This window comes from Nothobranchius furzeri, chromosome 12 (assembly GCF_043380555.1).
Source record: "Nothobranchius furzeri strain GRZ-AD chromosome 12, NfurGRZ-RIMD1, whole genome shotgun sequence".
Classification (NCBI taxonomy): Eukaryota; Metazoa; Chordata; class Actinopteri; order Cyprinodontiformes; family Nothobranchiidae; genus Nothobranchius; species Nothobranchius furzeri.
Window position 1 is genome coordinate 20,981,579 of NC_091752.1, and position 72,089 is coordinate 21,053,667.

Genomic DNA, 72,089 nt, shown 5'->3' on the forward strand with positions numbered 1-72,089 from the left:
GAAAATGGAATTACAACTTTGCAGCAGCCTGCTGTAGCTAGTGCTAACAACAAGCTAACACGTGCCAACTGATACTAAACTAAACCACGAAGTAAAAAGATTCACACTGTTGGACAAAAATATAATTTTTTACAAGTCTAGTGTGATTTTGTAGCCTCCTTTAGCTCCTTCAGACTAGTGTGGGCCGCGCCGATGTTCACTCCGGTTTTAGCATTTTGATTCACCTCCAAAGACATCACGCTATGACTTTTAGTTCCAGGCTCTGCTATGATGCCAACAGAAAAAAAACTTCTTTTTCTTGTGCTTTTTTATTGACAATTGGCAAACTGAAAATGCTAACTACTGCTAGCGTAACAGCCATTGAGCAGGTAAAGACCCCCCCCCCCCCCCCCCCCCCCCCAAGAAATCTAGCCACTCCACAAAACTATCAAGTGGTTTTTTGGCCAGCAGAGGGCTGCAGCGTGGTGTCAGATATGAAACTGGGCAAGTTTCTAACTCAACAATCACTGAGATCAATGTGAAAGCTCTATCTTAAAGTTAAAAAAAAAACTATCTATTGTTACTAGTGATGCGCCGTTATAAGATTTTTGAGCAGATACCGATATTATGGCCGATAAACATTAATGCTTCTAAAATCAGCAGATTTTGTATAGGATGACAAGTAGTAAAGCTGAATTTACAATATGTACACACACCACACACATTTACACTTCTGAGATGATTACATTTACTGTCGCATGACTAAACAAATACACATCACCCCCCTCACCCTCTGAAACCAATAAACAAATGAAGACAAGATGGAAAAAATATCGGTTGTTAATATCTGCCCCGTTTTATTTATCGGACCGATTTGTTAAAAAATGACCAACATCGGCCGATATCGATGCCGATATATTGTACATCCCTATACTTTTAGGCTGGCGATGAATGCAGATAAACTAGATGGTTTTACAAAATAGATTAGCTATTGAGCGATTAGTGGCATCAGAGATGTCGAAATCAAATGAACATATGAGCTTCATTGTGCACCAAAACCATTCTGCCCGTGTTATTTATTGGGACATCAATGTAACAATACAACTATGGTGAATGGCCTGTTTTTGTACATCACATTTTTATGTTTCTGCAACCCCCCAAGGTGCCTCACAACACAACCAGTCATTCACCCATTCACACACACATGCTGGTGGGGATGAACTATGATGTTGCCACAGCTGCCCTGGGGCGAGGCCTGCCAAACACTGGCGCCACCGGCCCCCCCGACAACCACCAACTAAGATTTGTTGTTTTAAAATGTTCGGTCTAAAGCTCACGTTGACATGCACAATGTTCATGGGTAAAAACAAAAAGAATGTTAGCGGTATTCTTTATAAAACTTTCAAATATATTTTATTTATTAATTTTCATGTATTTCTGCAACAGAACTACTTACAGGTTAATGGATTAAACAATACTGTTGAATTTAAATGTTCGTATTTCATGGCTACAGCAACAGTGTATCCTTGTGCTATGTCTGTTTGCAAAATTTCTGCTTTCATGCCATAAAAGTTTAACTGTAGCAAATTTAAGAATTTAGGTACAAAAAAATCCACCAAAAAAACACCAAAACTAGCGACGTACCAGAGGCTTCATAATCCAACTGTGTTGGTTGTGTCCAGAGTCTCTGTCTCATTCTGATTCTTTCATTCGTTTCTCGTTTTCCGGAAGATTCTTCTCTGCTTTAACTTCCTTCTTGTTCTGACAACCAAACACATTTTCTCTTTTAAGGCCACAAAAAGGTCGCTGCATCAGTCTCTTAATTCCTTCGGCTTTCTTCCTCAGCAGGGATTCAAAACAGGAAAACAAAATTCTAACCGTCTACATTTCATCTGCATTTTCTACTTTTTACATTATGAAACAGAATGTTAGGTGAATCATTCGTTTTCTGCTGTTACCTTTCTCTTTTTGACACATTGCTTCCTGATAGTTTCACTTTCATTACAATCATCTTATTTTTAGCTTGAATTGTACAACATTTTTTTGTAAGATACAGTTTAACTGGTTCTGCTATATAAAAACAAAGGAATGATTTAGTTTTTAGTTTAACGAGGTGTATCAATATGCAGTTTTAGAAAATGTACTGATTTAATTTGTGACTATGTGAGGGAGGAGGTGCTGGTGACCGTCTGATTTCCACTAAAACCGATGAAAACTTGTCATTTTGAAACAAGGTGGATTGTGGGAAAGATTCCTGTAAATGCTGCAGCGAGCTGTGTCACTGGAAGACAGAGTGGTAGGTGGGACACTGATGAGACTTCATGTACTTGATGGCAAACTTGAGCTCCTTGCTCTTCTTGTCCCACTTGTGAATAGACATGAGCAGCAGCTGCTGGTCCACCTTGCGACCCATGATGAGGAAGTTGGAGCCCAGGTTCTCCAGCTGGGAGCACGGACAGTTAGCCCCGTTCTTTATGTACAGGGTCAGTTTCTTTAGGTCTTTCTTCCTGAGCACACCCTGCTTCAAAACCTTCTTCTTCTTTTGTGCCGCAATCAGTTTCCTGTCACCTTTTTCCTTTTTCACCTCCTTGATTTTCATCTTCAGGGCTGAAGGAGAAATAAAAGATGTTAAAAACTGAGATTTATATTAATTATATTAAACTTATCTTAACACCAAGATGCTTTAAATTTGTCACTCATTGTTTTGAATCCTTATTACTTGTGACGTTTTGCTCCTTATTGTTTTTGAAGAGCGTTTTTAAAATTTCAGAAGCACTTGGCAAACATTCCTCTTTTGTAATAAGCTTCTTCTGGGCCTTTACCATCGTGATAAAACCCAGTAATGTTGTGAGGATTACCAGCTTTTTGCCTGGAGCGTTGTACAACAAGTCAAACATGGAAGAGACCCAACTTTTGCAGGACTGCTTTATTTTGAGTGTGTGCATGTGTGAATGAAAAGTATGTAAAACTGGTTTCCAGTCTATTTAATCCTCAGGCACCACTTTCATTTACTACCATCTTAAGTCATAAGACAATGAGGGTCAAAGCTGGGGTATGTAATTAAAATGTCTTAAGTAACTTCAATGCCGACATTTCCAATCAGATCTACGAGTAATTTTTCATAATCTCACCTACTTCCATGTCCCATCCATGGCCTCTACAGCTAAATGAATAATTTATGGAAGTCCAGAGAGTTGATCAATATTATTGCGTGTCCACAAGAGGAAGTCCCCAGTATGCACTGCAAAGTGACACACTGACACAGTCAACTTAGCACGCAAACCTAGCTTGAATGCTAACTCGACCAGTACTTAATTAATGTAAAGCCTGGTTTATGCTTCTCCGTCAGCTCCGCAAGGGACAGACGCGCACGGATTGACGGAAGCGTTTTGCTCTTTTACTTCTCCGTCTCCTGGAGAGTGTTGCAAAGCAATTGCCCAGCAGGACCACAGAGGGTGTAGCGCTGTTCTGTGGTATCCTGTCATGTATCTGTCCAAGATAGTGTGTTTATATTGTTTTTTGTGTATATAAGAGACTTTTAACACGGACATATTTGTCTCTCATTCTCCCACCTCTTCATGCGCTTCCCACCTCTAAACCCACGTTTCCTGTCATTTCCGTCCACAAATAAAATGCTTGCTGCGCGTCTTTTCACTCCTCCAGTCACGGGAGGATGAAACGTTCATATTTTTAGAGTTTTATCGCGAGGTATTCTTCAAGCTTCTCCGTGTCTGCCGCTAGTTATCCTCGGCTCTCTTTGCAATGGCGGCGCTGTAAACAACAGCGGCGTCCTGACCAATCACAAGCTTGCGTAATCCGTTTCGTTCGACGGATGTTTAAAAAAGTGGGCTCGACTCCGTACGTACTTGCGTGCCTGCCAGAGCCCTACGCAAGGACGGATAATGGAGTTGCGTGTGCTCCGCACTGACGCAGACGGAGAAGCATAAATCAGGCTTTAGTCTGAAAACTGCAAGCTAACTGTGGAAGAGGAGGAGGAAGAACAGAAATTGACTTATTTTCTGTGTATTAGTGATTACCGAAGCGTTCAACCTTATGCTACATGGGGCTATTTTTAGCCTGCTGTAGCATTGGCAAGGCTGTGCTAGCATTGTGAGTGGATTTCTGCCTGTTTTAGATGTTTCCTTGCTTGAACACTGCAGATTTGACTAACACAAGAAATTAGCAGCTCCTGCAGAACCCGATAAAGGCTGATGAGATAATTCAGCAGTTAGAATCAGGTCTGTTGGAGCAGGATGATATCGAAAATGTTATTTGTCCTTTATTGTTATCAGGCTATTTGTGTGCAGCAGGGGAGCATGCTTGCTGTTTACTAAGGCCTCTTAAAGAGCAAGTCACCCCCAAATCAACTTTTTTTTCACTGATAAACTATATAAATGAGTGTCTGATTGTGCTGTTGACACATGTAGTCAATAATTTGACACTTTAGTGCATCTTAATCAAAATTTAAACATTCTATCTAAAACTGTCAGTTTTGTGCCCTCTTCAGGTAAAAACTCTGCACTGCATTTGAATTTAAATCTGCCATTGCTAATGGCTAAGAAGAGTCATATGATGTCAGCTGGTACCATATGATGTCACAATGTCATTGTGAGCCTGTGTTTGTGTGTATTTGTTAGCAGCTCCGCCCTCTCGATCTGCTAGGCAACAGCATTTGTTGCATTTTTCAAACAGGAAGTGGGAGTGGAGTAATACTCTGGTAGGGGGTGACTTGCTCTTTAAGTTTAAGGCAAGGAATATACTTGTTGTTTAACAACGCACGTTTAAAGTGGCTGTCTCATGTAACTTGCATTGATTTGAAGCGTTTTTTTACGTGTCTTTTGCACACGTGTCATGTTTTGTTATTATCTTTTCTTTAAGTCATGTTTGATCCAAATCGTGACTCAAGATGAAGTCACGAGACTCAATCACATCTGTAGAGAAAGATTTAATATAAAAGGTTAATTGATGATTTTCTGGATGACAGGAAATAAATCCCCAGTCACCATACGGACGACCTCCATGACTTCACTCCTGTTTGTTTACAGTTGCATAAAAGACCTTCTTCCACATTCAGATATGTTTTTTTGCTTTCCTGCTCCTTCACTAGAAGGTTTGTGTTCTACCTGCGTGTCTCTGGGCCTGAACTCGCGTGTGATTTTTTTAATGAATGACCACATTCATGTAAAAACATGTGTTTAGTAATAATAAAAGAGCCACCTTTCCTTTTTCATGTCACTCTGCATGCCCACCCATGTTCAGTCACATTTAGTTAGAAGTAACACAGAGATGCCTGCAGGGCAGCCTGGCCAGCATCTCTGAGACAAGCCAAGCCCACGGTCGTCACGCTAAACTCACTCCCTCTTTGTTAGCACAGAAAAGTGTGCTGTCATTTTGAGGAGAACCAGGTTTTCTTTAGGCTAAAGCAGGACACCTCTCTCACCATCCAGTTTTACTTGCTTGTGTCGACTAAAATCCCAACCCTCATTTCTGTATGTGTACTGCTGCTGGATGGGAAAACAAGGGTTGTTAAGTGCATCTGCAGCAGACTGTAACCGAAGGACAAGAAAGCTTTGAGGGTAAACAGGTTTCCAAAAATGGACAGGGCAGCATTCATAAGGAGCCCATGCCTAAATATGTTAATAGTTATTCGTTTTGCCATGGTCCGTGGTCTTTAGTTATAAAAAGGTAGAATATCTTCTCCAGGTCAGGGATGAGGTCCTGCCCCAAGTGGAGGAGTTTAAGTATCTCGAGGTCTTGTTCACGAGTGACGGAAAGACGGAGCACGAGATCGGTAGGATTGGTGCTGATTCTGCAGTGCTGTGGGCATTGTACCAGTCTGTTGTGGTGATGAGAGCGCTGAGCTGGGAGGCGAAGCTCTCCTACCCTCACCTATGGTCACAAGCTTTTGGGTAGTGACCGATAGAACGAGATTGTGGATACAAGTGGCCAAAATGAGTTTTCTCTGCAGGGTGTCTGTGCCCTCCCTTAGTCATCCGGGAGGGGCTGGGAGTAGACCCGCTGGTCTTCCACTGGTCGAGAGGAGCCAATATAGGTTGTTCTGGCATCTAGTTAGGAAACCTCCTTGCTGAGGTTTTCCGGGCACGGCCAACCGAAAGAAGATCTAAAGGAAGACCCAGGACATGCTGAAGGGACTATGTTTCTCAGGACCAGGGAATGCCTTGGGAATCCCCCGGAGGAGCTGGCCCAAGAGGATGGGGAGAGGAAAGTCTGGGCCTCTCTGCTTAGGCTGCTGCCCCCGCAACCCTTCTCCAAATAAGTGGAGGAGAATGGATGGATGGATGGATGGATGGATCAAGAGTAATGTAAGAGTTTCTAAAACTGAAACAGCCTCTGAGATGTGTGCAGTCAACTACATAAAAATGTGATTAATGTTATGATTAATTATGGAGGATGAGCTTTAATCTCGGCTGCAGCTCAGAGTGTGAGAATGTCTTGTTTTTGCTGGATGTGCTGGGAGGCGTTATCCATAACGGGTCATGCTCAGTGTACCGAGACCAGTTTTGGGTGTGGTTAATCCTGATGTATTACCTAACCGAATGCCTATTTGTTGGTTGTTGTTTTTTTTTTTTTTTTTTACTTTGTTGCCAAAACACTCATGACAAAAGAAAATGGAAAGTATAAAAGCAGCTGGAGTGAATTATTATGTGTCAAAAGGCTTTATGAGCAGAAAAAATTGAATGATTTTATTCTGACTTCAGGACATTGTTGAGACAATAGAGCAGGGACATGATTCCAGTTAGTTACATCATCAGTTCATGAGATTTAAAAAGGTGAAGGAGGAGGCATGCTAATTAAATATGGGCTAATGTCTACAAATACTGCCAGTAGAATAAAAGATCACTTTCAGCGTTTTTTTTTATTTTCAGATATAATAAAAGTCCAAGTTTCGGCTGAAAATGGATGGATGGATTGATGGATGAATGGATGGATTGATGGATGGATTGATGGATGGATGGATGGATGGATGGATGGATGATCAAATTTCAAAAATACAAATGAACGGTTTCTCATTGAGCTTGGCCAAAAGAGATTTTTATTAGGACTTTTTTTTCTCGAGTTAAAATGGTTCGATACAAAACACGTTCATGAAATTCTTTGCATGAAGTTACTTTTGTGACATCACAAATGGGAACATTCTGAAACTACTTGTTTTTAGCCTGATTTGTATATCTCTGTGAGCTCGAGTGCGGAGTTAAGCACTCACATCGACAGAGACATTTTGTCTTCAAACTTCGCAAAGTGATTCCCCACCAGCACAACAGAGGACATTGCACTTTTCTGGGGGTAGCCTGCCACCATTGGAGTCATGTCTCTGGTCAACAATATTGTATTTACTTGGTTTATATAAACACAAGACTTTTCAACATGGAAACATTTGTCCCTCATTCATCTTCCCCTCTTCATGCAGTCGCCACCTCTAAATCAACATTTCCTGCATTTTCCATTTCACAAATTAAAAGTTTGATGCATGTCTTCCTTCAGTCATGGGTGTATAAATGTTTATATGGTCTGATTTTCTCCCCCCACATTTGGAGTGTTTCTAGAGGCAGTAGGGACTCACATGACAACACAAAAAGATGCAAAAGGTGAGCTTTGCATAATATGACCCCTTTAAAAAGATAATGTGTGGTTTTTACTGTTCATCTCTGGAAATATCCATCCAATTGTTGCTGAAAATGAATAAAATTATGTCCAATGGTTGAAAAAAGTTTGGGGTCTTCGTTACATATAACCGTAACATTTGGGTCTTAAGTACATGGTGTGTGGGTCAAGTGTCCTTGGGGGATGCCATGTTTCCTACTGGCCAGCTCGGGGTCCTACGCCTGTCGGTGACATCACACTAGATGATTGGCTGGACATATGACTTACGGAAGTTACATTACCACATTCAAATACATCTAGGCAGTACAAAACACAAATTTAATAACAAAACTGCTACACTCTTTCCAAAACATATGTGAAAGAACAGAATCAGAGAAGAGATGCAATATATTTTGGCCAAGTGGTGTTGCTGTAGTATGATGATGTCAGTGGCAGGTGCAGGACCCTGAACAGATCCCAAAGCTACAGCGCCAGAAAACTGGAATTGACATGGAAGGACCATCAAAGTCTGAGGAGTCACGCCAAGGTTGCATGCTTTCTGCTCCACAGGTAACAACGTTTATAGTAATGTTTTTTCAGCTAGCCACAGACACGGCGATTTGGTGTAAAACTACCCTGAAATGTATGTATGTACTGCCCCCGAGAACCAGGAAACTACACACTGCCACTATTAAAACTCCTGTTCACTTATTTACACTTTGCTCTTTAATCTTTCATTAAAGAGCAAGTCAGCCCTACCAGAGTCTAACTCCACTCCTATTTTCTGTTTGAAAAATGCATCACAAGGTTGCCTGACAGACCAAGAGGGCGGAGCCCCTAACAAATACACACACAGGCTTACAGCGGCGTTGTGACATCATAATGTACCAGCCAATGTCATAGGGTACCTCTTAGCCAATAGTGATGGCAGATTAAAATTCAAATGTAATGCAGAGATTATAACTGAAGAGGGTGCAACACTGACAGCTTAGGCAGAACGTTTAAATTTAAACTAAGATGAAATAATGCGCCAAATTATTGGCTGCATGTGTCTACAACACGATTAGACAATCATTTGTATAGTTTCAGCAAAGCAAAAGTTGATCTGGGGGTGACTTGCTCTTTAACTTGTTTTTTGAAGTTCTGCTGCTTGATCTCACGGCTCTGGAGGACTGCAGCCTCACGTCATGTTCTACATTTATTGAAAGTCTGTTTTAGGAGTGAAATGACACATCTGATGGCTACAGAGGGTGAAAGAAAAAAATCAAGACAGGGTTTCATTTCTCAATATGTGAAATTCTGCTACTGCTGCTTACCAAAGTCACTGGCGCAGTAGTGCTCCATTATGTTGTCTGCTTTCATCTCGTTGTCGCATGGGGGACAAACATTCGACACTGAAAGGACAAAGAAAAAGTTTCATTTAATTTCAAACAGCTGAGTCAAGTAGTTATCGTTCAAATACGTTTAGCAGCACTAAAGCGGTTGGTGTGAAACTGATAACCCTTTTGCCCCTTCTAGACCAGCTTGTCAGAAACTATTTTATACGGAGCAAATCCTAAGCCCAGCCGACTGACTGATGTTTGCCCTGCAATTACACCGGGGGAAATGTTTTTATTCTGTCTGTTGTATATTTTGGTGGTGCAGGCGTGGTCTTGGCTCTGCAGAAAGGTAAACGCTGCGGCGGGAGCTGCTGAACAGCGTGAAAAGCGACTTCAGTACACAGACACAGGCGGCACTTAAGCTGCACGGTAACCGCACATTGTGAAACAGTGAGGGGGAAACCGAAGCAACAAGTCCTGTTTATTTGTGCCTCAGAATTTATGGTCATGCAAGTTTTCCTCAAGAGTGTGTTTAGCCCTGCTTGCTTTGACATGCAAGCTTTGGGGATTGTTCACCAGAACAGAGCAGGAGAGACTTGTATTGTGTGTTTTGTGTTGCAATTAATAGTTTTATGTCATTTTCAGAGGTTCTATATTATCAAACCTTACCCATTAAGGTTTTAAGCTTTAAAAGTGCTTGTAAAATTGGGGTGAATTGATCATAAGAGGAAATTACTGGCTCTGAATCTCAACCTGAACCTTTTTGTGTTGAATTTGCACGTTCTCCCCAGCCCAATGCCGATTTTCTCCAGGTGTCCTGATTTTATTTTGTCCTTTGGTGTGCATGCATGGTTGTCTGTTGCACATGTCTCTGCAATTACCCTGTGATGGACTGGGGACCGCAGAAGATGGAGATGAGCTCCATGCAGCTTTAAACAAGTAAGAGAGTCCAAAACTGCATAGATGAAAGAATTGATGGATGGATGTAAGGGATCGGCTGCTGTACACATCACATAATCTAAAACACACTCACCAAATATGAGCCAAGTGAGGGAACTATTTGTAATTTTAGAAAGAGAGAGATGGATATGTTGAAGGAATCTTCCCCACACAGTTTGCTGCGACTGGGAAGACAAATCCTATTTGAGTCAACTAGTCTGAAGGAAAAACAGAGCTGACCTTTTGCTGAGTGGGAGCCTTTCTTGGCATGGTTGCTTATATGAGAGCTACATTTTTTTGTCGTTCACTCACCACAATATCTAAAATATGTTTCCCCTTAAGTGCTCCCTGTCCCCCACCCCTCACCAGTCTCCGGCTTACAAACGCACTGATTCAGACACTCACGGGAAAGTCCTCGCACAGCTCTAGCTCTGGGCTAAAAGTCAGGGTTCGGAGGTTATCACCCTCAGTCCAGACCTCAGTGTCTGGACAGATAATGAGAGGGGTCAAAGGTCAGCATACTTTGCTGCATGGGTCATTGGGAGGTGAGTCCCCAACCACCACTTAGTGAACGTGTGTGTGCGATAGCAGGATTTGAACCATGTTTGTGTAGAGTTTCAGCCAGCTTCCCCTCCTCACAGGATTTCACAGACAGAAAACCTGTGAATAGGGGTTTATTCCACGGACCCCCGGCTTGACTCGTCCTGACTCTTTAGTCAGCTGAATCACTTCTGGGTCACTGTAACTTTGGCATTATTCATATGATTGCTGCTGGACCTAGGATAACGGTAAACAAGATAATCCAGGCCATGTCCAAATCCTGTTTAACACCGATTGCAGTACGGAGGCGGTGCCATTTCCGACTGCCATTCACACTGACTGCGGTTCGTGTGTTGGACGTCTTCGGATCTGCTCAAACAAGAATGCCAAATGATTAGAAATTTGAAATTTTACATTTAAAAATATACCTGTAAAAATAACAAAAACAATCATTCATTACCATATTTTCCAGACTATAAGTGGCACTTTTTTTTATAGTCTGGCCGGTCCTGCGACCAATACTCCGGAGCGACTTATATACCAAATTACACTGAACAAAAATATAAACGCAACACTTTTGTTTTGTCTCCCATTTTTCAAGAGATGGACTTAAAGATCTAAAATTCATTCCAGATACACAATATCACGATTTCTCTCAAACATTGTTCACAAATCAGTCTAAATGTGTGATAGTGAGCACCTGTGCTTTGCTGAGATAATCCATCCCACCTCACAGATGTGCCACATCAAGATGCTGATCTGACATCATGAGTTGAACACAGGTGTACCTTAGACTGCCCACAATAAAAGGCCACCCTGGAATGTGCAGTTTTGTCTCACAGCAAAATGCCACAGATGCCACAACCATTGAGGGAGTGTGCAATTGGCATGCTGACAGCAGGAATGTCAACCAGATCTGTTACTTGTGCATTGAATGCTCATTTCTCCACCATAAGCCGTCTCCAAAGGCATTTCAGAGAATATGGCAGTACATCCAACCGGCCTCACAACCGCAAACAACGTGTAACCACACCAGCCCAGGACCTCCACATCCAGCAGGTTCACCTCTAAGATTGTCTGAGACCAGCCACTCAGACAGCTGCTGAAACAATTGGTTTGCATAACCACACAATTTCTGCACAAACTGTCAGAAACCATCTCAGGGAAGCTCAACTGCATGCTCGTCGACCTCATCGGGATCTTGACCTGACTCCAGCTCGTCGCCGTAACAGACTTGAGTGGGCAAATGCTCACATTCGATGGCGTCTGGCATGCTGGAGAGGTGTTCTCTTCACGGATGAATCTCGGTTTACATTGTTCAGGGCAGATGGCAGACAGCGTCTGTGGCGTCGTGTGGGTGAGTGTTTTGCTGATGTCAATGTTGTGGATCGAGTGGCCCATGGTGGTGGTGCGGTTATGGTATGGGCAGGCATCTGTTATGGATGAAGAACACAGGTGCATTTTATTGATGGCAATTTGAATGCACAGAGATATTGTGTTGAGATCCTGAGGTCCATTGTTGTGCCATACATCCATGAACATCACCTCATGTTTCAGCAAGATAATGCACGGCCCCATGTTGCAAGGATCTGTACACAATTCTTGGAAGCTGAAAATGTCCCAGTTCTTGCATGGCCAGCATACTCACCGGACATGTCACCCATTGAGCAGATTTGGGATGTGCTTGACTGGCGTATATGACAGTGTGTACCAGTTCCCACTAATATCCAACAAATTCGCACAGCCATTGAAGTGGAGTGGACCAACATTCCACAGGCCACAATTGACAATCTGATAAACTCTATGCGAAGAAGATGTGTTGCACTGCATGAGGCAAATGGTGGTCACACCAGATACTGACCATTTCTGAGTCCCCAGACCCCCAATAAAGCAAAAAACTGCACATTCCAGGGTGGCCTTTTATTGTGGGCAGTCTAAGGTACACCTATGCACTACTCATGATGTCAGATCAGCATCTTGATGTGGCACACATGTGAGGTGGGATGGATTATCTCAGCAAAGCACAGGTGCTCACTATCACACATTTAGACTGATTTGTGTGACTTTTTAGCTGAATATCTCCCCTGGTACGACCAAGGTATTATCCTTGGTGATTTTAATATTCACGTTTGTTGTCTGTCGAATCCTCTGGTGAGAGATTTCTCAGATGTTCTGGTTTCATTTGGCCTCCAGCAACTGGTCAATGTTCCTACGCATGATCACTCTCACACACTGGATTTAGTTTTATCATTTGGACTGAAGGTGCAGGACTTGGCTGTTCACCCTGTCAGTTTCTCAGATCATTGTTCAGTCGTTTTTAACATCTCTGCCATGTTGCCTGTGGTGAGAAGGCAGGCTTCTCGCTACTCAAGGCACATCTCTCCCTCCACGACTGCCTCACTACTGCCCATCCTGGAGGTTGAATTATCCAATCCTTCCTCATCTGGGATCACCACGGATGTGGATGGGCTTTTAAATACTTTTAATTTGACTTGTTCTGTTGCCCTGGACTCAGTTGCTCCCCTTAAACTTAAACGGAAGAAAACCACCTCTGATCCTTGGCTGAACAATGAAACATGCAGCCTCAGGCGGCGTTGTACGGTGCTGGAAAGAAGGTGGAAAAAGGACAAGCTACTAATCTCACAGCAGCTTCTGATGGATGCCCTTGACCTGTATCAGAGAAGTGTTAGATCAGCCACGAACAAATACTTTGCAAGCATAATCTCTCAACAGCAGAGTGATCAGCATAAACTTTATAGCACTGTCAACTCCATCTTGTCAATAACTGAACCTGGCAATGTTGATCCCTCTGTGTCATTGTGTGCTGAGCTACAGACCTTCTTTCTTCACAAAGTCCGGGATATTAGGGATAGTCTTGTGCAACCAGGATCTGGCTGTCCTGATGTACCACCAGAACCTCCCTCATTCTGTAACTTTACTCCCATATCTCTTAATGAATTGTCAGATCTGATTGGAAATATGAAACCAGCAGGTTCTCCTGAGGACCCTCTCCCCCCGAGGATGGTGGGTGAGATCATCCCTATTTTGGGCCCCGCCATCTTAAACATTTTTAACTCTAGCTTGGCTACTGGAGTGTTTCCTACTTCTTTTAAAAAGGCGGTTGTGCAACCAATTTGAAAAAAAAAAAACCTGGTTTAGACAACTCAAACCTTGCAAACTTTTGGCCAATCTCCAAATTACCGTTTTTGTCTAAGGTCCTTGAAAAGATTGTCTATTCGCAGATTACAGCACACATGAATAGATTTTCTCTGGTTGATGTGTTCCAGTCCGGGTTTAGGCCACTTCACAGTACCGAATCAGCCCTTCTTCGCGTGACCAGTGACATCCTGGTGGCTCCTGACTCTGGGTCACCTGTTTTGCTCTTACTATTAGATCTTTCTGCAGCATTTGATACCGTTGACCACAATATTTTGCTGGATATACTTGAGCCATGGGTAGGGCTTAGGGGTACCTCACTTCAGTGGTTCTGCTCATACCTGTCAAACAGAGTTTTCAAGGTTCAGTTGGGTAATTGTTCCTCTACATTCCTTCCACTTCCATGGGGAGTCCCACAGGGATCTGTGCTTGGGCCTCTCCTGTTTTCAATTTACATCCTCCCCCTGGGTTTCATCCTGAGGAAATATGGCCTGGGCTATCATATTTATGCAGACGATTGCCAACCTGGGGGTGGCGCAGTGGTTAGCACTGTTGCCTTGCAGCACAAAGGTTGCAGGTTCAAAACTCGGCTGCGGCCTTTCTGCGTGGAGTTGTGTGTTCTCCCCATGCATGCGTGGGTTTCCTCCGGGTACTCCGGTTTCCCCCACAGATCACAGCATGCCCTAAAGGTTATAAATTGTAAGTTGCTTTGGATAAAAGCGTCTGCTAAACAAATAAACACAAATAAAAACAAAAGTGTTGCTTTTATATTTTTGTTCAGTGTATGTAGGCTATACCGCGCTGCTGCGGGCCGGCTCCAACCCAGGAATGAGCTCCCCTGTCCCGCTGGGAGGGTTTCAAACACCGCCATCCTCTGCTGGAGACTGAGGCGTGCTGCTGCACCCGTGTTGTTTATTCTGTTATTGTAACCAGTACTTGTCTTGCAATGTGAAACGCTTGGTCTCAGATTTTGTAAGAAAAATAATAAAATTCCCCCCCAAAATGTGACTTACAGTAAGTCCAGTGTGACTTATATGTTTTTTTCTTCTTCATTATACATTTTTTGGCTGGTGCGACTTATACTCCGGAGCGACTTATACTCCGAAAAATATGGTAATAACAAAAGCCATCAAAAATAACGCAACACTGCTTTTACTTTAAAATATAGCAGATTCACAAGAATCTGCATTTGGTGTTGGGGAAAATATAGACTCACGCAGAAACTTTCCGGAGCTCTGCATCTGGATCTGCACCACACCGCAGCTAGTGTGAATGCTCTAATGGGACTCAATTTTTGATCTATGCGGAATTAGTATGGAAACTGGACTGCTTATGACTTGACTGGAGGTGTAAGCGGTGCACAACGTAGTAGACAGGCGGGATAGTTTCAGACGTAAAACTGGTGCAAAAGCAATCCATGCTGCTGGTCCCGCGAGGTCACAAAATCACAGGAGAATTGCAACACCACGTGTGATTTTGGCAGTTCACACATTGAGCTAGGATAAAGACGGCAGCTTGTATAACAAGGTCTGTGTCTTTTTTTTTCTGTTTTGTTTATCTCGGTTACGGAGGCTTCAAAGGAAATGAAGTACGTTCACCTGCAAGTAGCTTATTTTGTACATTTTCAAATGTTCTATAATCCTTTCATGTTTGACTTCTTGTCTGACCCAGTCAGAATATTAGATTTTGACAAATTCTGGATGTGTAGAAAAAAGTGTAAAAAAATTGACTTGAATTTACCAACATTGAATGTACCAATGCTGCCTTCTGCGGGATTGATTGATTGAATCTTTATTTTGAACATATTAAAAAAAAAGTACATAAAAATAACGGAAGAAAATAGACAGAGAAAAAAAATACAAATAAAAAACTAACAAAGAAACACACTACATGTAATGTTCAAAAAGGAGCAGGAAGAAGTTTAAGCTTATTTAATCCCACCCCCTTTCCACTCTAACAGTCAATAGCCTACAAATATTCCTCCTTATAGTTTCAGTATATATGACATGTATATTTTTAAGAACATGGAGATACCCACCGCAACATACCCATGCACAATTATGTCAACGAAAATATTGTACAAGATCATCAATTCTCAACCTCCTTGTACTCTGCAAAAACCAAATCCTTAAACTGCTTTTTAAATTGCCTCATGCTTGGACATTGCTTCATATCTGCACTAAAACTGTTCCACAGCTTTACTCCACAAGATGCAATAATTACCTCTTTCTCATTTGTTCTCATTTCTTTTCCTTCCTTTTTCCAAATCTATTTTTTACTTTTCTTGTTTTTATGATTTTTTTAAATAATTTTAGTTTCTTCTTCGATGGAAAGACACCCGTCCACTTTATCGGCAGCTAACTGCTGAAAAGTATGCTTCGCAGCCATTTTGCATACGTGTCCGTTGGAAATGAGGGGTTAGTCGTCAAAATCAAAGACGGATGTTTTAAATTGTATGGGTCCATTTATATTCATTACGATTGTATGTTAAGCCTCTGCTTTGGATTTCAAGGTGATGATACATGCTAGGTCTTTGCTAGCCAAAGCTAGCTCTAGCAAAGCTAACAACATTGGCAGAGTGAGAGGTTAGCATTGGAGTTTTTTTTGTTTCTGAAATAACTCTCTTCTAATGTTGTTAGTCTTGCTTTCTCACTGTGATAAGCTTGCATGCATTGTTTTGTAACTCAAACAAGCTTGTTTACATACATTTCTGAATTTAGGTGGTTTGGAGTTTGATCTTTGCATCTTAGACAAGGCCTGGATTATGCCGTGTACACCACACTGGTAATCCTTATCAGCAGCACCATAGACAACACTAACGTTGCTGCGACCCAGAAATGATTCAGTTAGCTAAAAAGTGACAAAGTGTCAAATCGGGGGCGTGGGGGGCATGGCAAAACCCCTATTTTATGGTGCAGTAGCATAAAAACAGACCCTCACACACCTCTGTGAGTGTTTTGAATGACTCTCATGAGGTTGTTGTGTCTTATTTAGCCTCTGTGGTGATTCATTTTGGTTTCACTGGGGTGGTATGTTGGCAGGAGGCCCGGAAGTATCAATGCCAGGAGATGTCAGGACAAAACAGTGCCTCCATGAAATTTAGTTGAGCTCAGGCTGAAAACCGCCATCTAGATGCTGCTGAAAAATCACTTAAGCTACGACTGTCCTCATCACCAGTCAAAGGATGAAGGGAGCCGTATGAGCAGGGAGGTGCTCTGTTGGAAAGCCCTGCTGTTAATCTTCAAACAGTGAGCCAAAGTGGAAATGGTGAGCGGCAAGAGTCCAGGTTTTTATTTTTTACGGCAAAGCCTCACTTAGCCATTGCTGGAGGGATAATATCACTTTCTCTATTTGTGTCTCTCGTTTCAGCTGTTTTTCATGTCTGTCGTATCTCTCAAAAAATCTTAAACAAAAACATATTAACGTCATTTTTTTTTCACTTTTGATGTTGAGCACAAAAATGCGAAAGGTCTCTTTGCAAATTCACTTTAGAATAAAAACATGTGCACCAGTGCGAGAGCATGTTTGTTGACTACGACCACAGAGAAATACACATGGTCACTTTGATGTCAGAAACTGATGCAGCAAAATTACTTACATTTATTTTTCCAAAATCTACATTTTGTAAAAACAAAAACATAAATTATGAGCAAAACAAAGTGGCTACAAGTGCAGAAATGCCTTTCCCATTCATAAGAAACTCCTGTTTGTCATTACACGACTTTGACAAATCTCTTCCATTCACTGCAGACAAACAGTTGACAGGATGTCGTAAATCACTTTTAGTGTTTCCAAAAACTTGACGAGTTTACGTGAAAACAGTTTTGAAGCTTTTAATTACATTATGTGCAAAAGTTACACGCTTTGTGTTCTAATTTCTGCCATTTTAGGCACCGAAACACCACCACCCTCAGGTCTAACAATAAGTTTATTCCCGAAATGTATTACGCCTCTTGTATTGCAGTCTGAGCGCCACAGAGACATTTGTGGGAAGAACGTTTCTTTTAAAGTATGCATGGGTCACCGTCCGATGCCTCATTTGGGCCCTTTAAGTTACGAGCAGGAAAGCTTACAACATAAAACGGTTCTGCGCAGCGGATGAAATACGGTGTGTGATTTACATCCGAGGGCCTCACATCTGTTTAAATGTGGCATGCAGACAGACAGGAGAGAGATTAAACATGGCCTAGAGGCAGCCCCCCGGGGGACCCTAAAACAAAGCACACTCCTTGCATCTGAAGGGATCCTCAACAGAAAATCGAGTGCATTCTGAAAGGGTCTCGGCACTCTTCCGTGCACAGAGCATTGGATCACATTTTCCTTTTAATATAGCAGCCAGGGCCACATGAGTAGGGTCCATTGTGCTGCTGGATGCCTGTCAGTGCTGCCTGTCTCTTTTAACATGGTTGTAACTTAAAGTGGCCACATCAAAGAGAGAACAGCGCTGAGAGGCGATATCTTACATTACATGACTTTTACTGGTGTATTCAGCTGGAATGCTAACAACCACGTAACAGTTTATGCAGGAATACATCTAGTGGTTATCTTACTGATTTACAGATGCAGAAAGTAGAAGGAGCATCATCTGCTCCTGCATGGGATCTCTTTTGTCTGATATAACAGACAGACTTGTGTTTCACATAATCACACCCTGCGGGCTCCTGACACACGCCCAAAAATAAACACCATTGCATGAAAACGTCCAGAAATACCTCAGGTGGTCTTTGAGTATTTTTTTTGCAGTTTCACAAAAGTGGGAAGTGAATCTAACTCCATCCTGTTAGTTTCCACAGGAACCCTCGAGATGTTCTCTATCGTGCAATTGCAGAATAGCTCGGAAAACGTTTGGGCCTCCAGTTTCGAGAGAGTAGAAGGTAGAGCCTAATATCTGAGATTGACCCGGCTCCTTGAGATTTTGGTGGATTACCTTAAGATTCATTTTTATTATCCTCCCATGTCCCCCAATGACACGCACAATTCTCGGAAAGCTCACTTCTACGAGTTCTTAGCTGAAATTCCTTTTTTATTATCGCTGGCGTTCTCTCTCATTGTGTGTGTGTGTGTGTGTGTGTGTGTGTGTGCGCGTGCGTGTGTGTGTGTGTGTGTGTGTGTGTGTGTGTGTGTGTGTGTGTGTGTGTGTGTGTGTGTGTGTGTGTGTGTGTGTGTGTGTTAGAGCCAAGAAATTGTCCTCGGGATGGCCTCATCGGTACATCTGAGACTGGTTCCTTACAAAACGTCAATGACTTTTCCTTCAGGCTAGAAGTGATACAAGTTCACTATCAGTTGCATGCAGATACACACACAGGCACACAAGAGTAAAAAAAAAAAAAGACATTCATTAAATATAATCAGAGTTTGTTTTTACAACTCTGATTATTTTAGTCATTTCTGAAAATAAAAAAAATCTGAATTCCTTGGAAACCTTAAACTAAATAAAAAAAATCCTACATATCCTGGAGGATTTCCCACCACTTAATCGCCCAGCTTCTGATGAGGATTTGATTAGACGGGATGAACAAATGGATGCCGGTTTTAGGAGATGGCTTATGAGGCTCAAGCTGCCTTCTTGGAGAACATGTAAAAGATTGAATGATGACTGTGCTGAGCCAAAATGTCACATAGTTGATATCAGTCCTACAAAAACAGAACATCCAGTTTTCTCTAACGGAAAAAAAAAAGTTAGAAATGCATTAAATCATCTGAGAATCCTCCAACAGTATTATCAGACTTTAATGAATTAAAAGTTGGCGATTATAAGACGTCACATGATAACAAACAAGTGCAGTGCAGAATAAAAAAGCTTTTTTAAAACTCTTAAAAAACTCCAGGAGAATTTCTTCTCTGCTTCCCTCTTCTTTCACCCCACCAGTCTCTCACAGGAACAACCATACTTCAGCGATCACCGTTCTCTGCCCACTTCTCTTGTTCCATCGTGTCGACTAATTATCGGAGCTCAGTAATTGGCCGTCTAGTTAATTGGCCCCAACCGTCTGCCAGACCCAACAAAAGCAGAGCGGAGTGGGACACAGCGGGGACTGTCCTCTAAAGGCTCTCATCGATTCTCTTTCAGCTCACGCTGCTTTTGTGAAGAGGCTGATTAGGTGGTTTTAGCTCCATACACACACACACACACACACACACACACACACACACACACACACACACACACACACATACACATACACACATACACACACACACACACACACACACACACACACACACACACACACACACACACACACTGTCCTTTTGCCTAAATGTAAAAATCAAGTTTTCAGGTATTAACCTGCAGTTTGGAAGTGGCTCAGATTTCCATTCATTCGCTCATTCGGCTGATTGATTAAGCGTAGATGGATGTCTGTTGATTAAGACGAGCATGCATGCAAGCGTGTCATCACAGCACATTTATCTTGACACAGTCAGCGAGCTAACCCCTGGAGTCTCAGCGTCTCCCATTTCCATCTCTCCCCAGGGCATCCCAAACCGTCCATTACTCACGAACTTTCCCTTCCAGCCTCTTTCCTGTTCTTTTCTCCCTCTCCCTGAGCTCACACAAGCAGCCTGAGAGTTTCTCAGTGAAACTTTCAGAGTGTGAGACAGGTTTTTTTCATTAGTTTGACTCATGCAGGGTCCCAGTCTGATGGTTTGGTAATGCGGCTGATGAGATGTGTCACATTCCTGAAGGTTCAGTGAGGAAATAAACCACAAATCGACTTGTTTTTTTGTGGGTTTGTGTGTCGTGATGGGTTTAAGAACTGCAACTGATGTGGCTTCAGGGTTCATTAGGTGATCACCAAATTCCCTTCAGTTTAAGCAGAAAATTTCACAATAACTAATCATTCACGATAAAATGTTGCGCCCTTTTGTGTGTGGGCATGCACATTGGTGCCCTACCTGGTGGCTGGGTTACGTGGTTTGCAGCGAACTGCATGGGGATGCAGAGGTCGTTGTCGATGGGGAACTTGTCACAGTTCAGCATCTCAGGCCAGGGGAAGCCGTAGGTTTCCATTACTGGAGCGCAGCTGTCCCTGACGGCCTCGCACAAGGAGCGGCACGGGTAGATGGGCCTGTCCAGACATACAGGTGCAAAGAGAGAACACAGGAAGACCTGCGTGTCAGCGTGGCACCTTTTGGCTAGAAGGGGCACCCAGCTGCTCGCCTGCTGCTTGACCTCTGGCATGGTCTCGTGGTCCAGGAGGTTGGGCAGCCTCATCTTCTTGTAACCTACGTTGTGACACAGACGCAGGTCAGCTGGTATGTCCACACACTGGGGTTGCTTTGTGTAAAAACGGCCATTGTGGAAGTTGTCTGCCTGCCAGTTGTAGTAGTCATACTCGTCCGCATCCACGATGGTAAAGAGGAGGAGGGAGAAGAGCAACAGGCCAAGTGCCAAGCTGAAGAATCCCTGGGTCAAAGCCAGCCGGGGGCTCTTTTGTCCGAGCGCCATGCCTTTCTGGGTTTACACCAACAAATCAAGAAGTATCCAGAATTCCCCAAAGTAACCCAGAGAAGACAAAAAAAGCTCAGAGAAGATGTGAACAAGTGGGGCAGGAGTGCACGCCGTAATCCCTTCTGCTTTCTCCTGAGGATAGTCAAGGTAAAATCAAAACAAAACAGTTTAATTCCCTTCCTCCCCGGAGAGTCGGCCCTCTAAGCTTCCTGAAACACCTCTCTGTGTTTGTGTGTGTTCCTCAGGTAGTGGAATGAGGACACAGCAGATGAGCACACAAACAGGACCTCTTTTTTTGCTACCACTCTCCTGACTTCACCCTCTCTTCAGGCTGTCTCCAGTTCACCCTTTCCCTCTGTCACTCTGGAGCTGTAAAGAGGAGTACCTAGACTTTAAGAGCCAGTGGTAGCTGCTTTCCTCAGCTGCCTGCTCCCCCCCTTCCCTAAAATGCTCCTAGACCATTCATCTTCCTACTGGCCTCCCCTGGACTCACTCACTACAACCTCAACCAATCACAGCTACAGAGGGAGGCTGCCACTGGCCTGCAGGACACTCCCTCTGCTCCTTATTCCAATCAAAACCTCTTTTTAAATCAAGTTAGTAAAAGAATTTAGAAAAAAAGTCCACAAAAGGTATTTTTTAATCCATTCAGAGAAATGCAAAGCATTTTTGAGCAGATGCTCCAACCAACTTCCATTTATTTCCATGTGAAAGTAACAAAGGGTGCCGGCTTGGCATTTGGATCTGCTCTCTTCATTTACTGAATAAAAGCTGGCAGCAAGCTTCTGCTGGCACAGAAACACACTCGTTTGCAAGCACAACTGTACGTGCAGAAAAAAAAAATCAGGACGGATGAGCGAGGCGGGAGTGAGGTGGTTACAGAGAGCTGGTTGTGCAGCTACAGGTGGTTCTGGAGATATCCAAACTTGTCTGTTGGCTGCGAGTCGGACACAGGCTGACCTGTCAACTCAAACCTTCAGTTTTTGAAGCACATTTACTAATTTAGCATTTTATCACATTGTTGTGTTGTTTTTCTCTATAATTTAGGGCTGTTTTGTGTGTTTTCCTATCTTTTATCCATTTTATAGGTGGTTTGATTGTTGATTTTAGTATTTTTAGCTCACTGTGCTACTTTTACCCATGTTTAAGGCTTTCATGTGTCTTCCCCTCTGTTATACAGTGTGTTTTTATGTGCTTTATAAATAAAGCTGGATAGGATGTAGCTCTACAAAGCTGTGATATTTTCAACCAGATGTGAGATCCATGGCCCAGGATGCTCTTGAATCTGGCATTAAATCTGCTTCATGCATTAATGTGTTTCCTCGTCTGAAGGGACGGCTCACGCAGGCTCCAACAAGCATTCCCAAAGTGGATGTTTGTTGTTGCAAGCTGACATTTTCCCATAATATAACCATTAAGCCTTCAAGACGGCTCGCCTTACAGCTGGAAACAGCTGACATGAGGCAACCGATCACGTGGTTTTGGATTATTATCGTTGTCTGTAAGTGGCAGAAAAAACAAGAAGATTCATAAAAAAATGGAGGTATGAATGTTGTACATGTGTTAGATCAGAATCAGGGCTTGTATTCTTTCTTTTCCGGTTTGGGAGATAAAATTACTGCTCATGCAGATAATCTATGAAGTTAAAGTCAATGAGAGGAAATCTCATATGCAGATAAAATCCTGGCTTAATGTGAGGAAAGCCAATCACATCGACAAAAATCCACACTATCCAAACATTTGCAAAGGTTTGTGAAAACTTGACCACATTCACTTCTGTCCAAAAGGATTGAGATCAGTGGAGTGGTCTGATTGTCCTTTGCTAAGCATGCTTCGACTTTCATCTCTAACTGTTGACTTATTGCCGTTTTGTGTCGCAGATCGAGTTCTCTGGAAATCAAAAAACTGCCAGTTTAAACAATAACCCTTGGAGACACTTTGTAATCCGTGGTGTAGAAAGATGAGCCAGCGGTCTCCTCGAGCCACCCCGAGAAGCGCTGACATCATGGTTGAACTGTTTTGATTTTGATAAAAATACATTTATTGACTAATTCTTCGGCCTGCGCCGTCTCCATCACTCCGGCCCTGCTTTCGTTCTCCAGAAAGTTGAGTCACTTATGGTTATACGATGCTCTTTTGACCTTTGCTCTACAGCTAATCAATAATACTCTCAGCTAATAATCAGTGGACCTTACTCCTTCTTGAAGGGAGCTTTATCTGTGCACACATCCCTATCTCAAAGTATCTTGCAGACACATTAGGGCAGCTCTGACCTATTTTAGGACTGCAGCGTTTCCTCTTGATACAAGCACAGTGTCCTGCCTTCAAGTCAGCAACAAAAGTGTCTTTCATGGTAATCAATCAACAATGGTTGTCTCCTCTTGTTCTCCTTCCCCATTACTGGCCCCTCTGGCCACTAGCCAATCAATTCCTCTCTTAAGTTTCCAGCCATCTGATTGGATGGGGGTTATAAGATTAGGTCCAGCTTGTATTGTTGTGCCTAAAGGTTTAGCATGGTTTCAAAAGAATGTCTCAGCAATTGTGTGAGTGAGTGTGGGTGCGTTTGGAGATATCGGCTCAGTGTGTCAGGGCGATTGTAAGGGCTGGAGAGCGGGTGAGGTGGCCAGCCGCCCAGAGATGCCCTCCAAGAAGAGTGTGATTACAAAAACCACACAAGGAGAAGGAGGGGATGATCTGAAAAACAAGAGACACACCAGCGTGCTGCATGGCTAAATGAGAAAAAATTATGTCCAAGAACTCCTCATGAGGTCACTACAAAGTTTTAGTCATGACAGATTTAAAGAGGTAGAAGTTTTTATCCCTGCAGGCACAAGTATATTTTTGCAAGTATTTCATCAAAATGACCAGAAGTTCACTTTTAACTTACAGGCCAAACGTCGTCATACAGATCAACCTGACACCTTGGTGCTGATACGAAGTCTATGAACTTGCCCTGATATTTTTAAGTTACCCTGTGGTATATCAGAAGTCATCAAGGCTGCAAAAGACGCAGGACTTCTTATCTATCCTCTTTGAATAAAGTTTATCTTCTGTGGTGGTGAGGATTAGCTACATTTATTGAATGATCAATAAGATGTGATATTCCATATGAATATGAATTATCAATCTGATTGGTCTTTGAATATTTGATAAATATTACCTTTAGGTTATTTGATTATTCAGGGAACACACACTTCATATTAATTCAGACAGAGTCAAGTAGTTTATAAAAATGAATTTAATTCTATTTTCCTAAACTAACGATTATACGGAACAAAGTATGAATGAGATGATGATTGTAGAGGATGACAGATAATGGATGTGGTGGAATGTAAGCTAGATGTTTGTAGCAAAACCTGGTAAGTGTCTGAGAAATCTTGTGATGTCTGGGTTGTAAATTCAGTTTGGCTGTATGGTTTGATAAGCTAGAGATGATTCATAAAACCATCCAACGCCATTTGTGCCGAGTCTACGCATCGTTTTGTGTTGAAGGTCCCCGTACGATCCAGGAGGTCAAGAGGTCGGGATGGACACTGCTGGTAGTGAACCTCTGGGCAACGTAACCCATAGTCAAGCTATTACGTCCCCGGCTCTCTAGGAGAGATGAGGAGGGGAGTAATAAAAGTAGTGTGTGGATTAAATAATAAACAGAGTGCTGTGTCGCTAAAATACAAAGAATTTTATTACAAAAACAAAATGGAATATTCACAAAGAGTCCTAGCAATACTATATACAAAACGAAAGTATATACAAAAAGAGAACGAAAAACGCCACCCCAGAAGGGGGTGGGAATTTAATAACTGAGAATATATATATATATGAGGGGAGATCCTAAATCGAGGTCAAAACCGGTCCGAAGTCTATAAGCCAAATGGTCAAAATCCTAAAACCAAATCCGTAATCCAAAACCCGAGAGCACCGAAGAATAACTATTCTGAGTTTTACCAAAAGAGCGAGTGAGGAGAAGAGAATAGAATAAACTGTTGCCAGTCTACTCTACCCTTGTACCTTCTCATTGACTTAGAGCAAGAAAGCAGCTTTTAACAGCTGCCAAGTGATTTCAGTAATTGGTAACAGCTGGTTACCAGGAGACAGACGAGGCAAAGGCCTCTGGTGCCAGTAACACTAGCTCAGAGCATGACCTGTCTAGTCTGAGATACCCTCGAGGTGACAGCCGGAAGCTGGTGTATCTATTTTGCCTCTGAGGCTGTTGTGTCTGATATCACTCGTAAGCGTTGCAGAGCGACTGTGACCTTGGTCAAAAAAAAGAATGGTTCCAAATGCTTTCTCACCTGATTGGCCTAATCAGGAGGCGGCTGGAGAACTGAGTAGATCAGGAAGTGATCCTTGTGTTTATTAAACGTTGTTGACAAATTTAGACAAATCAGAATTTGGCAAGTTTAAAGGGCGTTACCAAAGACCTCAGAGAATAATTCCCTCACTCAGATACTTAGAGGTTAACTCTTAGTGTGAAGCGATAATGTTAAAACAGTTATGTGAAGCAAAAATGTATTAATCTTATGATGTATGAATAAATCGATAGAGTACCATGAAATCAACAAATACTGATCTGGTGTAGTTTAAAATCTGAAACTAATCATTACAGGAAAAATATTAATTTTAACCAATCATTGATTAATGCACACGTTATTAAACACTTTGGATTTAAACATATTGCGCATTCACCAGAATATATGGAGTTTAAAGTTTTAGAGTTATTTATGACAAGATAGACTTTATTCAGAGAGTAAAGTCTCGTCTTCTGCATGAGACCTTGGGTTTCCAGCTAAGATGGAGAGTCAAGAGAAGGATTTATTATGGCTCCCTTATTCGATAACAAGGTCGTCGAGCAGTGCTTTTCTGGTTTGAAGACCAGACAGATAGGATCTGACAGACCAGTTAATCTCGTCCTATCGCCACCACGGTGTCAGACTGACCTGTGTGGAGAAATAGTTTGGGCCTGAGAGTTAAAGGTGAACTTCTAGTCATTTTTGATGAAATACTTGGCCTTTTGTTACGCTACACTTCCTTGGTTCAGAAATTATTATACATTTTTTTTAGTTTTATATAATCATTTTGTTTAATGGACAATATGTTTAAATCCAGAGTGTTTTGATAAATGTGTTCAATACTCTACATTAATGAAAGATGGGTTAACATGAATATTATTCTGATAATGATTTGTTTTAGAGCTTAAATTACACCAGATTAGTAATTGTTGAGTTTAATGTTAATCTATCAGTATATTTACACATCATACTATTATTATTAATGTTTAACATTTTCTTCATAGTATTGTTTAATAAGATTTTACTTCACATTAAGAAATAACCTCTAAGTGTCTGAATGAAGGAGGGATGTCTGAGTCTTTGTGGTAACGCCTTTAAACTTGTCAAATTCTGATTTGTCTAAATTTGTTAATAAAGGCTAGTTTACTCCCTGGACTAGCCGGTTCTCAACCAGCTTCTCGGTTCGGCCGACCAGGTGAGCAAAGCACTTGGAACCATCCTCTCTTTTGTCTTAAGGTCAAAGCCTCTTTGCAATGCTTCGCAGTGGCATCAGACGCAACGACTCATCAGATGTGGTACGTCTTACTTGCAGATGCTGGTAGCATCTTATGGCTGGTGATAATCAAATTCAAAGGGAACTACGACTCTTTGAGATTCCAGGAGCCAATACATCCGATGACACCACCAATCTTGCTGCCTTTCCTCTGGACATCTGAACACTGGCGTGGGAGCGGCCTGTAAGTTAAAAGTTGACTTCTGGTCATTTTGCTGAAGTACTTGGCCATTTGGTACACTACATCATGCATCATGAACCAAATCAGGAAACCCCCCGTGTTCTCGAAGGTTTTTCCAAAAAGTGCAATGTTTCTTAAATGTGCGTTTCATTTTTAAACAAACCACCAAATAGTTCCCGAGCGTGGCCACAGCTGCAGCTTCCAGCTCCCCACGGGGATGGGTCAAATGCAGAGATGAATTTCACCAGAGTGTGATGACTAATGGGACTTTAACTTTAATTTCTTCTAAAGATATAGTTTATCACATTTTTACTTAAAGGTTGGATATGGAGCGGTGCGGAAAGTTTGGACCGTGCGGAGGCTCGGTGGAGGGGCGTGGTTGTTAAAATGACGCAATTTTGCCGCACGGAGATGTGCGAACCTCGCGGACGCGTCAAGCATAAACCAAGCTTTAGGGAGTCGAAACTGTATCAGCTTTGTTCTGTAGGAACCATTTGCTGTGTCAGCTTCAGTGTGTAGCAGCCACCCAGAACTCAGTTCTTCTAGATACAAGGTTCTGATAAACACACACCATTAAATCACCATCCATCACATCCCGTCCTCTTAGATTCATCCATCACAGTGGTCTTGGTAAACTTGTCATGTTTTTATTTGTTTAGAAAATAAAGGTCTTATCTTTCATAAACCTGACTCTGTCTGAATTGAGACGAAATGTGTTTGATCCCTGAAAAAGCAAACAATCCTAGAATCCTCTGATTAAACATACAAAGACCAAGCAGGTTGATATTCTATATTCATATAGAATATCACATCTTATTGGTCATAAGTAAAGGTAATATATTAAGCTTAAAAGCAACAACATTTACCCTCTACACCTCCATGCCATGCCGCATTGAAGCACTCATTTCTACAAAAGTATTACCGACCAAGTATTGAGTGCATAACTGAACATAACTATTTGAAGGTTGACTTTTTTGTATTAAAAACACTTTTCTTTTATTGGACGGATGAAATATGGTAATTTTTTGAGAGAGGAATTTTGGGTTTTCATGAGCTGTATGCCAAAATCATCAATATCAGAAACAATAAAAGGCTTGAACTACTTCAGTTGTGTGTAATGAATCTAATATATATGAAAGTCTAATGATTATCAGTACATTACAAACAATAATGAACTTTATCACAATATGCTAAGTTTTTGAGAAGGACCTGTATTTTAAATAGCTTTTAAAGTGTCGAGAGAAGCCAGTTGAGGTGACTCGGGCATCTGGTCAGGATGCCTCCTGGACGCCTCCCTGGTGAGGTTTTCCCGGGCCCGTCCAACTGGAAGGAGACCCAAGGGAAGACCCAGGACACGTTGGCTGGCCAGGGAACACCTTGGGATTCCCCCAGAAGAGCTGGCCCAAGTAGCTGGGGAGAGGGAAGTCTGGGTATCTCGGCTTAGGCTGCTGCCCCCACAACCCGACTCCAGATAAGTGGCTGAAAACGGATGGATGGATATATTTGAATCAAAAGATCACAAATTATTTATTTTGACAGGCATGACACTGGGTTTATGTTTAAATCTACCAGCCATTAAAGGGCACCATTGTGGGTTACCAAAGGTTGTCCGCTCGGCACAGCGAGGCTGGCCCTGTGGAGAATGGCAGTCTCTGCAAGTCAAGCAACATCTTCTGAGCCCAGAAAATTTCAATATCCTTCTCAGAAGAGGAGCGAGTTTTAGGTGAAGGCCACAACAAAAGGACCCAAATAAAAATTGTATGTATCTGCAGCGAATCTGGTATCCTGACGGCTTCGGCCTAGGTAAATTGTGTTTATGAAGTTCTTTGCTCTAAATCTTTCTCATACAAAGCAATGTCAGCAGTTTGATTCTTGGAAGTTTCAGTACCTTCCAGAATGAGCCATTTCAGGGCTCTGCCAATATCCACGCCCATCCATCCCTCACTTAGGCTTCTATAAGCTAAGAAGCTCTAATATCCCAGAGAGTTCCAGATTAGAGCTGTTAATCCTCCAGCAGTACCTCTCTTGCATGTGAGAAATTGTTCTATGCTAATTTCCCCGTTTGTGATGTCACAAACGGGAAGTTTTGGAAACAGCTTGTTTTAGGCACATGATTCCTTAAAGCAAACAATGGAAGAAAATGGATGAAGGTCTTTTCCCACATCTGTTTGTGTTTTTGCATCTACCATTATTTCAACCAAAAAAAATCTATTTTTTTTACCTAAGCCATTTTATACTTCCACACTTCTAATTTCTACATGTATAACCTTTTTCTGTAGAAAGATCATTATTCACATTATTAGCCATGTAATGCACTCAGTCTACAGAATACAATAGTTTAATACCCAGAAGGATAGATGAATGTATCAGCAAGTAGCTCTAACCCTCCATTAATGTGGAGCTTGTGTGCCACCTGGAAATTCCAGGCTTACGTAGAATGACTTTCTGCCTCATGTCAGCCTGTTAGCTCAGCCTGAACCAGAAATGACTTGGATGGAGAGGGAGCTGTTGCACATAGTTGCTGAAATGTGATGAAATATGCTGAAAGGATATTAGCACCCCTCTGTGACAGTGCTAAACTTGTAGACGTCAGTCACTCTGTGCAGTGATGGAAAGACATGCCATGGTCGTCCTCTCGTGCAAGACTCGCTCACGGGTTTTTGTCGTATTTGTTTCTCTTTTAATCCTGAAGGTTAGGAGAGATGTATAATCACACAATCTAACAGATAATCAGAGCGTTTCTCCTCCTTTGCTCTCCCCACAGGCAGACACGCACCTCTTAACTGTCAGCTTAAACCCTAAAGAGCTTCGGTTTTCCAGTGTCGAGCTCTTCGGAAAGGAGCTTTGACCCGCTCACCGTCATGGAATCCAATGTGAAGAGACAGAAAAAAGAAAAGGGTTGTCCAAACTGGAGCGGAGGGGTTCCGCTTCCAGTGAAAACCCTCTGAGTGACAGGAAATGTCCTCTAAATGTCCAGACACAGGCTGGGAATGCAGCTGAGACAGAGATGATGGCTGATGTCAGTGATTTGGATAAAACTTGCTATTGATGTGCTAAAATTCACACAGCTGGAACATGTGCAAATGTGTGAGGACACTTGCCTGTCATGGCATTCCACATAGTTCCTATAGCATCTTGATTTCATTCACATTCGTGCAACATTCAGTTGTGCAAAAAACAAGAAACAAGAAATAAGGCTTGGGATCACACGCGAGCATTCTAGGAGCAGACGTGTTGATGGCCTAACGAGTGTAAACAAACCATGAAAACAAACGTTACATTGCAGAGAAGAAGTGGATTTCAGTAAAAGTGTTAAACAACATGTTAAAATCCCCTAAAGGATGTGGAATATACAGGCATTATAAACGGTTTGGATCCATATGAAAGACACGTGACTGGAGCATTGATGACAACTTGCAGCCGCCACAGTTCTGCATAACGGACATTTTCAGCCATCTTGTTTGTGGTGTGAGCGGGTGTAAACATGTGGATAAAAGGTAAACATTTTATTTGCTGGTTTTTCCAGTAAGATAATCAAAATTGCTATCCCGCAGAAGAAGTTGTGATGTGTGTGAGCACTCCCCCTCATTAGCCTACCAGTATGTGTGTGTTGTGTGTGCATGTTGCAGTTGAAGATAAGAAATGATGTGCAACAAAACGTACACCATCTGTAACTTACCAGAATGAAAACACTCAGAGGGCGATGTTTGCTCACATCATAGCTGCGATCCAAGCGAGCCGACGAGACTTTGTTATGTTAGGTACTTGGTTATGCTTCCAAGCAGGAAAACGGGGTGACAAATTAGCCCGTTTTCCACCTTTTTCCCTGGTCCCTTGCACCCCACAGCAACAACTTACCATGATTGTGTAATATAACCGATCAAACAAATAATAAATCAAATTAAGCCACAAGAATGAGACTGAGCTTGCTGTTTACAGTAGTAACAAGTAAGGACTCGTAGGCCGTCAACATGGCAGCCGCATCTCTGATGACAATCACGAGCCCTGTTGTCTTTTAAAAACCTCCTTTTAAACCGTTCCAACAGCCAAATTTATTTTTATTTCTCATTTATTTATCTTGGGATTTTTCTTTAGACAGATTCATATTATTATTTATATACTGTAATATCATATTTTAAAACATTTGCAGTGGTCTGCAGTGGGAATGAGCACCTTGTAAGTTTTACTCTGGAGCAATAAAGCTCAAATGCTCCTGTTTGAGGATGTAGAAGTCATCCGGTGGAGAAAGTAGCTCCAGGCGAGGATTTGAGTCTTATTTTCTGAATGTTGGACCTCTTGCCTCTGATTGGCTAACAGCAACGCCACTCTGCCACTGATTGTTTGCTCGGCAACGTTAATATTTTATCACCACGACTAACTTAATCCTGGAGGAGTTCTGCATCTAGTTGCTACTGCTAGCTGAGACATTTTTTGTTTCAGTTTCTCGGATGCTAAACCAACAACAACCTTCCTCATCGCGAGCCAAAATTGTTAAGTACAAGAACGTTAAAAAGCAAGTCACCCTCAAATCAACTTTTTGTTCTGATAAACTATATAAATGTGTGTCTAATCGTGCTGCAGACATGTGTAGTCAATAGTTTAGCACTTTAGTGCATGTTAGTTAAAATTTAAATTTCCTGCCTAAAACTGTCAGTGTTGTTCTGTTGTCAGGTAAAAACTCTGCAATGCATTTTAATTTAAATCTGCCATCGCTATTGGCTAAGAGGTACCCTTGAACATTAGCTGGTACCATATGATGTCACAATGTCATTGTGAGCCTGTGTGTGTGTGTGTGTGTGTGTGTGTGTGTGTGTGTGTGTGTGTGTGTGTGTGTGTGTGTGTGTGTGTGTGTGTGTGTGTGTGTGTGTGTACTTGTTAGCGACTCTGCCCTCTGGGTCTGCTAGGCAACGGCATTTGTTGCATTTTTCAAACAGAAAGTGGGAGTGGAGTAATACTCTGGTTGGGGGTGACTTGCTCTTTAAGTGACAGTGTGACGTAGATCTGTCAGGCTTTTCAAATCCTAGAGTTTCACCATCTATTTTCTATCAGAAGCTAAAGCAGGAGATAGGTGTAGGAGATTGTTTTCATGTTCAGCCTGCATGTTAAACTCAGAGTGATCTTTTTCAAAAATAATAATTAAAAAGTGTTTTCTTAGTGAACCTGCTCTTAAAAGTTTATATAAAAACGGTCCCCCTGTCCTAATGTTTGGTTTGTATATTTTTAAGGAAAGAGATAAGATCTGTCCAACACAGAGAATTGATTGGTTTAGCAGATTAAACAGAAGCTGGAATCTGATTCTACTGTAATGGAGTCATCTTCGGGGGAAGTTAACGTTCTTTAAAGTAAAAAAACACACCAGTCGAGCTGCTGCAGGTCCTACAGCATTCCTACTCATGTAAAATAAATACATGTGAACTTTTCTTCTCTTTTTCTTCCAAAGATGTTGAATCTTCAGCAGCTGACCAGCTTCTTCTCCGACCCTTTTTGTTTTAACCTACGGGCTCTTTTCATACTTTACCGTTTGTAATGTGAGCCCGGGTTTAGTCAGCGTCTGTGAGATCTAATGTGATTTATGAGCCGTGGAATTCATTATCAGACATGCTCCTGTAACCTGGTGTGTGTGTGTGTGTGTGTGTGTGTGTGTGTGTGTGTGTGTGTGTGTGTGTGTGTGTGTGTGTGTGTGTGTGTGTGTGTGTGTGTGTGTTCCATCTGCTCATCTTTCACCATGCAGACCCCAAGAATGTGAGCAAGAACAGTCAGAACCCATTTTTCTCTTCACTTCATCCCTCCATCTTTTTGCTTTAGTGTGTCTGTTGGCCTGTACAAGTTTTCCATTCATCTCCGTGCTGCCGGGGTCAACAGTTACGTGAAAGCCTTTTCTCATATCTCAGTGAAACACTGCATGATAACGTGTTTGACTGATGAGCAAAGTTCTGGGCATCTGTCTTGCAAAACCTCGGACAAACCCTTTTTAAGCTTTTCAGATGCATCCAAAATGAGATTTATTTTGTTTTTCCACTCAGCAGGAAAGCTTAAGGTGGTTCTGAAACTAGCTGCAATGACTGATCCAAATCCACAATAGAGCTGCTTTTTAACGTGTTTCACACAATCTAAACACTTTGTCTCCAGCGAGACATCAGAGTTGTTTGCCACTTATTGTCACAGATGTTTGAGATAAATCTTGGGAATTTTCTGTTACCTTGCACAGGCCTATGACATCACTCAACCACATGTTTTTACTTTTCTTTTTACTTTTCACCATTTTATGAACACGTTGTTATGGAAATTTTAAATACTCTGTTGAGCAGCCTTCTCTTCACACACTTGTCAGCCTAAACATTTCTGACATATGGACTCTACCGGTGCCAAGTCAGTCACAAATCAGAAAGCTTGAAATTAGAGATTTTATAAAGACTGCGGCAGATCTCAAAGTTTTTCCAGTAAATAAGATTAAATTCAATAAATCTGGGGAGGAAATCAAACTTTTTGCTGCGTACAGCACTTTAGGAATCAATTTGGATATGGACTGATGAAACAGATCCACAAAATATTTGTTTTACTGTAAATCAGAGGCTGGAGTGTGTTTTGTCTTTCAAGTGTCAAAAACAAAATCTTTGAGCCAGGATCTGATTTTAAGGTTTTGCGAACACGGAACAATTGCGTTCTATAAATGACTAATTAGCAGACAATCTATTTGAGTTTTATATTCTTACACTATTTGAGGTCAGGATGCATCAAATAAACCAACATTTGAACTTTAACTGTCACACATGTAGTATGTTCAAATTTACTTACACTTGTGTTTTTATATTGTTGTATTGCTCTCAGATGAATTGAGCTTAACTCAGCTAAAACATATTTATCTTAAAACTACTATGTCTAACGTGTAATAAAACATCTTCACAAATTTGTATGCTGAGGAAAAAAAGCTCCGGTGCACCTGTTTCAGCACAGAAAATTCACCTGGAGGAGAAAGTAGCTTCAGACGGCAGGATTTGCAGTCTTGTTTCCTGATATTTTCCTCGAAATGCCTGATCTCACCTCTGATTGGCTAAAAGCAACATGACTCTACCACTGACTCTCCACAAGTAACACAACCCTGGAGGAGTTCTGCTGTGTGGTGGAGTTGCTAATGCTGGCTTCTACTAGCCGAGATGTTCTCTGCTGTTTCCTGGACAGTAAACCAACAACAGCCTTCCTCATCACGAGCCAAGATGGATGAATTCATGATTGTTAAAATGACAGTGTGACGTCCGTCTGTCAGGCTTTTTTGAACTGATCATTTCACCACCTATTCAGAAGCTAATGCAGGAAATAGGGGTACAAGACTATTTTAATGTTCAGCCTGATTATAATCAGAAAGTTTTTTACAAATTTGTTTCTCAGTGAAGAAACTCTTTAAAACATGAATGGTAAAAGTGATCGGTTATTGACAATAAAGGCTATTTTGTTCCTTAACCTAACTGAAGTCCAACCTATTATGACAGAAACATCATGCCAAGGGCAGTCTAGACGCACATTCATCCATTACTAATGTTCTTCCATAGAAACCAGCTTGTATTTGAACTGGTTTTGGTAAATGATAAATGAAAACAGTCAGTATTCAGAAGACAAATGACTACAAGGGAACAGTGTATAGCTTAAAGAATGTGGCTTATTGCAAAAGAACACGTGTCCTGAACAAACCTTGCACAGATAAATGAAGGAAAGAACAAACCAGTTAATTGTCAAGTACAATGGTGCTTTTCACTGATCCAGTGGGCAGACACGCTGCTGAACTGTGTTAATGGAAGAACAGCAGTTTCAAGTTGGCAAGAGTTGGAGCCGCTGTTCCAAACCACTTCATCTGTCCTCCTTCAGTCTGCCATGCACCCATGCTAGTTTTGGACAACACAAACTTTGGAGCAAGAAAAGCATAATTCTCTCCTTCTCACTTACTTATTCAATGCATTTTCTGCCTCTATGCACATTACCCCACAAATACCAATTTGCACAGATGAAATATGTCAAGGGCAGACCACCTGGCTGTTTTTGTGCCTGGTCAGAGGAAAACCATCCTGCCTTCATCAATGAGGCGCAGTGTGCAGAGCCGCTCTGTCCCACTCACATATCACTGCCATTAGACAGGCATGTGGTGGGCAGGTTCCAGGGCAGTGCCTGCTGCTCCTCTCACTGAAATCACATTCAAGGTAACCTGCAGCAATCCAACCAACTCCACAGGTGCAAATATCTTTGAAACATTAATGCAGAAATCCTGAGTTTTCCCCTTTTGAGAATTATGTATGCTTTTATTTAAAAAAAAGAAATCCTCAACAGTTATAGTTATTTTGTTTTATAACATACGCAATATGTCAATTGTTTTTGCTATGCCCACTATCCTGTCGTATAGAGCGCCATGCAATTTTACTTGACCACCGCTCAGCTTTAGCCAATAGTGCTCGAAATCCTCTTGCGTAATAAAAAGTAAAGAAAAAGGCTTCGGGCTAAACTTGCCAAAAGTGCTTCAAAGACTGGCAAAGAATGCACCATGGATCTGCTTTTCAACGGTGGACGGATCTCCGCATCCAGCTTGGATTTTAAACAGAAGCAGAGTTGGTGACATTTCTTATGGGCAAGAAACTCTTTCAAATATATATATATATATATATATATATATATATATATATATATATATATATATATATATATATATATATATATATATATATACATATATACATATATATATACATATATATATATATACATATATATATACATATATACATATATATATATATATATACATATATATATATATATATACATATATATATATACATATATATATATATACATATATATATATATATATATATATACATATATATATATATATATATATACATATATATATATATATATACATATATATATACATATATATATATATACATATATATATATATATATACATATATATATATATATATATATATGTATATATGTATATATATATATGTATATATATATATGTATATATATATGTATATATATATATGTATATATATATATATGTATATATATATATATGTATATATATATATGTATATATGTATATATATATATGTATATATATATATATGTATATATGTATATATATATATATATATATATATATATATATATATATATATGTATATATATATATGTATATATATATATATATATACATATATACATATATATATATACATATATATATATATACATATATATATATACATATATATATACATATATATATATACATATATATATATACATATATATATATACATATATACATATATATATATATATATATATATATATATATATATATATATATATATATATACATATATATATATACATATATATATATATATATACATACATATATATATATATATATATATATATATATATATATATATATATATATATATATATATATATATATATATATCAGTAAACAGCATAACATGAAAATAATAACTGTAATGGTCGAGTTACGTGTTCATAAATCAGAGGACTTTGAGAGGGACTCAAAGGTGCAATGAATTTTTTCCACCTCTAGGAGGTGTCTTCTGAGAAAAAGCAACATAATTCTGCTTTAATGCTTCATCCAGTGGCCTAAATGTTTAGACAAACAGTAGCAGAAGCAGAATGATTTTGCTCGGCAGGTTGGTCTAGCCACAATCCATAGGAGCCTCAGTAGCTCCGACCAGTCTTGTGCCTTCCCATCACGTCTGTCGGTCGGGTGTCCAGGATGATGCAATGGAGTGGAACGACTAAGATAGTGGCGACTCATATGAAATGGCTTTGTCATCAACTTTGGATTATAGACTTGGGCTTTTGTTGGATACTTAAGACCTTTATTTAGAAAAAGGGTGTGTTTGCGTCTTCTTCAACAGTGTATGGTAGACTGGCCTGCTGACTGACATGCATAGCGGGGAGTACGTCACGTTGGACATTTTCCAACAGCATGAGGAGACAGTTTGAAAGACAACCATAGATCCCGCCTCCTGACTGAGCTCTGCTTGTGGGTCGAGGCCAGACTATATTCACACTCATGTAAGCATGACTTGCCAGGCTATCCATCCAGATGATCCTTCTGTTAATTCAATAGTCTGAAGTTTTAGTGCTGTTAGACTTTAGAATTTAGAATAAAAAATGAGTAGCTTCACCTAAAAAGCCATTTAATTAATTAAATCAAAGTAAAATGCCATGCTTGCACATTCGTACCCTCACATTGATTTATTTATTAACTTATATTTCAGGAGGATAAACCCACTTGAGCTGAATCATCTTGTTTTCGAGTGGGTCCTCTGGCAAAAAAGAAAATAAAGTACAAGAAAGCAGAGACTGTAACAAATCGACAAGTCTGAGACAAAAATCACAAACTAGAAATCATTCACTAAACCTACAAGAGAAAAAAAATCCTGCTGTGGTAGAAACAAAAGAAATAAGTGTAAATATAAAAAGTTTTTGCAAACTTTAATGCAAAGGACTTCAAGACTCTGTCCACATCATTACAGGTATTTGAAAACAGAAACATCTTCTGCATTTGCTGCATTTATTTACAAGCAAACTGCATTTTGGGGTCAAAGTAAAAACTAACGATGTGAGGTGGACATTTCTGAAAGCTGACATGAACGTTTCTGCTTTTCGACAATGATCATGAAGAGACATGACTTTTTCTGACCTTGCATGGAAACAACAAGACTAAAAGTTTCTCAGGATCATAAAAGTAGCCAAATGAACGTCAGAAATGCACAGAAGAGATCCAGATAAATAAAAAAAATGCTACTTGACCGGATTCCAGTCAATCCCTTTGGCTTTAGAGGATGAAGCAACACAACCCCTTCATCAGAAAGCAGCAGAAGGACATCGATTTAGAAATAACTGCAACGTAGTGAGCTCAATTGGGTCAGTGATCAAAAAATAAATGTGGTGTAGCAAAAAAAAATGAATTAGTTCCGTTAATATACCATACGACTCTGGGTCCAGTGACTCAGAATGCCCTCTGCCATGCTATAAGTGAAGGCACATTAACATTTTCCATCCCCTCACTGCTTTAGTCAAATATGTGTGACCTGACTGAGTAAGTAATAGAAAAACCACCTAAATGATTCTGTCTAGTGAAGGTAAGTGGATGTTTGCATGTCCTCGTCTTGGGTCGGGTGGATTCTGCTGGATTACCATATTGTGTATTGTTCTACTCTTCTGGAACAGATCTGTAGACTTACTGGATGCAGAAAGAGGAGAAAAGGCGCCGAAATTCCTGATCAAAGGGCTTCTTTGGTTGATGCAGTTTATTAATGCAGATCCAGAATGGATTCACTTCCGTCCACTACAATTATAAACTATATTTTGATTACAGGACGATTTTGAGACACCAGGATCCTCCTACCTAGCTTACTTTGTTTTTTTTTTTTTTTTGTTACCAGTTTACATTCTTCTCTTTTGGCAGCAGATGAGCAAAAATCTTGATCCATCTCCTCATCCTCGTTTTTAACCCAGTGGCACCCCCAAGGCATGGCCAGGAGTGGCCAAGGCCCCCCTGGAAAACTGCTGGCCACCCCACTGACCCTCTCTCAGAAAACCTCCAACTTTAATAAATTACTTTCATGTTCACGCAAACCATACGTTCATCTTATTTTAAAAATGCAATCCCCAATGAATAAATAAATGTTGCAGCTGTCCACCATTTTGAAAAAGAAGAGAGGATGCTTTTGTGAAAACAGCAACACGATAATTAAACTGTCTTAAAATGCTAAATCAGTAAATATTGAAACATAAATAGTTGAAATAACAGACATATTTTATACTGAAATGTTATAGTTTTTAAAGTTGGAGGTAAATGTGCTGGATCTGTTTATTTATTTATTTTTTATGACAAAGAATGAAGGAGCATGTAGGTAAATACTGTGGAAGACAGAAGACGGGAGTTGCCAGATTCTGCGGGCGTGGCGACTGGACGCCGGCTGGTCCTTGTTACGCGTAATGAGGCTGGAGAGAAGAAAAGGGTGGCAGATCTACCAAGGTGTGTGTGTGGTCGACCTGTCATTGTGGCACCCGGTTCTGGGGGGTGGGATCGTTCGCAGTTGGTTAGGACTGCAGGCAACGAAGATAGCCGAGTAGGTAGGCAGTGTTCCAGGGCCAGGAGGGGAGGCTTGACGCCTTCTTTAGGTAGCGAGGGCTGGGAGTAGCTGGGTGCCGAGACCACGCCGACATCTGCCGCCGCAGACTCTGGCAGCCGGACTTGAGCCGTGGACTTACCCGCCGTCCTCGCAGGCTGAGCCCCGGGGCGTTGGATGGTGTCGGAAGCTCAGACCCCGGGGAGGGGGTTGCATCGACTGGGCCAGCTAAGTACCCGCTGCACGATTTTATTTATGCTGTTCAGCTGATTTTAATGTGAAAGATGTCGGCTGTAGTGTTTTATTGTTGATTGTAGTAATAAAGGATGTGTTGGATAAGTTGCTGTCTACTGGTTCTGTTTTGGGGTTCTGACTGGAGGGCAAGATATTCTGCCCGTGCTCCCACTGAAACTTATATTACAATACTACCAGAATTACTGCAGGGACTAACTTGAGCTCATTTTACAAGACACGCCATGCCGGCAAATCAGTATAATATTACTGCAACGGTGCCAGCATGGCGGTGCGATTGTTACGGCATTCGTTCCGCCTTGCTTGGTAGTAATATTGTGGTAATTGTCTATCTTATAAACGGCGATTACGCCTTGGTGCAACAGAGGGAGGTGTCATGATCACGTGGGGGAGTTACCGCCAAACTGTATTGAAAATTTAAGTAAAAACGGGCCGTAACTTTCGCTTTTGTAAACAGAATCAGCTGAGCTGATGATCTGGATCAACGCAGCGCTCCTGGAGCTTTTCTCCATTAGAGATGAAGAACAGACTGCACAGGGACTGGGGACGACAGACACCTTTAGGAGCGGCTTGATCAAAATCCTAATGAGCGCGGCTTTGTTCGCAATAAAAAAGCAAGTTATGTCCAAGATAAACAGAAGCCCGTGGCGGAGATTGCCCCATACCCCCTTTACGCCACCATCATGTAATCTTTAGTGAAAGACACGATTGTGCAACATTACTGCCAGGGTCTCACCACTTATAAACAACCTAAAGCTCCCTGATGCCGTTTCAGCGTTGTGGCATATTGACAGCATTGTTTTGTAAAAACGGCTTTGGTGTGCCACACTAAAACTTTCACTGGTCCCCTCGAGGAACATTTTCTAGGGACACCACCGTTCTGATGCTATATCTGTGTAATGTAAGTATATAAATACAGGCCATTGTGCCGCAGCTGCAGCCTGTTTCACTGATTCTTGCCAAACAAACCGACCAAACAAAGTTGACTTGGATGAAAACTGAGAAACTTATTACATTTTTTTAAACAGCTGGAAACCAAGCATTTAAAGCTAGATGTTTGCACTATTTGAAACCCTCCTGAGCAACAGACCTGCATTTAGTAACTTTTTTCTCCCAAAACCCAAATTTATTAAAGTATAAGCTTTCAGATCTCAGGAACTCCGAACTGGCAACAAGACAGTCATTTTTGCAGTTTCTACTTTTCCCCTCTACTCTCATGTTTAACATTTTTTACACGTAGATGCAGAAGCTGTGCAGTTATTACATTATAACTTAAATGTGTTTTCTTCTGACTATCATTTCACCCCTTTCCACTCTTCCACTGTGGTCTCCCACCTGTTTCCCCTCTTCTCCTCCCTATAAATGTCAGGTTTATGACAGCAGACGACAAGCCGACTAATATCGCTCCATCACCGTTAAACATGATGGGACATTATGTGAAAATGAAGTGAAAGCTTGTGTTATTTTAAGAGAAAGTGCCATTGCTGGAGTGTAAACCCCAGGCTCCCCTGTGAAAAGGATCTCTGCTCATCCTTGCGGTTTGGAGAATGACTAGTTGATTAAAAGTGCCTGAGCCAAGAAATTCCCAAGCTGCCCTGTGTGCCTTGCTTGTCAGATGGCACCAAGGGAGACAGATCATTGTATCAAAGCTACAGCTGGGGTAAAAGAAACTTAATTAGAAAAGTTGATCATAGGGAAGCAGATATGGAGTTCTGCAGAGTGAGGATTGTTCTCATAGACGCACACTCAGCTGTAATTAGCTCTGCATCTGTCTGCTTTTTCCCTCCCAGGCCACAGCCAAATCTCAGCACAGGACAGGAAAGCTGTCTGAGTGAGGAAAGCACTTCAAAGCGTCTGCAGACTGCACAGCAAAGAAACGGAGATGACTGAGGAGATAGAAAAGGGCAGCACATTTAAAAGAAGCACAAGTGTGTCGACAGGAGAAGGAGAGGAAACTGGAAAACGGGGAGGAGATGGAACTTTGAAGTCATCTTGTTTTTATTATCATTGCCACTTTATGCTTGAGCTCATCAAGGTAAAACACTCGTCTTTTTTCTGGGAGAGTTTTACATCATTTATAAGGGACTGGTATGAATGTGAATTAAATTATTATGGGAAGAAGTGGACAGTTCACGCACGACATATCCCTCTGGTGTGTGTGTGTGTGTGTGTGTGTGTGTGTGTGTGTGTGTGTGTGTGTGTGTGTGTGTGTGTGTGTGTGTGTAATGAGGCCTGACATTTACCTCCTCCCAGTGTTCATTATTTCCTCTTTAAAGACAGCAAAAGCCGATGTTTTTAATCTTGTCGTTACTGATCAGAAATGATGGAGTCTGCTCCTCCTCGGGCCAGACGAACAGTTCTCCATGCAGGTGAGCAAAAACAACATCTTAAATATCAGGACACATTACCATTTCAGAGTAGTGTGATTACACTCTGTGGCCTTGTCAAACAAGGTAAATGCTTTCAGCCATTTTTAGTCACTTTAGCATTAAACCTGGGGTACGTGATTAAAAATAATTACTTTTGCTTTGAAGTAACACTTGTCTTTGTAAAACTTTAAGCTTTAAAAATGAACACGGATCTCAGCAATTGTTGAGCAGTTTCATATATTAGATCAGTCTGCAGCCCTCTGCTGACGGGCTGGTTGGTGTCCCATAGGGGGCACTCATTACCTGCTATACGGCTGTTAGCTGTAATGCTAGCGGTTAGCATTTTCAGTTGGCCGATCGTCAATAAAAAGCACAAGAAGAAAAATAAGTTTCCCTTTTTGTTTGCATCATGGTGGAGCCTGGAAGTAAAGATAAGAGTAACGTCTTTGGAGGTGAAGCAAGAGCTAAAACCAGTGAGCATCGGCACAGCCTGCATTACTTTAAAAGAAACTACAAAATCATGGACTAATGGTGACCTGGCTTTGCTGCTAATATTTTCTGTCCAACAACGTGAATCGTTTTACTTTTTGGTTTATTTTAGTATTAGTTGGCTCATGTTAGTGTAAGCTCATTATGATGCCAAATGATGGTGAGTAAAGTTTTAAGTTATTGAACAAAAGTTGTTTTCTGATTCAGCAAACTGAAATCACTGGCAGTCAAGACTGATAGCTCATACCTATACTCCTCACAACCCCATCACAGTAATCCATATAATCACTTCAGCTTTAGAATGGAGCTGATATTTAACTCTAGCTGTCATTGGGCGAGAGGTGGAGGACACCCTGGACATATCGCTGGATCATTACAGGAACACACTGAGATAAAGGACTAGGCACACACTCACTCAGACCTAGGGACAATTTGCAGTCTCCAAAGGCCAAACATGCATGAATTTAATTTGTGGGAGGAAACCTAAGTACCTGTAGAAAACCCACACATGCGTGGGAAGGTCATGCACACCCCACACAAACTGTGTAGACCATGATTCATTACTTCAGTTTATTTTTGAGTAGATATTTCTTCTTTTTTTTTTGATAACCCAAATAGCATATTAACTCAACATTCTAATCAAGTCTCACTTTCTGACCACTAGAGGGAGTACTGAACACAAATGACCTTTGACCCCCAAACCTAAAATCCAAACTTTGACATATGTTCTGTTTAATTTTCTATTAAGTTTTGGATTTTTCTCAGCATTAAAAGACTTCTTTGTGTTGAAAATGCAAGCATGTACAGTTTTCTGTGCTGTGGAAGTTTTGGCAGCCAGTTGAGTTGAATGATAAGCCGTGCCACAGTTTCAGCCCGGAGGACTCAACCATCTGCTTCGTCATTTGAAGGCAGGAAAGCGGCTTATTTATCTTACCTTCTGCTATAGACTCCACCGAGCGGCTCTGCAGTCCGGCCACAGCGTGAAGTGAGCCTCCAACAGCCTGAAATTCTGCTCACTGTAGGTTGCAACAAGGCTCACTTGGAATACAGCCTGAAACCTCACTTTCATTTTTGATTACGGTCAAAAGTCTGAATATTATTACCAGTAATATTTAAGACTTTGATGCACAATTTGTTAACAATAATTTACTCATTTGATGAAATTCCACAATCAATGTGATTGTGAAGTGATTCTTTCATGAATATGTGCCACAGCAGCTCTCAGTATTCATTCAGATCCAATCAGCCTGCGCCCTGTAAACAATCTGCAGGAGAAACGCTGCTTAACTGCAGCTGACAGACTCAATGCATTTCAATCTGTGGAGAGTCTTGGCTGCAAAAAGCAGCTCGACAGCCAACTTTCATATCAGAACTTTTCAGGGGAGATTTCATCTCATTTTCTTCTATTTTCTTTTCTTCTGACAGGCATGTTTTTCTTGCCTCAAAAGAATGGCCGTTGGTTTTTGTATCACTGCGCTCTGAAAATCGTGCTGGGCCTCAGTCCAAAGGTTTCCATGCCTGTTGGTGTCCGTGTCGCTGGTGGGGCTTTGCTTTTTCACAACCATGTAAACTCTGTTATGTTTTAACAAGTCAACCTTTTGTACCTTCAGCTCTGTGTGCCATTTGCTGGCAGTACTTACAGAGATCCTTATCAGGACACAAGCATTATGTACACAAAAACCATAAAAAGCCAACAGAGTGAGTTTTGTTTTGGTTGTCTGTGCTCACTCCAGATATTATTTATGGGTACCGAAGAAAGAATTTCAAATCATCGTTGATGATCAGTTCTAGGTCAAACTTTAAAGTAATACCAAGCAGTTTCCTGCTCCTCCACTGGTTGAAAGTGGAATTATAACTGTCGTAAACAACCCTGCAGCAACCAGCTGTAGCTAGCGCCAACAACGAGCTAACGCTAACATAAGCCAGCTAATACTAAAAGAAAAGACAAAGTAAGATGAGCCACTCCACTGGACAAAAATATTATTACTTACAAGTCCAATAGCAACAAAGCCAGGTCACTATCGGTCTGATTTTGTAGCCTCCTTTAGCTACCTCAAACTAGTAGAGGCCATGCTTGTGTAACCTTCCCTGTTCTCCTCTCTGTTGCTGTGGAAATAATGATCTCTGGGCTCAGGTGAAGTAGACCTCTTGTGTGATTTATTCTGAAACAACATGGAACATGTACAACCAGAAGTTTCCAGCAAACAGTTCTCCACCCAGACAAAGCAAAATCTCTGTGGCTACTGCCAGATGATCGTATAGTAGAATTTATAATTTTCTTTAAATCTAAATAAGGTAAATTAAATAACTGTGTATTCTCTTCTGGCACTCGCAGAGTACAGACGCTTCCTTTTTTGCTCCCTTATCTTTTTTCCCAAGGCTCTTTGTCCCATCTGCCTACAGAGCGCTTCTCTGCATTTCTCTGCATTTCCTCTGGAAATCCCTATTTTTTAGAAATGGATTTAATTAATTGGTCATTCAACGCGATTGATAAGATCTTTTCCACGATGAGAACGGAGGAGGGGGCTCCCACTTGCCCTCAAGGGACACACGCAGTGGGATATGCGCTCGATTCCTGGAAGGTATGGAGGATCGTTTGTCTCTCTCAGCTCTCCATTGAGGACATCAAAGATATGTGGATATTTGGCCTTATGATCACTGGATTTCTTCTGTTCGGAGTGGGAGGATGTCTGGTTTTCTGGAAATTTGGGAAGTCGGGAGCGATTGGAGTGCGACCCGCACCCATGGCAAGCACCGCCCGGGCGGAGACCTCACTGACTGGGACGTTACTCGAGGTGAACCGTAAGCTGGACAATGTCCTTGCTGCGTTGCCGGTATTAGTGCGCAAAATGGATGTCATCTCGGAGAGGGTCACTGGATGGTGTGGAGATGTTTAATACCTGAATTGGCTTCACTGGAGGAATTGAATGATCAATACAGACTTTAAGGCAGAGAGGAAAATTATCTCTGCCTGACCCAAACAAAGTCTTGTTATCCAATCTGACGCCATAGCAGCCTTGGAGTTGCGTGCAACAACCCCCACGATGGAAAGAATGCAGACAGATGCTGTGAAAACCCGACCTACCCCCCCACCTTCAGATTGTGGTCTCTGCCTACCGAGGCCATCAAAATGCAGGAACTCAATGTGCTCTGCCTTTTCCCGTGACCTCCCACCCACCTGTGGATACAGTTGGCTGAGCGCCACACATGGCTGCTGGCCCTGGAAAAACAGGATCCCAGACATCCCCCCAACGGAGTCTCATGCTGTGAATGCTGAGGTTCGTGTCTATATGTTTGAGGTGTTTTTTTGCATAGTACAGCTACGCCCTGTCGGGAGTAACTCTGGTATGCCTTTTTTCCGTCCCCCAACCTATCCTCATGTAATTCCTTTTCATCTATTAAGGAAACGCGACTCAGGGTTGCGAATGACCACAGTCACCAATTCTTGTCATGTGTCTTGCCCATGTATGTCTGATATCTGAATTGTGTGTACTGAAACTCAATTTCGTTTCTCTGTATGTCTTGCACATGTGGTAGAAATGACAATAAATGACTTTGACTTAAAAATGAACTGAAAATTAATAAAAATATAAATGAAAAAAAAATTACAGACAAGACCCAATTTGCCTTTTGTATGACAAAACAGAAAGAAATGTCACTACCCAGTGGCCAGAACTAAAACAGTTTCTGAACAAGAGCATTATTCTGTAGCTCTACTTTTTAAATCACAAATTAAAACATACCTGGAACAACAAGGAACACACACTACCATAAGTTTCCAGCAAACAGTTCTCCACCCAAAGGAAAGTTTCAAATTATTAGTCATGACGCAGCTCTCTGTAGTAGTTAGCTGCTAGCTTATCATGTGTCTGTTCTAAACAATTTTAATCCATAACTTTCTAACAAAAGGTACTAAAAAACATGACTTTTAACAACACCGTTTTATAAGCGGTTTGAATGCATGGTTATTTGACATTTCATGAATAGCTGCAGATATATTTACAACCAACTTTCTGTCTGGATGGGAGGAGAAGAAATTACCACAGCAAAAGCTCTGTTGCTACTGACCGATTGCGCCAAACCATATGGCACTAAACACAACCCAACTTCCGCAGCGGATTTTCACAATAAGAGCATTTAAAAATAAAACTTCCAAAAGAAAACAGAACTTGAAGTTGCAGACCCACGTTTAACAGGAATTTAGCAACAAAATAACATCTGCTTTTTACACTATTACACTTGTCTGATTTTAACTATTTGCTTCACCTCCAAAGACATTACCCTTACTTTTGCTTCCATGCTCCACCATGATGCCAACGAAAAAGCAAACTTCTTTTTCTTCCTGTGCTTTTTATTGATGGTCGGCCAACTGAAAAAGCTAATAGCTAACAGCCATAAAGCATGTAAAGGGCTCCCAATATAGAGCACCTACCCGCTCCACATATCTGTTAAGTGTAGTATCTGGCCAGTAGAAGACTGCACAGTGGTGTTAAACATGAAACTGGTCAAGTTTCTAACTCATTTATCACCAGCATCAATGTTAAAGCTCTAGCTTAAAATCTATTTAGTGGTGCTTTAATGGGGATGCATTACAACAGGGGTATTCTATTCCAGCATCCATCATATTATAGTGGTTTCTGTAGTCCAACACACTAGATTCAGCAGTTGAATCACCTGTGCAGCAGCTCATCCTGCTCTTCAGAAGCCTATTAATCACCTGCTGATTGAAATCAGGTGTGTTGAAGCAGGGTTGAAACTAAAACTTGCTGGATAGCGGCCCTCGAGGCCCGGAATTGAATAGCCCTGCATTACAAGCTGCTTCCTTGCAGAAAAACTAGGCAAATTTTTCACTTCTGTTCTTTTCATCTGCCTAGCAGGCCACTGTTTTCATGTTTTTGTTGTGTTTTAGTATATTTGGGGGTTTTAGGGTGCTGTGGTTTGGCATATTTATGTTGGTTTTTACCTCTACATATGTTTTATCTGCTTTTATCCATCTCGTTTGTTTTAGAAAATAGCTTTTTGGTTCACCTTAACTGAAGGTGCTTTTAAACTCATTCACTGCCAATGGCGACTAAAGTCGTCATTTGATTAAAGTCGTCATTTGCATTTTTTTTTTACTGTGTGGGCATCGGAACGAGCCCTCGCACCATGAGAACAAACATCCCAGCTCTAAAGCTGATCTTTATCCGTATATGTCACATGATGTCACATGATCAGGAAGCAGAAAATCCATGTGTTGGATCATTTTTGGCCGCTGCTGTAAAAAGAAGTGAGGCTCGAATAGGAAAAGCTTCTGCCGATCACAATTCAACAACGGATTATGAAAGAACGGATAACGCTCGAAACGCTCGGATTCTTCCTGATGTAAGAGGTGAGTCTCCTCTTTGTTTTGGTTGTTTTGGCGTTGACATCATCCTAGCGCGCAACGTTCTGTGACTCTTAAAAAAACAGTAAAAACGCTGAGAAACGCTGGCAGCGAAGGGTTTTACTGATCAAGAAACAGCTGGCAGTGAATGAGTTAATAAAGGAAATAAGACCTGAGTTCACTTGGAAAAATAGTTCCAATATTTAAGATTAACATGTATGTTTTATTGGTGCAGATGCTCCATTCTATCAGTTATTTGTTTATTACAAAAACTATTACCCATCATTAGAAGTTGTTGTGCATCTTCTGTTAAAGCTCCTTTCCGGAGTATTTCTCTTATCCAATGGCACCGTCTAGTGGCTGACAAGCATATCACACAAAACCACTGGCGCTCATTTTTTTTTAAGATGGCATGGCAACTTCACGTTTCTGTTTATAAATGTGCTTCTGTAGCCAACAAACTGAGCTAAAATACGTTGTTTTACAAGTATTATTCTCATGTCATGATGTGTTTTCATATATTTATATTTTAGAGACTTTCTTGTCCGTGAAAAGTTCATCAACTCTGCATCAGCCGAGGTATTCCTTAAATTTGAAGCGTCTAAGCGGTAGTCTAACGCTATTGGTTAGTTCTGGTCGGTGATCAGTGTAGTGTATGATACTAGAATCATTTTCTAGATCGTTTGCTATCAGTTGTAGATTCTGAGAATGACAAGTAGATTAGCATATGAAGCTCATATCATGTATAAATATCCCAGATACTTATATATGATGGAAGTTCATACACCACCCTACTTGGTCTATTTTTAATCCAAAGATTCATGTTTAATTTAAGATAATTAAATTTAATAGCAAAAGTTTATTTTTGAATCAGAAGTTAGAAATCTTTGCTTTTTCAATAATCAGAAATATTTATACCTTTCTGTGTTTCATTTCAAAGATGGAGGCAAGTGTAAAAATGAAGAATTTATTACTAACAATTTTAACCTTGACAATTTAAAACGACAATTTAAATGACAATTAAAATTGACAATTCATGGATGACAATTTACCAGCTTTGATATTAAAACTTGTTTAAAAGCTTTACCTGTGTCTGGATGGAAAGCTAAAATAAAATGAGAGTTTTGGATGCGTGGATGTTCTCAGAAGGTTTCTTTCAGAGAGAGAAGCGCGTTCTGGGTTGGAAATGATGGTTTTGCAGCCAACTGAGTCATTTACTTAGACAGAAACGCATCAAACACAATCTGTCAGAATGTCTACCTCACCCAGTATAGAAGACTCCCTTTTTGGATCCGAAGTGTCAGGTGGAGATGGTTTCCTCCAGACACGCGGTTAGTAGATGGACCTCTGGTGCGACCAAATCGGTCCTGAGATGTCTCCTTGGGTCACTCGACTGGTGGAACTATTTGCATCTCGAAGTCAATAACTCTGAAGGAATGTTTGCGTCAGCTGGTTACAGTTGCGTTTATTCGTAGCTATTCTTATCGGCGTGACAGAACAGCAGGTGGAGGTTAGGGACGGCCGTTCCCGTATCCTCAGTGATGGTGGTTGGTTCACGAACTGTAGTTTCTCTGCTGGAAAGTTAGTTTAACAAACTCCTCAGAACACGCCCACTCTCAGAGCAAGAAAGCTTTGGTCATGAGTGGAAGACATGTGATGACAGATTACCTTTAATCTGGATAAACTCTGTGTTAGATGGATAAAGTGGGAGTTGACCTTCTGGTTACTGAACACCATAACCGATAATCAACCATAATCATAATTATACCCAAAGCATAATAATTAATTTCAGTAATTAAAAATACATTTATACTGAACCAAGTGATTATGATGATTATAATAACGGTAATAAAGTCAGAGTTTATTAAAATTATTATTTAAATTATTATTGTGAAACTTGAAGTGTCCTTCTGGGACGGAACAGCAGCAGATAAAGGATGATATTCTTCAGACGTCAGGGCTCCTGAGTTAATCTGTGGAACTAAAAGTCACAGTCTGACCCAGTCTGACCCAGTCTGACCCAGCTGGGAAAATGTGACCTTTGTCACAAATTAGAGGCCCTTCATGACGCTACATCAGTTTCCTATTACACGGAGCTCTGCCGGGCAGGGGGCATGCTTAGCAAGAAAAAAAAGACGTATTGCTTATATTAATCACAGTACATGATAAGATAATCACTTTTACGGATTTCTGACAAATCATACATAATTTCTCAAAGAGGAAAACTCCAGAAAGCAGCTTTAATAGGTAAAATAAGTATCACTAAACAGTTTAAATCATGTTGGAAGGAAGGTTCCATTGTAACATATTTCCTTGTCAGGCTGCTGGTTGGTTTTCAGATTTTCTCATTTTTAAAAAGCTGAAGAGGGACGTAGGGTGTTTCTTAGTGATGTGACATTCACGAATGAATCGAATCTTTTGAACAGGTTTTCAAAGTGAACGATGAGAGCCGAGTCCCTGTAGAGAGCCGTTCATCTTGTCTTCTGGTAACAAACCTCCCCGGAAGTAGGTAAAGCGTGCCTGCTCAAACCTCACCCACCGCTGTGACAGACGTAGGAGGAACGTTGCTCCCTCACGGACACCGCAGGAACATGTTGCTTTTAAAGTTCCTGATTCCTGAGCCAATCATATTTGAGCTTGCAAGATTGCCAAGTCTGTGCCGGCATTTGTAATTCCGGGCGGAAAAGATCAGCAGCATGGTGGATGGAAAAAAAGCCAATAAAAGGAGCGACCCAGAAGCAAAAATAAATAAATAACATGCAAACTCCATGCATATAGACCCCAGGTTGAGATCATAAACCAGGACCTTCTTGCTGCTCTAGCCTCTGCACCATTGCACCACTGTGCAGCCCCAGCAAAAGAACAATGAATATACATTATTTGAACAATGTTTGGTCCACCTTTGATCAAAGTGGGTAAAATACAAACATTCCCACTGTTAAATGAAGGAAAAAGTTTCTTTTTCATCAAAACAGATCTATTTAAGGCACCGCTGCTTTTATTTTGATAGTGGGTTGGCTAATTGGCATTTCAAGGAATTGTGAAGTCTGAACAAAAAATATATATACACACAGCAAATGTTACAGGTTACTCGCAATTAATTACAAAAACCTGCAATTTTATACTTTTTTATTTGTATTTCTCATATAAAACTCTACAATTATGAGCTTTCTCTTCAGCCATTCAAAGCATAGCGGAATGCGATGCCACAGAAGGATGCATTAAATGCATCCTCGATAAAATTGGCGAAGCAAGAACACATCCAGGAACTTGGAGCATATTTTCATGAAAGCGTTCTTAGGATTGAAACAGTGCTTGGTCCAACGATGGTGACGTTTCACAACGACGTGAGTACACAAGTACAGGCAAGTACGCAAGTTGAGAAACAGCCAGTGAATTAGAAACAAATTGTGGTCAATATAAGACATATCAAGCTACTTTTTAAATTACCATCAACTCAATGTTACAGAGAAATGTTTTTATCTACTTAACTTATTGTGTATGACTCGTCCTTACTCTTCATCTAGAATCTGCTGGCGCTGATCCATAGCCAGCAACAGTTGCTCAGACTTGTTTGTTTTGATACAATGACTGCAGTACCCAAATCTGACCACAAGATGTCAGTCTTACCTCATGCACCTTCATTTAACATTTCTTTATTACATAATGCTTGAACATGATGCATTTGAAACAGCACAGTGCTGATTTGTAACATCCGCTGATGGTTTGAAACTGATGTTTTTCCTGTAAATTCAAACTACGAAAAAGACCCAAAGTTACCGCCTACTTGGACATCCTCTTCAGGTATGTAGATAATAGAAAAAGGCTTTAGTTCCTTGTTAGTAATGTTTCTTGCTATTATTTTAACAGTGTGTTTGATTTCTTCACAATTCTCAATCTGGTTTAAACAACTGCAGGATGAAATTTAGGCCTTAAAAACAGAAAAGTACAAGACATTCCAGCTTTACATGACCTTGGTTTTCTAAGGTTTGTTGTCCCACACAAAGCTCTATTCACCAAAAAGATCTACAGCATACATATTTGTTTTCAGGTCACGGAGGGAGGGCCAGAACTCCCAGCTCTTTGTTGTGGTTGCTGGAAGAGAAGTGGAAAACCACGTTTCACATCCAGTTGATGGACACGGAAGGTCAGCTGCTCTAACACACACACACACACACACACACACACACACACACACACACACACACACACACACACACACACACACACACACACACACACACACAAAATAAAAAAACAAGGCCACAATGCTAAACATTCAATGTCTCTCTGCCTTCAAATCAAACATTTATTCGTGAAGTGACATGTCTGTTTGCCGCTTCTTTTTTGTTTATTCTTTGTTTAAGCAAATTAGGCAGTTTCTAAGCTTGTTTCAGAAGGGAACTTGATCAAACACAACCAGCAGCGACAGCACAGGGACAAGCCTGCCACCTGAATCAAACTGTGCTGAAAATAGTGAAACTTTTTTAGACGGAAAAACATCCATCCATCCATCCATCCATCCATCCATCCATCCATCCATCCATCCATTGGCTGAACCCGCTTTGTCCACGTAGGGTTGCAGGGGGCTGGTGCCTATCTCCAGCGGTCAATGGGCAATCGGCGGAAAAACAAAAGCTCTATATGTGTAAGAAGTCACAAAGCTCACTTTCAATGCTAACTCATTGATTATTCATAGATTTTTTTTTCCAGTGAGATGTTATTTTTTTCCTAAGGAAAAATCCCGTCATGTATCAATAATGAGTTTTATTTTTGGGGGATGTTTTTAAGACACAGAAGCAGGCATTAAGGTGAGTGAAACCAAGGCAACGAAGGAGACATAAAGGTTTCCACTAGCTCAGTGGGACGCTATGCATGTTTCAGTGTCTCTGGCAGATTGGGACGTTTCGTCTGCTGTGAAAGCTTTGTGTGCACATCCATCTCAAACCTGAAGAAACCAAATGGCATGCTGAGCTGGTTCTGAGCAAGTGACATTAGCGTGAAATGACAAACACAGGATTAGTTCCAGAGACGTGGACATTAAAGGGGACATAAAGCACAACTCACCTTTTGCATCATTTTGTGCTGCCATGTGGGTCTTTACTGCCTCTGTAAACACTTCAAATGTGAAAAAAATCACTCCAGTTTTCTGTCAGTGTTTGTAGATGGGTTTTTTTCTGCTGCGTTGAGGAGTTGCTGACGCTAACGGTTAGCTTCTACTAGCAGAGACATTCTCTGATTTTTCCTGGAAGCTAAACCACATCCGGCCTTCCCCGTCGCAAGATGGGTGAGTCCATGAATGAGAAGTGACAGTGTGATGTAGATCTGTCAGGATTTTCAAACCCTAGAATTTCACCGTCTATTTTCCATCAGAAGCTAATGCAGGAGATGGGTGTAGGAGACTATTTTCATGTTCAGCCTGCATGAAAGACTCATAGTGACCCATTACAATCAGTAAGAATTATTAAAATATGTTTTTTCAGTGAACCACACTTAAAGAGTTATGTGCCTAAAACAAGCCGTTTCACAAAGTCCCTATTTGTGATGTCACAAATGGGTAAAGTATAGAACTAGCTCTGACGTGCTAGAGAACACTGGTGCTGGGGGAGCAGTGGCTCTACTTCAAGCCCCTCCTAATAATCGGAGCTTCTTAGCTTGTAGCAGCCTTAGCACAGGTGGGCGTGGCTATCTCCAGCTTGTTTGCTTAAAGTGACAGAGCCCTGAAATGATTCATTCTGGAAGAAACTGAAGCTGTCAAGAATAAATCCGCTGAAATTGTATGACGCGAGTATTATGTGAACATGTTTTGAATAGACCATAAAAGTATTATAACTTATAAAAGAGTCACAATATGTCCCCTTTAAAACTGTTTTTCTTTAACAAGGAGGGACACTATTCTCTGACTCTCCCCTCTAAGCAAGGCTACATGTCTTTATATGGAAGTGCAGCAGTGTGCATACGAACGATGGAGGCTGGAATTTCTTGGCTCGTCTCACTTGTCTCATCCTCTACCCTCTGGCAGTGAGAGACCATGGTTGTCACCACAGCATAAAGCTACAATATCACTATTTAGCGGGACAGAAAAGCCTCTGAAGCACAATTTGAACAGAAATGCAGAGATACAGTTCAACTCGGGTCATTTTTTAACCATAAGTCTCACTGCTAGTTATTTGCCTTTTAGCTCATTATTCATGCTGCAACAAGCAGACAGCATCACATTAAATACAAATATTTAAATCAGTCATATTTCACTTTATCTTACCAAATGTGCATTAATATCAGTCCCTCCTGGAGTTTTAAGCCACCTCAAATTGCTAGGCCAATTTAATTTGCTTCGTATTATTATTATTATTCTCAGCGCTAAACGAATGAACCATGGTGTTGCTCATGAGATGTTGCATTTTGTTTCTGTTTCTCAGGTTTATCGTCTCCTCCATCATTATTTCTTTCAGCTCAGTGGAACCTAATCCCACTGATGTCTCTTGATTTGAAAAAAGATGAAAGGAGGATTTTTTTTGCCTCCGGCTTCTCGTTTCTACCATCCTTGTCCTATTCATTATATCAGAAAGAAAAATGTAATAACCATTGAATAATGGGTCCCTTGGATATTATTCTTTTGACTATTTTTGCCTTTGCAAATATTTTGTTGGCATTTTTGTTCATAAAATCAGCTCTTAGTGATTTTCCAAATCGTTTTCCTGCAGATTACAAAGAGGGGAATCATTTTATCTCCTCTGATTGAATTTTGGCTTGAGCAGCAAATGAGGAACGTACTGTTGGCCAGTTAATTTGTCTGAGACAAACCGTTTCCCGTTTACCTCAGATGTTCTCTGTCTGAATCACAGGTCTGAGTCTTGCATCCTTTTTCTCCAAATCAAATCTAAACCGATTATTTCTTGAACGTGTTGATTGTTTTAACTAGTTTTTGCATGTTTGGGGTCTCTATTGAATACTTTCCTCTTATGAAAACAAGGACGTTTTAGTGTTTCAGTCATTTTGAACCATCTACTAAGATTTCACGCAACACCCAAACCAGTCAGAACAAAATGAAACACAGAACGTTCTCATTAAGAGACACCGATCAACACGTTTAAATGCAAGATAGATTTTTCTTTACTGTTGTATTTTGATTGTGTGAACAAGAAAGCAATTAAACTGGGATTCTCAGAAAAGAGGGCGTGCAAACGATGTGAAATATGGAAACCTAGTTGTCAATTTTTATTCTGTTTGTCTTTAAAATCTAAATTATTTTGAGGCAGTTAGGGAGATGTTTATTATGGTGTGAAAAACTAACTAAACACACTTTTTTGTTACTTTTCATTTCCTGTCATGTTGTAAGAGAACAAGATCTCTTTCACTGTGAGACATTCTCAACTTGTGGTTAAATCAACACAGAGGTGTTTGCTGTGGCTCCCAGCCCAGATGTTCGGAAGATAGAAAACACTTTGTGCGTGAGCAAAAACTTTAGAGTCCCGTGTAAAAAAAAAGCACGCATCCTGTGTGGTGATGATGAATTTACATGCAGATTCAAGTAAACAAATGTGACATCTCCCTTGAAATAAAATCATCTTACAAAGTTTTAACTAGGATTTGATTGGGAACAGGTCAGCATAATCAGATGACACACACACACTTACAAACACACACATGCAAACGCGCACAAGCCGACACACACACACACACATGCGCACGCACACAAACAGACACACTTACACACACACACACACACACACACTTACAAACACACGCACACACACACACACACACACACACACACACACACACACACACACACACACACACAAGCAGACACACATACACACACACATGCACACGCACACAAGCAGACACACTTACAGACACACACACACACACACGCAAACGCTCACAAGCAGACACACTTAAACACACACATACACACTTACACACACGCGCACACACACACTCATGTGCACATGCACACACACACACACACACACACACACACACACACACACACACACACACAAAAGCAGACACACACATGCACACTTACACACACACACACGCATGTGCACATGCACATACACACACGCATAAGCAGATGCACACATACACACTTTCAAACACATACACGCATGTGCTCATGAACATACATACACACACATGCGCACAAGCAGACACGCACGTATACACATACAAACAAATACACACACACACATGCGTATATCTAACAGTTTCCATTAGTCCGCTTCAATTCAGACCTCCATTTCTATAAGGATATAATGAATTCTACATGCATGGCAGTCATTTATAGAATTATAATAATTCACATAATTTATCACGACATTTAGAAGATATTTCAAATATAATATTAGTTTTTTAAAATAATTTTTTTTTTTAGTTTGGGACTAAACATTGAGCAAATCTCACTTTTGCAAATCCACATGTTGCACTAACCAATAATATTAGACCTGTGCATGTGCATGAAAATAAACGTGTTGCCATGACAATCCCACATTTATCGCTATAGAGCTTGGCTCTAGGAATGATGGGAGTTGCATCTACATCTCCTGGGGTCCTCAGTCGCTCAAGTGCAGCTGTTCCTGACATCCAGTGGAACAAGCTTTGTGAGTCAGGTGGTGGCATAAATGGGGCTCGTCTGCTTGCTTTGTTAGTGATTTGAAGGCACTGATTACTTTGTTGCATTCCACTGTGTGACTTTTGTTCTTCAGTCACATAAAATACCCTTTAACTGCTTTCTAGCCTGCAACTTAGATGGCATTTTGAAATTTTATATGAAGATTTCCTTTCCCAACTCACATCTCTCCATCAGAGCCTGGGGGAATGTGGCAAAAACACAAATACTCATTAAAAAGCACAAATGACCTCAATTTGACTCAGACTGCTGCATTTAGGACTGGTTTTAGAAATTTCCTCATTTTTGTGTGTTTTGTGGTTCCCTTGAGGGGAATAAATGATGTTACCACCAAATGTCTAAAATGATTCTAATTTGACCTGAACTGTATGCACTGGGAGAGTCTGTTGTCACATGAATACACTAACTGCCTCCACATACCTTAAACTTGTACAATTGCAAATTACCGAGCCTAATAAAGCAAAAACTGGCAAATGCTGCAGGGTTTTTTGTGCTTGTGTCCTAAAACAGTCAGCATGAAGATATTAAGTATGATAACATAAATGCATGAGAGTTGTTAGCTCAGTGGGGTTTAGAACGACTGTCCATCAGAAACCACTGGAAACCAGACAGCATGCTGAACTGTCACATGATTCAGCACGAATCAGATCATAACAGCAGTGTGAGCTCATCTGGACACTGAGAACATAAGACATAATCAATGCATGGGTGTTGCTGTTTATGCAGCATTTCTCAAAAATGTGTTTATTGTGCCAACAGCGTGCCTTTTTATCACATGGGTTCAAATTTTAAATGTCAGCATGTTTATAACTTTTTTGTCCAAAGGCGGGTGTAGCATGGGAGTGAAAGTGTTGAGAAGCACAAACGTAACAAAATGTCATCTCAAACATGCAAAAACATGCACATGTAGATAAAAATACATCCATCCCACAGGAATTTATGCTCATTTGTGACTGTTTTCATCTCTTCATAAATCTGGAGCGAGCTGAAGCATTCCGGTGAGGAATGAGGCTCGTTATGTCGAAGTGCTGCTGTGTTTGCAATGGCATGGGTTTGCACGTGTGTGTGTGTGTGTGTGTGTGTGTGTGTGTGTGTGTGTGTGTGTGTGTGTGTGTGTGTGTGATGTTTTTATGTTTTTTTGGCTGAAGCCTGGAATAATGGAGAATGTGGGAATTTCAGCATTGCAGTTTTTGACTTTTGGATGTTTCTCTCCATATGTCAGAATATCTGGCTGAATTAATTAACCCCAACACTAACCAACATATTCAACCATTAGGCTCCACAGCCTTAGGGTTATTTTGTTCCTACTTTGGTTCTCATTCATCTCTTGATCCAAAGGAAACATATCAGCTGTTACTCTGGTCACAATAACTTCTACTTATTATTTTGTCAATCCAAGACTAAATGAACTAGATGTTTAAACAGTGTGTTGCACTTGTTTAATCAATACATTTGTAGTGGTCTCTAGTAGGAATGAATATCTTTTAAGTTGTACTCCAGTGCGCCTGTTTCAGGAACTAGAAGTGAGCCACATCTTGGTTGAGCTTCAGAAGACAGAATTTGAAGTCTTATTTCCTGATATTTGGACATCTGGCCTCTGACTGCTAGCAGCAACGCAACTATTTTGTTTACATGGCAAAATTGATGTTTTATCTCCACATGTAACACAAGCCTGGAGGAGTTCCACTTACTGGTGGAGTTGCTAATGCTAACAGTTAGCTTATATTAGCAGAGACGTTGCCTGTTGATTTTGGAAGGTATGCCTTCCATGTGCAAGTCGAGATGAGTGGTCCATGAATGTTAAGTGACAGCATGACGTAGATCTGTCAGGCTTTTCAAATCCTAGAAGTTCACCGTCTATTTTCATGTTCAGCTCGCGACAGGGGTCCAGGAGAGAACAGAGCACATCTTTGTTAGTAGAAACTAACCGTTAGCATTAGCAACTCCACAACACAACAAAACTCCTTCAGGCTTGTGTTGTTTGTGGAGATAAAACTTTGACAAGAGCAAACACAGTCAATGGTACAGTTGTGTGGCTGTTAGCCAATCAGATGAGAGGTGAGTGATAAGGACTCCAGATCCTGCTGTTTCGATAAAATTGCAATTCCTATTGAAAAATGGGAGGTAGATCTATCAGTTAGCTTTGACCAGAACTTCTGGTCCCAAACTTGTTTAAAAACTTTTAAAATGATCAGACACCCCAATTAACAATTAATTCAGTACAAAATTGTACACAGAGTACACTATACAGGTCATCGGATGCTCAAGATGGGGTTTGTATCATCTGACACATGTACACACTGCACAAACAACGTTCCTGACAGTTACATTCACAAGCTGTGGTCCTGTCCACCTGTCCAGGAATTTTGGGGTAGAGTATGTGAAGACCTGTCAAAGTATCTGAAATGTCATATCCCAACTTCCCCCTCTCTTTGTATAACTGGGAAACCTGGACGATGTCCCGATTGAACTATTTTTGGTTCACGTGATTCTGACTGCCATTTGCATCGCTAAGAAAACTATCCTCTTGAATTGGAAAAATAGAGAAACTCTCTGCATTAACCAGTATAGAAATCTTTTGTTAGATCATATTACACTTGATTTAGCCTCTGCTTCCACTTCAAATCAATCTCTCTGGGCTCCTTTGATCAGTTCCATCACATAGCGATGATTGGGGACCATTGATATTGTCCTGCGGGATAATGTGGGTGGGGGGGTGGAGGGTCTGAGTTTGGAGTATCCGGATGTTTCCCTGGAGGTGGGTTCACTGGGGGTGTCTAGGACTGGGGGGCCGTTGCCCCCCTCTGAAGGTGCTTGGGTTGCCTCGGGGGGTGGACTACTGGTGGTTGTGAGTGGGGCCCCTTGGAGGTCTTGGCGGCGGCCATGGGTCACTGCCTGGCAGCTGCATTGCCCCTGGGCGGGTCTGGGTGGGGGCCTGGGGGCTCGGGGTGTGGGGGTGGCAGGCCCTGTGTGGGGATCTGGGCGGGGCCTTGGGGGTCGGGTCCTGACGTATGCTGCCGGGAAGAAGGCAGGCACATGCAGCAGTGCCTGGCCCGGGTTCGGGGGCCTCGGGTAAACCTTGGCTCCTCTGCTGTCTCATCACAGGGGAGGGGGAGGTCCAGGAGGGGGAGGACCCAACCTTTCCTGGATGTCCTATGTCTTATATATTCTGGAAGTTGTGCAAATGCAGGGATGGGCATAGATATTCTGCTGGGGTGGGGCTGGGTTGGTGCCCTCGGACTCTGTGAGGCTCTGCAATGCTGCTGCTTTGGGCCCTGGCAGGATGGGCTGGGGTCTCCATGCCCTGGATGGCAATTTGACAACAGAGGCGCCTATTGGGGCCAGTGGGGGAGCTGGCTCCCTGGAGAGCTAAGCCCAACCAGCCATTTCTCCCCATCCCCACACATTTGTCTCCTCCTGCTCCCTCGCATCATCACACAAACATGCACATAGGACTTTGGGGGGTGGACAAGTCAGGGAGTGCGGGTATGGACTCCATTTCCGCATTCCTGTGGCAACCTGCCCCCCAATTTTATTTGCACCTTATACACTTCCACCGAAGACATTCCACGCAAACACACCCTTAGGGGCTTGGGAGTGAGCACATTCAACTGCACTTGGCAGGGGGATTTCTCAGCCTCCTCCCGAGTGCCTGTGCCCACTTCCAATTTTAAACTGCACTTAGACACCGAGAGCTGTTGGTGCAAGTGGGGTGGTGCGGTGGCATCAGCTGGCATAGGCCAGACAATGCCCGCACTGCCCGCTCACCACAGCCATGGAATACACCTCTTTAACACACAACACTATATTGGAGCAGGCGGAGGGAGACTAAGGGTCTTAGCACACCTCTGTTGTTGCTTGGCTTCCTGGGGCTGGAGGCTAGGAGGGAGATCTGGCCATCTGGTTGGGGTCTGGGGTGGTGGGTTGCTGTGCTCAGCATTGGGCGGGGAAGCCTGCACATCAGCACCCCAGCAGAAAGGGTCAAACTCTGGTAACCGGTGATGGTTGTACCCAGTGTGCAGCAGTACCGGGACCAGAGTGAATAGGCTGTGTATGGGGAGCATGAGTGGGTGTCCGGCGTGCATTTTTGTAAGTCTTTGGTTGTATGTGCATGTGTGAGCATGAGGGAGGGAGTGTGTGACTGTGTTTGTGTATGACTGTATATGTCAGGTGGGGCCTTTGACTCCTCCCTTCTCCTGGGACTTCTTTTAATGATATAGATCTTCATCTCCCCTCCCCCTGCCACACCTGGTGTGGGGTGTGGTGCCTTGGTCTGCCTGAGTGTTCGTGGCTCCCGGGTCAGGGGGTTTAAGATCTTTGGCGCCTGCCTGATCAATCCCGGTGGCTGCCTGGTGGGATCTGGGTTCCTGGGCTCTGCTGGGTCCCCGGCGGGGATGGTCGCCCCTGGGTCCTGGGCTCGGCCGGCTAGGGGGTGGGAGGCTGCGGGGCGGGCCTGTGGGCTTGCCGCTGATATCTCCCTGGACTCTGCCGGCTGCTGGTTGTGGCCCCCCGTGGTGATCCTCTGTGCCTCTCGAGGGAGGCGGGGGCCTTTCTGGTTGCAGTGTCCTTGGGGTTCCTGTGTTCTGGGGCAGCGCCTGGATCTCTGGGACTTGGAGCTCCCCCCCGTCTCCTACGCATCTTTGGGGGGCGGATCTGTGGTCCCTCACACTCTGTTGGACGCTCCTATAGAGAAACCTTACATAAACAAGTGCGTGTACACACACAGGTGCTCACATGGTGCTCTCAAAAGTATGGGCTTGGGCACGTTCAACACATGTCTTAAGGCTGTCGTTGCCACTAAAAACACTATGATTTATTATCATGTGATTGTTCAGTTAATCAATGTTGATTTTATATTTCATCATCAGGTTGATGCAGTGATCGCTTGCTCCTGATGTATTGTTGTGTGTCCCATTTTTTTCTATTCTTTCTCTTTCTGCAGGTCTAGAAGCAGACTCTTGTTAATTATTGTTTGTTTTTGTGGACCCCCCCCCCCCCCCTATCTCCCCACCTTTTGTCTTTTCCTTTCTCTTTCACCTCCGACTCCGTGTCTGGTTGGAATTACAAAGCATTCAAATACAACAACAATAAAGTTTTAAGTATCAGGCGTGACATTAAAAGCAGACGCTTTTGGGCCATTCCCATCTGTACCGGGTCGGCCCGGGCCGGGTAGCCCCAGTCGGCCCCAGCCTGGCCTGGTTGATTCCACACATCCTTGTCTTAAGCCCATGTGGGCTGATTCTACCCACCAATCAGAGGCTTGCTCTAATGGAATGTGTGAATTTGCTGTCAGCAGTGGGTGTGTTGGCCCTGGTCGACCTGAAGCAGACCCCCTCGAGAAGAGGGCTGAGAATGAACCTTGGTTGGCCCGGAAAAATACCAGGCCACCCAGATATGTAAACAACCTACGCTACCCGGCCCGGGCCGACCCGGTACAGATGGGAATGGCCCATTAGATGCTCCACTTGAGAGTAGATCTGTAAAGCTTGTCACCAGCATTCAGACATCAATTCTGTTTGCTTTACAGCCAGACAGGACACGGTAAAAAAAAAAAAAAAAAAAAAAAAAAAAAAAAAAAACGTTGTTGCCAACTGATTGACATCATTTGATTCCATTCTGACAAAATAACCATTGCTTGTAAAATAAAATAAAAAACCTTGCAACTTACAGATACAGGTTGGGAAATTTGTTTCTAATATTTGGGATTATTATTATTATAGTTTCAACCTTTAAATAAAACCGTTTGGTTTTCTTGCCGTAGTGCTTTTTATTTTTTGCAAAGGCAGAGTTCTCAGGAGCTTTGTAATATCGAAAATGAAAAGGACACTAATGCACGTTTGTTAAATATTTGATTAATCAGTGAAATCCTCACAAGATAAGCCACTATAAATACACCATATCCTGAATAAACCGCTAAAAAAACTCTCAATTGCGTTTTGAAACAGAGACCCTGTGGACAGGAACACAAACAACGGTTCATGAATTAATAAACTCTCTTTACAAGCAAGCAGCTGCATCCCGCAGTCCCGCCGTCACGCGCACGTGCATGAGCTCGCGTCGCCTCTGTAAGTCTCGGTGTCCCGCACAGCCCCGCGCAACACACGGCTGTCGTTTGCAGCTCGGGACGCATCCTGCACCTTCTCCCTGCAGCATGGCAACAGAGGTAAGGAATTTCCTGTCGTTCCTGAAATATTCCTGTCTTCTTCCCGTTATCCTGTCCAACAAGCGCAGGTTGAGACTGCAGGTTTAGGTCATTCTGGGAACATCAGTCGGATCATCTAATAATTGGAAGAATCACGTGAAGCTTTCAAAATCCAAATACATCATCAGGCTTTTACTTGTTTAAATGCAGCGCAGAAGTGATGAATCTTTCAAAGAGGTTTAGTTATTTATTTTATTGGACACATTCAGACCTGAATCACTCAAGAACAGGCTGGAAGCCGAAGGAACTGGTGATGATGAAGATGATGATGATGATGCAGTCAGCACCACGGACAGGGACAGGACAGGTTTTATCTAAGTGTTGAAAAACCTTTGTGTTTTTTTAACTTTTACTATAGCTTAAACCAAAACCAGGACGCTCAGAGCCCAGCTGAGTGTTAAATAACTACCTGAAATGGAATTTGCTGAAGCATATATAGCTTGTGTGTCTCGGGGCAGCAGCAGAACACCTCCCTCACCCTTGGTGTCCTTGGTGGTGTCACCATTTAGCTGAAGGTGGCACAGCATGCAGTTATCACCACAATCATCTCACTGGAGAAAAAAGTGTATTTTATTTTGGAAGACTCATGCATGCATTGAGCTGTAGAAACAAACTTAATGGTGATGCAGGTGAAATTACAATGGACTGAAGGCTGGGATCAAGATGATGCGTTTGTCATGAGGCTTCATGGCATCATCAGGACTGGGCTGATTTCCTCTGGTGGTGGCAGGATTCTGCTTCAGTTAACCACTAAAACCTGTTATGCACAGAAACACATGGTGTGTGTGTGTGTGTGTGTGTGTGTGTGTGTGTGTGTGTGTGTGTGTGTGTGTGTGTGTGTGTGTGTGTGTGTGTGTGTGTGTTCATTTCACAGCCCTTTTTATCTGTGGCATGTCTGATGTGATCAGTCTGCTGCAGTTTGCTACCATCAGATTGGGTCTAAAAGATGTTTCCAGTTTGTTTTATGGCAAGCATCGTCTGCCAAGTCAGCAAAAATACAAATTGACTCGGTACTGTCACCGAGTCACTCGGTAGCATCCAATAATTGCTTCCAGAGCTTTCTCTGTCAGTAGGCTGGCTCTGGCATGCAAATTAAATAGTCAGAATCTTCGCTCCCTTCTAAAAAGATTTTTCAAACACTGCCTTCAAACCATCGATTTCTGGACTCTTGGCTAAACCATCATGGCGATGGAAATGAAGCCAATCTTAAGAGATCTATCAGAGAGTTCACAGTGCATGCTGTAATTGCTGGAGCACACCATATGCAGTGTCTGCCCACTGGCTGCTCTCACCCACGTTATTGCTAGTGCTCCTTAAAGCTGAGAAACATATTATGCAAACTCAGGCTGCAAAAATAAAGAGGGGACTGTCACCCTCTGTCACCAAAGACATGGAAAGAAACAATGAAGAACATATTTTTTAGTGTAACAGTGTCTTTATTTATTTCATCAGGGGGTTCGCTCACTTCAACATGTGATTGGAACAAAGTGGAATAAAGTTGAGTGCATTAAACTGACACTTCCACAAAATTAATGGGAAGCTTCTTAACAAGGTTCTTTTTGACAAGTTAGTTTCTTTACAAAACCAAGGTTAAATCTGAATCCAGTGCAGTCAGCAATCAAATCAATTTGATTTTAGAGCATAATTAAATAAAAGAAAAAGTGGGACATTTCCTTGATCTGGATTAATTTGTTATAAAAATAAACCAAAAACAAATATGTGATCATGTAGAACAGCAAAACACATTTTTCATTAGGGCTGCACAATATATCGCAAATGTATCGTTATCGTGATGTCAGCATGCGCAATATGTATATCGCAAAGGTCAGATAAATATCGTAATGAATGGTCAGCTCGAATGGTTGCCACACATGATGCATTCTGTCAATCAAACGGAAGCATGTTGTTTTTTTAACAAATCAAACAGAGCTCTTCACCCATTTGGCCAATTGGGTGCGTTCTCATAGTTTAGATGCCCGCCCCCAAAGCAGACGGCACTTAATTTTGATTGTTAGCAAACACCTGAGTTAGCTTTGCTCTGCCCTTTATGCTTTTCCGGGATCTACTGATTGCCTTTTCTTGCTAATTTTCTTTTTCCCTTTCTTCACATCTTTTGCTATTCTCATTTTTATATTTTGTCATTTTTTTATTTCTTTGTTTTTGATTATTTTTGTTCCTGACTTAAGTTTTTGTTTATCGCATCATCATCGCAATATTAATCACTGTTATTGAATATTGCAGGTTTTCCTAATTTCGTGCAGCTCTATTTTTCATATTTCACATTTTAGTGTAAGATGCAGAAACCAATTGTTTCTTAAGGCAGTGCTGTTAATTTCACAATAAGAGTAGCATTGATTGCTGATGTGAACATCTCTTATTGTGAAATGTGATAGTTTTACAGCTGCTACATCCTCAGCAATAAAGTAATGTAGAAATTTAGTATTAATCACTTAGATATCTCTTTGAATGGCCTCTGTTTGGAGAACGACAGATTGGTTGCCAGAGCAAAGTTAGGCACACTATACAGTGGGTACGGAAAGTATTCAGACCCCTGTCAATTTTTAACTCTGTTATAATGCAACCGTGTGCTAAAATCTATTAAAATAACTTTTTCCTCATTAATGCACACACAGCACCCCATACTGACAGAAAAGCAGATTTTAGTAAATTCTGCAGATGTATTTAAAAGACACACTGGAATATCACATGGTCCTAAGTATTCAGACCCTTTGCTGTGACACTCGTATTTAACTCAGATGCTTTCCAATTCTTCTGATCACCCTTGAGATGGTCCTACACCTTCATTGGAGTCCAACTGTGTTTGATTAAACTGATTGGACTTGATTAGGAAAGCCACACATCTGTCTATAGAAGACCTTACAGCTCACAATGCATGTCAGAGCAAATGAGAATCATGAGATTAAAGGATCTGCCTGAAGAGCTCAGAGACAGAATTGTGGCAAGCCCAAGGTTACAAAAAAATCTCTGCTGCACTTAAGGTTTGTAAGAGCACAGTGGCCTCCATAATCGTCAAGTGAAAAGTGTTTGGGACCAGAACCCTTCCTAAAGCAGGCCATCCAGCCAAACTGAGCTACCAGGGAAGAAGATCCTTGGTGAGAGAAGTAAAGAAGAACCCAAAGATCACTGTGGCTGAGCTCCACAGATGAAGTCAGGAGATGGGAGAAAGTTGTAGAAAGTCAACCATCACTGCAGCCCTCCACCAGTCAGGGCTTTATGGCAGAGTGGCCCGTCGGAAGCCTCTCCTCAGTACAAGACACACAAAAGCCCACATAGAGTTTGCTTAAAGACACCTGAAGCCAAGATGGTGAGAAATAAGATTCTCTGGTCTGATGAGACCAAAATAGAACTTTTTGGCCTAAATTCTAAGCTGTATGTGTGGAGAAAACCAGGTACTGCTCATCACTTGTCCAATACAGTCCCCACAGTGAAGCATGGCAGTGGCAGCATCATGCTGTGGGGTTGCTTTTCAGCTGCAGGGGCAGGACGACTGGTTGCAATCGAGGGGACAATGAATGCGGCTAAGTACAGGGACATCCTGGACGAGAACCTTCTCCAGAGTACGCAGGACCTCAGACTGGGCCGAATGTTTACCTTCCACCATGACAATCACTCTAAGCACACAGCTAAAATAACCAAAGAGTGGTTTCACGGCAACTCTGACTGTTCCTGAATGTCCCAGCCAGAGCCCCAACTTAAACCCAATTGAGAATCTCTGGAGAGACCTAAAAGTGGCTGTCCACCAACGTTCACCATCCAACCTGACAGAACTGGATAGGATCTGCAAGGAGGAATGGCAGCGGATCCTCAAATCCAGGTGGAAGAAACTTGTGGCATCTTTACCAAGAAGACTCACAGCTGTATTTTGGAACAAAGTCCTCTGTACTTTTGTATCAAGCTTAATTTAGGGGCTGCATCTGACACCACGGCATCCCTTTGTTCATATTCTTTAGAGTGGGCAATGCAAGTAGACCACACTTTGGGTTTGAGTTCTTTCTCACAGGTCAGAAATTCAACATATGTGGCTTGGTCACATGTCTGCTGAGCACCATCTCACAACAGGGATTCCCCAAGTCTTAGTACTGGAACTTCTTTGACATACCAACCACCTCACTGGCTTGAATCGTTCAAGATGATTTCTCCTACCACTGCTTTGCTGTTAATCCCCAGCTTCATCATTCTTTCCCACCTGATGGACTTTCTCTGTGACATATTGAGGTTGATGAAAGTCCATAACCTCCAAAATCAACCTCCCTTTAATTGAACTGTTTGTCCTCCCATCTTCCCATCTCTTGCTCCATCAAAGGCTGTTTGCAATTAGAGTGTGAAGACTGAAGACCAGCTGAACTTCAGAGATCATTCTGCCTCAGTTACACATTGGTGCCACTTTGCATTGTTTACTTAACAGAATATACCACCCAGCTCCTGGAGCAGACTATGGTTGTCACCTATTTTGATTACTCCAATGCTCTTCTAACTGGTCCCCTAGCCCGTACCGTGAAATTTCCACAAATGGTCCAGAACAGGGCGATGTGTCTGGTCTTCAATCAACCTAAAGGAACACATGCCACCTCACTGTTTACTGAGCTCTATTGGTTACCCTTAGCCACCTTCATCAAATTAAAGTCACCATCCTACAAAGTCCTAACTGGAATGACTCCCATCTACCTGAATCCTCTTGCAAAGGGCTTATATTATGACTCGGTCACTCAGGTCATCAACAGACTGTCGGCTAGCAGTGCCTACACCATTCTGAAGATAATCCAGACTTTTTTCCTGTGGTGTTCACAGTTACCTTCTCTAGGGAACTCTTGAAAGACCCAACTTTTCAAAGAGCACCTTCCCTGCACACTTCCCCCTACATTTGTACTCCCCTCTAACCTCTGACTAGTGTTATTTTTAGGTAGTTTAACATTACCCTCTAAAATGGTAAATGGCCTGTGTTTGATGTAGCACCTTGTGGAATCCTGGAACCCCCCAAGGTGCTTTACAACACAATCAGTCATCCACCCATTCACACACACATTCCCACCCTGGTGGGGATGAGCTACGATGTAACCACAGCTGCCCTGGGGCACACTGACAGAGGCAAAGCTGTCGAGCACTGGCATAACCGGGCCCTCCGACCACCACCAGCAGGCAAGGGCGGTTAAGTATCTTGCCCAAGGGCACAACAACAGCAACAGACCGAGCGGGGCTCAAACCTGCAACCTTCCCATTATGGGTCAAGCACTCAACTTCTGTGTCACCGTTACTCTAGATCCGTGAATCTCAATCCTAGTCCTGGAGGGCCGATGTCCAACACATTTTAGTGTTTCTGCTCCTGTTGAATCACATGTGCAGCGGCTCATCAAGCTCTGCAGAAGCCTGTTAATCACCCGCTGACTGAAATCTAGTGTGGTAAAGCTAAAACATGCTAGATACCAGCTCTCCAGGACCAGGACTGAGAACCACTGCTCTAGATTAAGCGCCTTGTTACAATCACCTTAGTAAATCACTTTAATTTTAAGTGTTTGTCAAATACATAATGACAGAATTTGATGTAAATGTGAACTTTATGGTTGAATACAAGTTTACAAAGTAACAGTTGCACAAACTGCTATGAAATGACACAAATCCAGGCCCATCTGATCCACGTTTCTCTAAACTAAGGTTGTTCAAAGCTGTATCTCAACAGATAAGATGTTTGAAATTCATTTTCTACAGAAAACAACTCATGAACTATCTTTTCATACTAGTTTTACACTAATATGTAAGAATTTGTAGTATTCTTCACTTATAATTTTCACATTTACATCTTACTTATTTCACTGTTTATTTAATATTTTACAAATTTGTTTGCCATGCCTTCTGTTTCTAGTTCTATCGTTTCTCATTTTGATTATTATCACAACAAGGAACTTTTGGAGGTATTTCCTGTAGATGCAACACTTAAAATTTAGTTGCACAAGTATTTATTTCCATTATTTTATTTCTGTGTAACCTGTTAAACCTACTTAAATAAAAATCCAAATGCAGGAGGTTCTTTGTTAGTTTTGGCACCTGCGTGCATGGAGTATATATCTTAACCTTCACCTGCACACGTCCTTGCAGCCAGAAACAAAGACACTGTGTTAACTTAAAGAGGATTAAGCCCAGCTAACTGATTCCAACTTGGATAAACAATATGTTCCGCCACGTGCTGAAGACCGCATCTAAAAGTCAGATGACTGACTCATCGCGATGGTCCAAAGATAGAAGCTGTTGGAGAAACAGAGAAAGCAAAGAGAAGGATATTAAAAGCTCTGTCTGTGAAAGGATTGTGGCTGATAGCAGATGAAAATAGGAGCATGGAGGCTATTCCTGGCTGTGAGTGATGTAGACCTACTTCATATATAAAAATGAAAGGCTGGCTCAGTGCTGCGTCTACTTCTACTGACTTACTGCCCTCCAATAATAACATTGCTGAACTTGGCCAAACACAGAGCTTTAACAAATAGGTGCTGCTCAAATTTTGATCACTGTAAAATATGATATATGTTAAAAATACCTCACCCTCCCCTTCCCAACTTCTGCCTTTCTTGCCTTATCGCCAATTGCTATCCTCTTGAGGGAAGCAATTTAGATCTGCGGGGGACAAGTTTACACTGGCTGTGTTTAAAGTGCACCACTCACCGTTAAAGTGCTCTAAGGAGGAATCTTTCAGGCTGCTTTTACGGCAATTTTACCTTTTGAAGCTGAAGGAATGCAGTCAGAGTGCTAACTACTGTAAGCTTTCACTGCTGCTGAAAAAGTAAAATGTCAAATGTGATTTTAACCTTTAGCCTTGTTCTGTCTGTGTAGTCTGATTAAAGCTTCTTTCTGGAGTATTTCTCTTATCCGAGGACACCATCTAGTGGCTGACAAGCATATCACACAAAAAAACTGTTGCTCTGTTTTTTTAAGATGGCTATTTTACGTTTCTGTTTATAAATGTGCTTGTGTAGCCAACAAATAGCGCTAAATCACGTTTTATGAGTGTTACTCTCATGTCATGTTGTGTTCTCATATATTTATATTTTAGAGACTTTCTTGTCCACGAAAAGTTCATCAACTCTGCATCAGCCGAGGTATTCCTTAAATTTGATGCATCTAAGCAGTAGTCTAACGCTATTGGTTAGTTCTGGTTGACGCTCAGCTTCCTATTGCATGGAGCTCTGCGGGGCAGGGGGCGTGCTTAGCAAAAAAAATAAAAAAAGACGTATCACTTACATTTTATCACAGTACATGATGAGATAATTACTTTTAAGTATTTCAGAAAAATCATACCTCATTTCTGAAAGGGGAAAACTCTGGAAAGCTGCTTTAATTGGATTTTAACTTGAGTTTTTACAGTGTATGGCTTTGCACCAAAATGTGCACAAACTTGTAAAACGCCAAAGTGGGGAAAATGTTATAAGAAACTATTTAAGAAACTCGATATTCGTCGAACCACAATGATTAAATCTGTTTTTTTCAATGTTGTTTCTGTTTAGTTCCATAACCTCCAGGAAATGCAACACAGCACATCACTTGCAACAAAGGTGTACATTCAGAGGGACTACAGCAAAGGAACGGTGTGTCGATTTCAAAACAAGTTCCCCTCTGAGCTCGACAACAGGGTGAGCACAAACCCAAAAGTCGTGGAAAATATTCAGATGCCCTAACACAAAAGGACTGATAAGGCCACACTGGTTCCACACAGTGCATGCTGGGAACTGGTGTGCATTCTCCTTGATTGACAACTCTCTTTTGTGGATACGCATTTCGACTGGTGTAAATGATGGCCACAATGTTTACAATGAAGACTTTATATCAGAAAACTTTGGTCAACCATCTTTAAGCTTCACAATCAAGTAAATAAAAAAAACTGTTAAAAAATGGTTTCATTATCAGTCAAAACTGGACATTTTTCACTTAGTTCACAAAAAAAACTTTCAAATGTGCTCCTTGTTTCAGCAAAACAAGTCGTTGCGCAACTATTCGAGTTAAATACAAGGCAGTTTGAGCTTGCTTTTAGCACCCCCTAGTGTCTGTTTAGTAGACCTTAATCTAACTGCTGAAATGTCTTCTCAGCCTTCATTAGCGTCTACAGAAGTGATCAACCACAAAATTAAACAAATCAGCTGTGTTCATGATCCAAACACGCAGGAAACGTGCTGGAAACAGACGGCAACAACAGGCATGTCTGCCAAATGCCACTCTGAAGTTGCAAGTGATATTCTGGCCACAGAGGGCGGTGGGGGCCTGAGGGACATTTCATAAATCCTGTAAAGGATCATTTTAGCACATACTTGCTCAAAAAATAAAAAAATAATAAATGTGAAAAAGTTTCAAAGTACAGCTTTAAAAATTGTCTAGTACTTCTATGTGAGGCAGGACTTCACGTCCATGTATCCAACATAGACTCGGTGATTTAATCCTACTGAAACTTTGCCATTAGTCACTGGAAGTCGTTGTTTGCCAGAGGATCTTGCGTTTGTTCAAAGCACACTGGTATTTTTGTGATTAGATCGAGAGAACTTTGCTTGAGGAGACGTTGAAGACCTTGAACGCCTACTATGTGGAGGCTGAAAAAATCGGAGGTCAGTCGTACCTGGAGGGATGTCTGGCTTGTGCAACGGCTTATATCATCTTCCTCTGCATGGAGACACGCTACGAGAAGGTAATAGTTCACCACTCACCGAAATATGTAAACACCAAAAGGTTCTTGCACAACGTTTTTACCAGAAGTGAAGAAAGACTGATGAAACATTTACAATTGTACCTTTGAGTTTGGGATAAAAAGAAAAACAGCGGAAAGAAAAATCAGATTTTGATAGACAAGCAACAGCAGGAACCTGGAGATAAGATCTGGTTCTTTGTGGCTACGCTGTTTTTTTTATCCTCTCTGAAGACCACACCTGTGTGAGACACATCAGCTTATTACAAGCCTCGATCTTGGGAAAGTGCAGGTGGTTAAATCTCAGCTGCCTGTTAGTCGCTGAGATGGAACAAGAACACACACACTTACACACAGAGAACCTGATTAATTCCCTTGTCATTCCCTTCACTGCTGGCTGCTGTTTTAGACAAAACTGGAACGGCGAAAAGTTCCAACATGCCTCTGTGTGCCGACCTCCGTCTACCACAATATTCATCTCTCTCATCTTGTTGCATTTTCTAAACATTTCTTTTAACCAAGTAAAGGAAGCTTGACCAAGAAACAACAAGATAAAAAAGAAAGGTTTATTCCTGCGTTGAAGCCATGGAGAAACGGGCCGGTCTGAGGCACCTTTCATCTCCCAGTCGGCCGGTACCGCTCCACTGAGATGCCCAGATGCTATCAGCTTCATGGGAGAGTTGTTTATTTACACATCTAACTTTTTGGCTAACTGGTGATGATACCCACCCAAGTTGAGGCTGGCTGTTGGCCTTTTTAACTTCTTGATCCATCAAATAAACTATTTCGAGCTTGTCAGAACCGGTGCATTTATGAAAAAAAATTTTTTAACTCCCCCCAAAGCTCTGATTTTTATAATTTGAAGACCAAGTGAAGTCGTTCTTTCAACCCTTTTCTTAAATGAGTCAATCTGTGAGCAAAAAGTTCTGGCGCTCCAGTTTCAGGAACCAGAAGTGAGTCGTAGGAGAGGAGAAGACGCCAGGTTTTGGAGTGTTATTTCCTGATATCAGGACATCTCACCTCTGATTGGCTAACAGCAACACAACCAGTGGCGGTTCTACATGGAATTACTCCCCGGGCGAGGCCCCCTTTGAGCGCCCCCCCCTTCACCACCACCACCCCACCCCACCTGCACGAACACATGCATGTTTTCTACAAACAGGCATGTTTTATTAGAACGACTATTGAACATTCATTTTTCT

General features: G+C 41.6%; 2 protein-coding genes across 2 annotated transcripts in view; one reads left to right on the forward strand and one right to left on the reverse strand.

Moving 5' to 3' along the window:
- Positions 1-2,030: 2,030 nt before the first annotated feature.
- Positions 2,031-21,216, reverse strand: sfrp5 (secreted frizzled-related protein 5). Its single transcript, XM_015944347.3, has 3 exons — positions 20,433-21,216; positions 8,898-8,975; positions 2,031-2,586 (listed from the first exon to the last, which is right to left on the reverse strand). The coding sequence occupies exons 1-3, from the start codon at positions 20,983-20,985 to the stop codon at positions 2,258-2,260; spliced, it is 960 nt and encodes a 319-aa protein (XP_015799833.1). The 5' UTR covers positions 20,986-21,216; the 3' UTR covers positions 2,031-2,257.
- Positions 21,217-62,020: 40,804 nt separating this feature from the next.
- golga7bb (golgin A7 family, member Bb) overlaps positions 62,021-72,089 on the forward strand; it is a 23,234-nt gene continuing 13,165 nt past the window's right edge. The window contains exons 1-3 of the mRNA XM_015944346.3: positions 62,021-62,171; positions 69,722-69,847; positions 70,738-70,890. Coding sequence (XP_015799832.3) covers positions 62,055-62,171; positions 69,722-69,847; positions 70,738-70,890 — 396 coding nt within the window. The 5' untranslated portion in view covers positions 62,021-62,054. The remainder of the gene's footprint in view (positions 62,172-69,721; positions 69,848-70,737; positions 70,891-72,089) is intronic.

What these genes read in the sequence shown, in the direction of transcription:
- sfrp5 (XM_015944347.3), bottom strand. Translation starts at nt 20,985, where the DNA reads ATGGCGCTCGGACAAAAGAGCCCCCGGCTGGCTTTGACCCAGGGATTC. An exon ending in CCACGTAACCCAGCCACCAG is followed by an intron (nt 8,976 to 20,432) that starts GTAGGGCACCAA and finishes TTGTCCTTTCAG; the next exon opens with TGTCGAATGTTTGTCCCCCA. An exon ending in CTACTGCGCCAGTGACTTTG is followed by an intron (nt 2,587 to 8,897) that starts GTAAGCAGCAGT and finishes TTTCTCCTTCAG; the next exon opens with CCCTGAAGATGAAAATCAAG.